The sequence below is a fragment of the Gopherus flavomarginatus genome, chromosome 1 (genome assembly GCF_025201925.1).
Source record: "Gopherus flavomarginatus isolate rGopFla2 chromosome 1, rGopFla2.mat.asm, whole genome shotgun sequence".
Classification (NCBI taxonomy): Eukaryota; Metazoa; Chordata; order Testudines; family Testudinidae; genus Gopherus; species Gopherus flavomarginatus.
The window spans coordinates 376,287,716-376,358,808 of record NC_066617.1 but is presented as its reverse complement, the minus strand read 5'-3'; the positions used below and the strand labels follow the sequence as shown (position 1 = coordinate 376,358,808).

Below are 71,093 nucleotides of genomic sequence, written 5' to 3'. Positions count from 1 at the left end.
GAATGGTTATGAAAACCAACACCCCTGTAAAAGAAAAAGGTTCTCTCGGTCCCAAAGGACCAAGCCCCAGACCCAGGTCTATATACACATCAGATCTTACCCACAAATCACTCTGTTGCCAATCCTCTAGAATCTAAAATCTAAAGGTTTATTTATAAAGGGAAAAAGATAGAGATGAGAGCTAGAATTGGTTAAATGGAATCAATTACATACAGTAATGGCAAAGTTCTTAGTTCAGGCTTGTAGCAGTGATGGAGTAAACTGCAGGTTGAAATCAAGTCTCTGGAGAATATCCCAAGCTGGGATGGGTCATTCAGTCCTTTGTGTAGAGCTTCAGTTTGCAGCAAAGTCCCTCCAGAGGTAGGAAGCAGGATTGAAGACCAGAGGGAGATGAGGCATCAGCCTTATATAGGCAATTCCAGGTGTAAGAACACTTCTTTGTTCTTACTGTGGAAAATTACACCAAAATGGAGTTTGGAGTCACATGGGCAAGTCCCTGCACACCCTGCTGAGTTACAAGTCGTATCTGCCTCCTCTCAATGGGTCAATTGTGTAGCTGATGGTCCTTAATGGGCCATCAAGCAGGCTAAGCAGAGCTAAAACCAACTTTTCTGGGGTGTTTCCCAGAACTGCAGCACCAATTTGAAATACAGACAGTATACAGCCAATACTTATAACTTCAACTACAAAATGATACAGACATACAGACAGCATAATCATAACCAGTAACTCATAACTTGGTCTTAGACACCTTATATGACCCCCTTTACATAGGATCTGGTGCCACTACAGGACCTTGGTTGCAACCCATGTTCTATATGGTCCCAGATTATATCAATAACATCACATTCCTCCAAAAACCTACTTTATCCTGACCACAGGACCTTCCTCCTGGTGTCTGATAACGCTTGTACTCCTTAGTCCTCCAGCAGCACAGCCTCTCACTCTCAGCTCCTTGTGCCTCTTGCTCCTAGCTCCTCACACGCACTTCCTCTCCTCTGGCTCCTCCCTATCTGACTGGAGTGAGCTCCTTTTAAAACCCAGGTGCCCTGATTAGCCTGCCTTGATTGGCTGCAGGTTTTCTAATCAGCCTGTCTGCCTTAATTGGTTCTAGCAAGATCCTGACTACTCTAGTGCAGCCCCTGCTCTGGTCCCTCAGGGAGCAGAAGCCTGCTTCTCCTGGGGCCAGAGATCTCTCTTCTACCACTCTGCTGTAGAGGAAGGAGGGAGAGGGCTGCTGCTGCTGCTGCTGCTGCTGCTGTTCCTGCTGGGTGCTGGGCCCTCGCTGCTGCTGTTTCTGCTGCTGTTCCTGCTCCTGCTGCTTCCCTGGCTGGGCTAGACACCACCACTGGCCCCTCTCTCTGCTGTCTGCTGGCTGGCTGGTGGTTCCCCCCCACCTCAGTTACTGCTGTTATTCCACCTACAGCCCCTTGGGAGGGGGCTGCTGGCCTGCTTCCCAGACAGGAGGGGAGTGAGGGACCCCAGCTCTTGTTGCTGAGGACACCATCTGAGCAGGGTCCCTCCTGCCTGGATACCAGACCACCACCACCTGGAGCTGCTGGGGCTGCTGTGGCTGTTGCGGCTGTTGCTGGGGAGCTGTTGGTGCCCGGAGGAGGAGAGGAAGGAGAAGAGGACTGCCTGCTGCTGGGAAACCACGTACAGACCGCTGTGGAGGGGGCTTTTCTGGACTGAGTCTTTTTCGAACTGTGCTCTTGTGGTGGGGGTTTGGACTGTGTCTGCTGGGGCAGCGGGGGTGTGGCGTGGAGCCTGCCCCCAGTCCATCCGTGTCCCCCTTCGCCCCCACCACCATCGTTGCCCCCTCCACCACCCCCGCTGGCTGTTTTCCTTCTGCTTTGGACTCCTGCCTCTGGGTCTGAGCTGCTCGCCTGGCTCACCACGCCCACTTCCACCATTTGGGCCTGCAGCAGCAGCAGCCAACCATTGACTTTTTGGCACAAGTGCCTGTGGGTGCACCACCTCCCCCCTCATACTGGACTGACCCCCTCCCCTCTGCCACATTTGTCCACCCCACCTATTTCCCTCTGCTGCCTGATAGTTCTGCCCCAGCCCTGTAGCTGTCCCCGTGGTCCCTCTACCCCAATCTCAGCTCGCCCTTTCCCCCCACCCTGTGCTCCCCCAGCCCTGATCGGTTCCCCCTCATGCGCCCACGCCCCCTCTCAGGCGCTTGTGCCCTTCCCCATTTGGTTTCCCCTTGTTCACTGCACTCCCCCTCTGCCGTTGCCCCCCCGCTCCCCTAGTGCAACTGGAGGAGCCGGAACCCCCCTCTGCGTTGGTGCCCTGCACCAATCCCACCCGTAGTCCTTGGTTGCTCCCTACGCCCCTTTAGCCTTCCCCTTCTGACGCCCTCCTCCCCTGCCTGCAGCCTAGCGGGGAAGGGTGGCCGCCTCCTTTCCTTCCCCTCCCCTCGCTGTTTGTCCCCCTCCCTGCTCTCGTTATGGCGGGGGATGCGGCGGGGAGACCCCTCGCGATGCTCCCACTACCCCTCCTCCACCTGCCCCCGTGTCCACTGCCCAAGCCTCTACCTCAACCGCCACTGCCGATCCACCTACCACCGCCCCTGCTTGGGCACCGGCGGTGGCGAGTACTGGGGAGACCTCCGTTGCTGCCACGTCTCTCGCCCCTTCTGATTCGGGGGGAGCCCCCCCAGCCGGTGGGAAGGGTCGGGGTGGGAAGAAGGGTAAGGGCCCCGCTAAAAAGGCCAGGCCCTCCATGGCGGAGACTGCCCCCGCTGCCGCAGCCCCGCTACCGGCTGCGGCGTCCCTCCCCGCTATTCCCTCCACCAGCTCTGCAGGTGTCCCTCCCCCGGCCCCCAGGGCGTACGCCCAGGTGGCGGCGGCCCCCCCGCCTGCCGCTGCTCCTCCGCCCGCCGCTTCCGCCAACATCTACAGCGGCCGGGTCCCCTTTCCCACTTTGACCAGGAAGCACGGCGTCCGTTGCCTCCTGGTGCCCGCCTCGCCCCACGTGGAGACCTACGTGCGGGCGTTGGCCAGGGTAGTGGGGCCCACGGCCATCGTGGTGGCCTCCAAAATGTACGGGAAGGTGGTCTTCTTCCTGGCATCGGAGGCTGCCGCCCAGGAGGCGGTAGAGACGGGCCTGGCGGTGGGCGGCGTGTTCGTCCCCCTGGAGCTGTTAGAAGACCTGGGGGTCCGCTTGATCTTGACCTCCGTCCCTCCCTTCCTGCCCAATGCCGCCCTGCTGCCCGCCCTTTCTGCCCTGGGACGCCCCATCTCTGTCATCAGCCCTCTCCCCTTGGGCTGCAAGGACCCCGCCCTCCGTCATGTTCTCTCGTTCCGCCGGCAAGTGCAGCTTCAACTGCCGCCGGCGGCGCGTGGCGGAGAGGCGCTCGAGGGGTCCTTTCTGGTCCCTTACCAGGGAGCCCACTACCGGGTGCATTACTCAACGGGGGAGGCCCGGTGCTACCTCTGCCGGGCGATGGGGCACGTCCGGAAGGACTGTCCCTTGGCCCAGCACGGAGGAGCGTCCGGGACCCCCGAGCCCCGGCAAGGCGCCGGCCCTGTCATCGCCGGTCCCCCTAGTTGCCCGGCACCCGAAGCTGCCCCTCCTCCTCCTTCTCGGTCCACCTCTGTGGAGGAGGGTGTGGCGGGGCTACCGCCGGCCGTGGGAGAGGGCTCGTCCCAGGGGGAATCCTCCCCGGTTTCTGCTGTCCCACCACTGCCTCCTCGAGTCCCTGAGCCATTGCCCTTGCCCCCCGAGCCGACCCCTGTTAGCCAGCCCCCGGATGATGCCATGGAGGGCTGGTCCTTAGCGCAGGGGAAGCGGGGCAAGCGGAAGGCTCGAGTTTCTTTACATACTTCGGATTCGGAGGCCCCCCGGAAGAGCAGGAAGGGGGGCGCCGATGTCGAGTCTTCCGCCTTGTCCCCTGATGACTCCCAGTTTGTGGTGCCGGCTGGGGATGCCGTGGCAGCACCGGAAGGTGGCACCGCCCCTCCTCCGGGGTCCCTTCCCGTGGATGCCCCCGAGGGAGCCTCTCTCACCCCCTTCCCACTTGGCGCCTCTGAGAGCGCCGCGGTGGGTATCACCTCGGGTGCTGGCGGGGAGGGCCCTGGGGTGGTGGACTGTGATCTCCCTCCCATCTACGCAGAAATCGAGGCCCTGGGTTTGACCCCGGTCACGCAGGGGGAGGACGACCCTCTGCCGGCGGGCCTCGATCTGGGCGACCTCACTACATCCCCCCTGTCCCTGGGTTCCCTTCCCCTACCCGCTGTTTCTGCTCCCACCTCTGAGGGTCCCCTGGAATCTTCCCTCGACTCGGCTGTGGGTAGCACTCTGTTGGCAGCTGCCGAGCCCCTTGGGGCGATGGCCAGTGCCCCGCTGCCGAGACCCGCTTCCCAGGGGGTGTCCCTCTTGGGTGTGGAGGACCCGCCCTCCTTCCTCAGCGGGGACCCCATTGACCACCATCTCTCTCTGGGTGCCGAGGCTGCCGCACGTGCCACAGTGGCTGAGCCCGGCATCGTTAGGGGTCCCCTGCCCACTTCCCAGATCCTTGAGCCTGGCCAGGAGGAGCCACCTTCTGGCGTCTCACCTATGGAGGCTCCGGATCCTGCCTCTACCTCCTTCCCCGATTCTCTCCCTGATCCCCGCCCTACTCCTGTTGGCTCTGTCCTTGTCCCCCCCACTTCCTGTGATGCCAGTGCCGCCCCTGGCAATACCTCCCAGGGAGCGGGTTCACTAGTTCTTTCCTGTCCCGACCCCCCAGGGGCTGCTGTTCTCCTTCCACCGCCCCTTCTTGAATCTGAGAGCGGGGCGGGTCGTGTGGCGTCGGTCCATCTGCTGCATCGTTGGGGGTCTGCCCCCTGCCTACCCGCCTTGGTGGGCCACAGGGCTGTGACGGGGGCCCCACTGGGGGCCAGTCATCGATCAGTGACCCCACCCCCCCATGCGCTGAGGGAGGAGCTGCGGGAGTTCCTTGAGGACGTCCGTGGCTCCCGGAACAAAGTCCATCTTGCGCTCCAGCGATGGGGGGATTTCCATCAGGTCCTCCGGGCCGCGAGGGCCCTCATGGGGGAGGGTAGGAGGACCGGGAAGCAGGCCGCCGCTGCCTACCGGCGGGTCCGTGTCTTCCGTGACTCCTTACTCACCTTCGGGGTTGGTCACGGATTGCTGCGCGGCCTGCCGGAGGCCGTGGGCGTGTCTGCCAGCGAGGATCCCCCCCAGCCCTCCTCATGGCGCCGATCATCCTTGCCACCTTAAACACCCGAGGCTGTAGGATGGGTCTCCGCAGGAGCCAGGTGCTCTCCTTCCTCCGGGAGGGGGGGTACTCTGTGGTTTTCCTGCAGGAGACCCATATGGATCCGGCCACTGAAGCTAGCTGGCGGCTGGAGTGGGGGGATGGGGCCTACTTTAGCCACTTCTCTGTCTGCGCGGCTGGAGTGGCGACCCTGTTCTCCCCCGACCTACGGCACGAGGTGCTAGGGGTCGCCGAGGCTGTGCCGGGTCGCCTGCTGCACCTCTGGGTCCGCATGGAGGGGCTTGTGGTTCATCTTGTCAACGTTTATGCCCCGACATCGGCCCCGGAGAGGCTACGTTTTTATCAGGAGGCATCCGCCTTCCTTGGCTCCCTGGACCCTCGTGAGTGCCTAGTCCTGGGAGGGGATTTTAACACCACCCTCGAGGAACGGGACCGCTCGGGGACTGAGCAGTGCCCGGCAGCTGCGGACGTCCTCCGGGAGATTGTCGACCGCCACTCTCTGGTGGACGTCTGACGCGACCACCACCCAGACGACGTCTCGACGTTCACCTTCGTCCGGGTGGAGGCCCATCGGTCGTGCCACTCCCGGCTGGACCGTATTTACCTGTCACGTTTCCACCTTTCACGGGCCCACTCCTCCAGCGTTCGGCCGGCCCCCTTTTCAGATCACCACCTTGCCACCGTGACGGCCTCTCTCTGCGCGGAGAGGCCGGGGCCGGCCTATTGGCACTTTAATAATAGTTTGCTGGAGGATGCGGGCTTCGTGGCGTCCTTCCGGGAGTTCTGGCTGGCCTGGCGAGAGCAGAGGCGTGCCTTTTCCTCGGCGCGGCAGTGGTGGGATCTGGGGAAGGTGCGCGCCCGGCTCTTCTGCCGTGACTACACTCGGGGTGCCAGCCGACGGAGGGATGCGGCGATAGGGCAGTTGGAGCGGGAGGTCTTGGAGCTGGAGAGGCGTCTGGCCGTCAACCCCGCGGATCCATCCCTCTGCGGAGCGTGCCGGGAAAAGCGGGAGGAGCTCCGGGCCCTCGAAGACCATCGGGCCCGGGGTGCTTTTGTTCGATCCCGCATCCACCTCCTTCGGGAGATGGATCGCGGCTCCCGCTTCTTCTACGCCCTGGAGAAAAGGAGGGGGGCCAGGAAGCACGTCACCTGCCTCCTGGCGGAGGACGGCACCCCCCTCACGGATCCGGCGGAGATGTGCCAGAGGGCCAGGGCCTTCTACGCCACTCTTTTCTCCCCGGATCCGACCGATCCCAACGCTTGCAGAGTGCTCTGGGACGGGATCCCGACGGTCAGCACGGGCGACTGGGACCGGCTAGAGCTGCCTCTCACTCTGGCCGAGTTCTCGGAGGCCCTCCGTCACATGCCCACCAATAAATCTCCGGGCTTGGACGGGCTGACCGTGGAGTTCTACCGCGTGTTCTGGGACGTCCTCGGCCCAGACCTGGTCACTGTCTGGGCCGAGGCTTTGCAGAGCAGGTTCCTCCCTCTCTCGTGCAGGCGAGCCGTGCTGGCCTTATTGCCGAAGAGGGGGGACCTCCGCGACTTACGGAATTGGCGTCCCGTCTCGCTCCTCAGCACGGACTACAAAATTGTTGCGAAGGCCATCTCGATGCGGCTAGGGTCCGTGCTGGCGGACGTGGTCCATCCAGACCAGACCTACACCGTCCCGGGCCGCACCATCTTTGATAACTTGTATCTGGTCCGGGACCTTCTGGAATTGGGGTGTAGGGATGGTCTGTCGTTCGCCCTCCTGTCCCTGGATCAGGAGAAGGCGTTCGACCGGATGGATCACGGGTATCTCCTGGGCACTCTGCGAGCGTTCGGCTTCGGACCCCTGTTTGTGGGTTTTCTGCAGGTGCTGTACGCTTCTGCGGAGTGTCTGGTCAGGCTCAACTGGACCCTGACCGAGCCGGTCAGCTTCGGGCGGGGAGTGCGGCAGGGGTGCCCCCTCTCGGGCCAGCTGTACGCTCTGGCGATCGAGCCCTTCCTCTGTCTCCTCCGCAAGAGGTTGACGGGGTTGGTGCTTCAGGAGCTGGGGCTGCGGCTGGTCCTGTCGGCATACGCTGACGATGTGCTCCTCGTGGTCCAGGACCCGGGCGACTTGGCGCGGGTGGAGGCTTGCCAGGCTGTGTACTCGGCGGCCTCCTCCGCCCGGGTCAACTGGGTCAAGAGCTCTGGCCTGCTGGTCGGGGACGGGTGGCAGGCGAGCTCCCTCCCACCTGCGCTTCAGGCCATCCGGTGGAGCGCGGGTCCGCTGCTCTATCTCGGCGTTTACCTTTCTGCCACGCATCCGTCTCCGCCGAAGAACTGGCAGGATTTGCAGGGCAGGGTGACGGAGCGGCTCCGGAAATGGACAGGACTACTCCGGTGCCTCTCCCTTCGGGGGAGGGCACTGGTGCTTAATCAACTGGTCCTGTCCATGCTCTGGTACCGACTCAACACCCTGGTCCCGGCCCCGGGTATCCTGGCCAACCTCCGGACGGTGATTCTGGAGTTCTTTTGGCCGGGGACGCACTGGGTCTCTGCAGGGGTCCTCCACCTGCCCCTGGAGGAGGGGGGGCAGGGCCTGAAGTGCTTACGCACTCAGGTCCATGTCTTCCGCCTCCAGGCCCTGCAGAGGCTCCTGTTTGGTGCGGGTAGTCCGGCGTGGAGCGTATTGGCGCACGCCTTCCTCCGCCGCTTCCGAGGGCTCCGATACGACCGGCAGCTCTTTTACCTCCATCCGAGAGGTCTTCCGCGAGACCTCTCTGGGCTGCCGGTCTTCTACCAAGACCTCCTCCGGACCTGGAAGCTCTTTTCAATGACCAGGTCCGTGGCGGCCACCGTGGGGGTTGACCTTCTGGCGGAGCCCCTGCTACACAATCCCCAGCTTCGTGTGCAGGTGGCGGAGTCCCCCACGGTGTGCCAGAGGTTGGTCTCGGCAGGAGTCACCAGGGTCGGAGACCTCCTGGACTACGACCGGGGAGACTGGCTGGATCCCCTGATGCTCGCTCAGCGCATGGGGCTCTCCAGACCTCGTACTCCCCAGCGCGTACTCCAGGAGGTGAAGGCCGCTTTACTGCCCGCTGCTCGGGCTTACCTCGACCGGGTCCTGCGAGAGGGCACGCCCCGCCCACCCTCCACCCCAGGCCCTGTGGACATTTTTATCGGGCCCCTGCCCCGTGGACCCAATCTGCCCCCTCACCCTTTCACTGCCAGCCGGCTGCATGATCTGCAGCCGGTTTTGTTCCAGACAGCGCCACGGAAACATCTGTACTCGCTCGTGCTCCATACCCTTCACTACCTCACCCTCGCATCCCGCCCCGATACCAAATGGCGGGACCTCCTACCGCCTCTCGAGGGTGAGGAGCCCCGGTGGGCCAGCTTGTACTCTGCCCTGGTCCCAAGGCCCGCCGGGGATATCAGTTGGCGGCTCCTTCACGGAGCCGTGAGCACGGGCGTGTACTTGGCGCGGTTCACATCTGTCCCTAGCACCTGCCCTTTCTGTGGTGAGAAGGAGACCTTGGCGCACGTTTATTTGGAGTGCGCCAGGTTGCAGCCCCTGTTCCGGCTCCTCCTGAATATTTTCCTGCGTTTTTGGTTGCACTTTTCCCCTCACCTTTTTATCTACACGCTCCCCATCCGTGGCCCCACGAAGTCGCGGGATCTCCTTCTCAACCTCCTCTTGGCCCTGGGCAAACTGACCATCTACAACACCAGGGAGAGGAGGTTGGCCGACGGATTTCCTGCGACTGTGGGGCCTATTTCCGTTCCTCCGTCTGCTCTCGCATCCGGGCAGAGTTCCTCTGGGCGGCGTCCACTGGCTCCCTTGACGCCTTCGAGGAGCAGTGGGCGTTGTCCGGGGTTCTCTGCTTGGTGTCCCCATCGGGTTCCCTTCGTTTAGCCCTATGACCTCACTCCCGATCCTGTTTTTTTCATTAGTTGTCCCCCGTAATTATTTGGTGTCCCAGACCTGTGGGTCCTCCCCTTAGGCTAGGGGGAGGCCCTTTAGAAGTGGGCGGGCTTCGCCCGCCCACCCCCGCTGGATGCCAATAGGACCGCTCTGCTGTAGAGGAAGGAGGGAGAGGGCTGCTGCTGCTGCTGCTGCTGCTGTTTCCTACTGGGCACTGGGCCCTCACTGCTGCTGCTGTTCCTGCTCCTGCTCCTACTGCTCCCCTGGCTGGGCTAGACACCGCCACCAGCCCATTTCTCTGCTGTCTGTTTGCTGGCTGGCTGGTGGTTCCCCCCCACCTCAGTTACTGCTGTTACTCCACCTACAGCCCCGGGGGGGGAGGGGGGGTTCTGGCCTGCTTCCCAGAGAGGAGGAGGGTGAGGGACCCCAGCTCTTGTTGCTGAGGACACCATCTGAGCGGGGTCCCTCCTGCCTGGACACCAGACCACCAGCACCTGGAGCTGCTGGGGCTGCTGAGGCTGTTGCTGGGGAGCTGTCGGTGCCTGGAGGAGGAGGAGGAGTAGAACAGGACCCGCCTGCTGCTGGGAGACCACGTGAAGACCACTGTGGAGGGGGCTTTTCTGGACTGAGTCTTTTTTGAACTGTGCTCTTGTGGTGGGGGTTTGGACTGTGCCTGCTGGGGCAGCGGGGGTGTGGTGTGGAGCCTGCCCTTGGTCCATCCGTGTCCTCCTTCGCCCCCACCACCATCGTTGCCCCTCCACCACCCCCGCTGGCTGTTTTCCTTCTGCTTTGGACTCCTGCCTCTGGGTCTGAGCTGCTCGCCTGGCTCACCACGCCCACTTCCACCATTTGGGCCTGCAGCAGCAGCAGCCAACCATTGACTTTTTGGCAAAAGTGCCTGTGAGCGCCCCCCCCCCAGCCCCCTGGACTGATCCCCTGCCCTTTGCCACATTTGTCCACCCAACCTATTTCCTTTTGCCGCCTGATAGTTCTGCCCCAGCCCTGTAGCTGTCCCCGTGGTCCCTCTACCCCAATCTCAGCTCACCCTTTCCCCCCACCCTGTGCTTCCCCAGCCCTGATCGGTCCCCCCCACATGCGCCCACGCCCCCTCCCAGGTGCTTGTGCCCTTCCCCATTTGGTTTCCCCATGTTCACTGCACTCCCCCCTCTGCCGTTGCCCCCCCGCTCTCCTAGTGCAACTGGACGAGCCGGAACCCCCCTCTGCATTGGTGCCCTGAAACCCTCCCACCCTTAGGTCCTTGGTTGCTTCCCACGCCCCTTTAGCCTTCCCCTTCTGGCGCCCTCCTCCCCTGCCTGCAGCCTAGCGGGGAGGGGTGGCCGCCTCCTCTCCTTCCCCTCCCCTCGCTGTTTGTCCCCCTCCCCGCTCTCGTTATGGCAGGGGACGCGGCGGGGGAGACCCCTCGCGATGCTCCCACTGCCCTTCCTCCACCTGCCCCCGTGTCCACTGCCCAAGCCTCTACCTCGTCCGCCACTGCCGATCCACCTACCACCGCCCCTGCTGGGGCACTGGCGGCGGCAAGTACCAGGGAGACCTCCGTTGCTGCCACGTCTCTCGCCCCTTCTGATTCGGGGGGAGCCCCCCCAGCCGGTGGGAAGGGTCGGGGTGGGAAGAAGGGTAAGGGCTCCGCTAAAAAGGCCAGGCCCTCCATGGCAGAGACTGCCCCCGCTGCCGCAGCCCTGCTACCAGCTGCGGCGTCCCTCCTCGCTGTTCCCTCCACCAGCTCTGCAGGTGTCCCTCCCCTGGCCCCCAGGGCGTACGCCCAGGTGGCGGCGGCCCCCCCGCCTGCCGCTGCTCCTCCGCCCGCTGCCTCCGCCAACATCTACAGCGGCCGGGGCCCCTTTCCCACTTTGACCAGGAAGCAAGGCGTCCGTTGCCTCCTGGTGCCCGCCTCGCCCCATGTGGAGACCTACGTGCGGGTGTTGGCGAGGGTGGTGGGGCCACAGCCCATTGTGGCGGCCTCCAAAATGTACGGGAAGGTGGTCTTCTTCCTGGCATCGGAGGCCGCGGCCCAGGAGGCGGTAGAGACGGGCCTGGCGGTGGGCGGCGTGTTCGTCCCCCTGGAGCCGTTGGAAGACCTGGGGGTCCGCTTAATCTTGACCTCCGTCCCTCCCTTCCTGCCCAATGCTGCCCTGCTGCCTGCGCTTTCTGCCCTGGGACGCCCCATCTCCGTCATCAGCCCTCTCCCCTTGGGCTGCAAGGACCCCGCCCTCCATCATGTTCTCTCGTTCCGCCGGCAAGTTCAGCTTCAACTGCCGCCGGCGGCGTGTGGCGGAGAGGCGCTCGAGGGGTCCTTTCTGGTCCCTTACCAGGGAGCCCACTACCGGGTGCATTACTCAACGGGGGAGGCCCGGTGCTACCTCTGCCGGGCGATGGGGCACGTCCGGAAGGACTGTCCCTTGGCCCAGCACGGAGGAGCGTCCGGGACCTCTGAGCAAGGTGCGGGCCCTGTCATCGCTGGTGCCCCTGGCTGCCCGGCACCAGAAGCTGCCCCTCCTCCTCCTTCTCGATCCACCTCTGTGGAGGAGGGTGTGGCGGGGCTACCGCCGGCCGTGGGAGAGGGCTCGTCCCAGGGGGAATCCTCCCCGGTTTCTGCTGTCCCACCACTGCCTCCTCGAGTCCCTGAGCCATTGCCCTTGCCCCCCGAGCCGACCCCTGTTAGCCAGCCCCCGGATGATGCCATGGAGGGCTGGTCCTTAGTGCAGGGGAAGCGGGGCAAGCGGAAGGCTCGAGTTTCCTTACATCCTTTGGATTCGGAGGCCCCCCGGAAGAGCAGGAAGGGGGGCACCGATGACGAGTCTTCTGCCTTGCCCCTTGATGACTCCCGTTGTGTGGAGCCTGCTGGGGATGCTGTGGCAGCACCAGAAGGTAACGCTGCCCCTCCTCCAGGGTCCCTTCCCGTGGATGCCCCCAAGGGAGGCTGTCTCACCTCCTTCCCACTTGACGCCTCTGAGAGCGCCGTGGTGGGTATCGCCTCGGGTGCTGGCGGGGAGGGCCCTGGGGTGGTGGACGGTGATCTCCCTCCCATCTACGCAGAAATCGAGGCCCTGGGTTTGACCCCGGTCACGCAGGGGGAGGACGACCCTCTGCTGGTGGTCCTCTATCTGGGCGACCTCACTACATCCCCCCTGCCCCTGGGTTCCCTTCCCCTACCTGCTGTTTCTGCTCCCACCTCTGAGGGTCCCCTGGAATCTTCCCTCGACTCGGCTGTGGGTGGCACTCTGTTGGCAGCTGCCGAGCCCCTTGGGGCGACGGCCAGTGCCCCGCTGCCGAGCCCCGCTTCCCAGGGGGTGTCCCTCTTGGGTGTGGAGGACCCGCCCTCCTTCCTCAGCGGGGACCCCACTGACCACCATCTCTCTCTGGATGCCGAGGCTGCCGCACGTGCCACAGTGGCTGAGCCCGGCATCGTTAGGGGTCCCCTGCCCACTTCCCAGATCTTTGAGCCTGGCCAGGAGGAGCAACCTTCCGGCGTCTCAACTATGGAGGCTCCGGATCTTGCCTCTTCCTCCTTCCCAGATTCTCTCCCTGTCCCCCCCACCTCCTGGGATGTCAGTGCTGCCCCTGGCAATACCTCCCAGGGAGCGGGTTCACTAGTTCTTTCCTGTCCCGACCCCCCAGGGGCTGCTGTTCTCCTTCCACCGCCCCTTCTTGAATCCGAGAGCGGGGCGGGTCATGTGGCGTTGGCCCATCTGCTGCATCGTTGGGGATCTGCCCCCTGCCTACCCGCCTTGGTGGGCCACAGGGCTGTGACGGGGGCCCCACTGGGGGCCAGTCATCGATCAGTGACCCCACCCCCCCATGCGCTGAGGGAGGAGCTGCGGGAGTTCCTTGAGGACGTCCGTGGCTCCCGGAACAAAGTCCATCTTGCGCTCCAGCGGTGGGGGGATTTCCATCAGGTCCTCCGGGCCGCGAGGGCCCTCATGGGGGATGGTAAGAGGACTGGGAAGCAGGCCGCGGTGGCCTACCGGCGGGTCCGTATCTTCCTTGACTCCTTACTCACCTTCGGGGTTGGTCACGGATTGCTGCGCGGCCTGCCGGAGGCCGTGGGCGTGTCTGCCGGCAAGGATCCCCCCCAGTCCTCCTCATGGCACCGATCGTCCTTGCCACCTTAAACACTCAAGGCTGTAGGATGGGTCTCCGCAGGAGCCAGGTGCTCTCCTTCCTCCGGAGGGGGGGTACTCTGTGGTTTTCCTGCAGGAGACCCATACGGATCCGGCCGCTGAAGCTATCTGGCGGCTGGAGTGGGGGGACGGGGCCTACTTTAGCCACTTCTCGGTCTGCGCGGCTAGAGTGGCGACCCTGTTCTCCCCCGACCTACTGCCCGAGGTGCTGGGGGTCACCGAGGCTGTGCCGGGTCGCCTCCTGCACCTCTGGGTCCTCATGGAGGGGCTTATGGTTAATCTCGTCAACGTTTATGCCCCGACATCGGGCCCGGAGAGGCTACGTTTTTATCAGCAGGCGTCCACCATCCTCGGCTCCCTGGATCCTCGTGAGTACCTGGTCCTGGGAAGGGATTTTAACACCACCCTCGAGGAACGGGACCGCTCAGGGACCGAGCAGTGCCCGGCCGCCACAGACATCCTCCGGGAGATCGTCGACCGCCACTCCCTGGTGGACGTCTGGCGCGACCACCACTCTGACGACGTCTCAACGTTCACCTTCATCCGGGTGGAGGCCCATCGGTCGCGCCACTCCCGGCTGGACCGTATTTACTTGTCGCGTTTCCACCTTTCACAGGCCCAATCCTCCAGCGTTCGGCCGGCCCCCTTTTCGGATCACCACCTTGCCACCGTGACGACCTCTCTCTGCGCGGAGAGGCAGGGGCCGGCCTATTGGCACTTTAATAATAGTTTGCTGGAGGATGCGGGCTTCGTGGCGTCCTTCCGGGAGTTCTGGCTGGCCTGGCGAGGGCAGAGGCATGCCTTTTCCTCGGTGCGGCGGTGGTGGGTTCTGAGGAAGATGCGCGCCCGGCTCTTCTGCCGTGACTACACTCGGGGTGCCAGCCGACGGAGGGATGCGGCGATAGGGCAGTTGGAGCGGGAGGTCTTGGAGCTGGAGAGGCGTCTGGCCGTCAACCCCAAGGATCCATCCCTCTGCGGAGCTTGCCGGGGGAAGCGGGAGGAGCTCCGGGCCCTCGAAGACCATCGATTCTACATTGTTCGATTCTACATCCACCTCCTTCGGGAGATGGATCGCGGCTCCTGCTTCTTCTACGCCCTGTACAAAAGGAGGGGGGCCAAGAAGCACATCACCTGCCTCCTGGCAGAGGACGGCACCCCCCTCACGGATCCGGCGGAGATGTGCGAGAGGGCCAGGGCCTTCTACGCCACTCTTTTCTCCCCGGATCCGACCGATCCTAACGCTTGCAGAGTGCTCTGGGATGGGCTCCCGACGGTCAGCATGGGCGACCGGGACCGGCTAGAGCTGCCTCTCACTCTGGCCGAGTTCTCGGAAGCCCTCCGTCGCATGCCCACCAATAAATCTCCAGGCATGGACGGGCTGACCGTGGAGTTCTGCCGCGTGTTCTGGGACGTTCTCGGCCCAGACCTGGTCACCGAGGCTTTGCAGAGCGGGCCGAGGCTTTGCAGAGCGGGGTCCTCCCTCTCTCGTGCAGGCGAGCCGTGCTGGCCTTATTGCCGAAGATGAGGGACCTCTGCGACTTACGGAATTGGCGTCCCGTCTCGCTCCTCAGCACGGACTACAAAATTGTTGCGAAGGCCATCTCGATGCGGCTAGGGTCCGTGCTGGCGGACGTGGTCCATCCAGACCAGAGCTACACCGTCCCGGGCCGCACCATCTTTGATAACTTGTATCTGGTCCAGGACCTTCTGGAATTGAGGTGTAGGGATGGTCTGTCGTTCGCCCTCCTGTCCCTGGATCAGGAGAAGGCGTTCGACCGGATGGATCACGGGTATCTCCTGGGCACTCTGCGAGCGTTCGGCTTCGGACCCCTGTTTGTGGGTTTTCTGCAGGTGCTGTACGCTTCTGCGGAGTGTCTGGTCAGGCTCAACTGGACCCTGACCGAGCCGGTCAGCTTCGGGCGGGAAGTGCGGCAGGGGTGCCCCCTCTCGGGCCAGCTGTACGCTCTGGCGATCGAGCCCTTCCTCTGTCTCCTCCGCAAGAGGTTGATGGGGTTGGTGCTTTGGGAGCTGGGGCTGCGGCTGGTCCTGTCGGCGTACACTGACGATGTGCTCCTCGTGGTCCAGGACCCAGGTGACTTGGCGCGGGTGGAGGCTTGCCAGGCTGTGTACTCAGCGGCTTCCTCCGCCCGGGTCAACTGGGTCAAGAGCTCTGGCCTGGTGGTCGGGGACGGGTGGCAGGCGAGTTCCCTCCCACCCACGCTTCAGGCCATCCGGTGGAGCGCAGGTCCGCTGCTCTATCTCGGCGTTTACCTTTCTGCCACGCATCCGTCTCCGCCGGAGAACTGGCAGGATTTGCAGGGCAGGGAGACGGAGTGGCTCCGAAAACGGACAGGACTACTCCGGTGCCTCTCCCTTCGGGGGAGGGCACTGGTGCTTAATCAACTGGTCCTGTCCATGCTCTGGTACCGGCTTAACACCCGGCCCCGTTTTTCCTGGCCAACCTTCGGACAGCGATTCTGGAGTTCTTTTGGCCAGGGACGCACTGGGTCTCTGCAGGGATCCTCCACTTGCCCTGGAGGAGCGGGGGCAGGGCCTGAAGTGCTTACGCGCTCAGGTCCATGTCTTCCGCCTCCAGGCCCTGCAGAGGCTCCTGTTTGGTGCGGGTAGTCCGGCGTGGAGCGTATTGGCGCACGCCTTATTCCACCGCTTCCGAGGGCTCCGATACGACCGGCAGCTCTTTTACCTCCATCCGAGAGGTCTTCCGCGAGACCTCTCTGGGCTGTCGGTCTTCTACCAAGACCTCTTCCGGACCTGGAAGCTCTTTTCAACGACCAGGTCCGTGGCGGCCACCGTGGGGGTTGACCTCCTCACGGAGCCCCTGCTACACAATCCCCAGCTTCTTGTGCAGGTGGAGGAGTCCCCCACGGTGTGCCAGAGGCTGGTCTCGGCGGGAGTCACCAGGGTCGGAGAACTCCTGGACTACGACTGGGGAGACTGGCTGGATCCCCTGACGCTCGCTCAGCGCATGGGGCTCTCCAGACCTCGTACTCCCCAGCGCGTACTTCAGGAGGTGAAGGCTGATTTACTGCCCGCTACTCGGGCTTACCTCGACCGGGTCCTGCGAGAGGGCACGCCTCGCCCACCCTCCACCCCAGGCCCCGTGGACATTTTTATCGGGCCCCTGCCCCGTGGACCCAATCTGCCCCCTCACCCTTTCACTGCCAGCCGGCTGCATGATCTGCAGCCGGTTTTGTTCCAGACAGCGGCACGGAAACTTCTGTATTCGCTCGTGCTCCATACCCTTCACTACCTCACCCTCGCGTCCCGCCCTGATACCAAATGGCGGGACCTCCTGCCGCCTCTCAAGGGTGAGGAGCCACGATGGGCCAGCTTGTACTCTGCCTTGGTCCCAAGGCCCGCCGGGGATATCAGTTGGCGGCTCCTTCACGGAGCCGTGAGCACGGGCGTGTACTTGGCGTGGTTCACGTCTGTCCCTAGCACTTGCCCTTTCTGTGGTGAGAAGGAGACCTTGGCGCACGTTTATTTGGAGTGCGCCAGGTTGCAGCCCCTGTTCCGGCTCCTCCTGAATATTTTCCTGCGTTTTTGGTTGCACTTTTCCCCTCACCTTTTTATCTACACGCTCCCCATCCGTGGCCCCACGAAGTCGCGGGATCTCCTTCTCAACCTCCTCTTGGCCCTGGCCAAACTGGCCATCTACAACACCAGGGAGAGGAGGTTGGCCGACGGGATTTCCTGCGACTGTAGGGCCTATTTCTGTTCCTCCGTCTGCTCTCGCATCCGGGCAGAGTTCCTCTGGGCGGCGTCCACTGGCTCCCTTGACGCCTTCGAGGAGCAGTGGGCGTTGTCCGGGGTTCTCTGCTCGGTGTCCCCATCAGGTTCCCTTAGTTTAGCCCTATGACCTCACTCCCGATCCTGTTTTTTCATTAGTTGTCCCCCGTAATTACTTGGTGTCCCAGACCTGTGGGTCCTCCCCTTAGGCTGGGGGAAGGCCCTTTAGAAGTGGGCGGGCTTTGCCCGCCCACCCCTGCTGGATGCCATTTGGACCAGACTCCCGCACCCCACTGGCCTGGGTCTGTCACACTATGTACCAGTATTTCAAATGTGTTTGCTCCTGGGTAACAACAACAAGAGACTTTACATCCACATCTATACTATAAAACTGAGATACTGTTGATTTAAACTCTCTCTAGTGTACAGAACTTAAGCTGTGATTTTGTTTAATTCTTAGGTAATCAACTTTGATCAGTCCACTATTACTTATAATCACTTAAAATCTATCTTTCTGTACCTAATCTGTTTTACATTTTTCAACCTAACAGCACATTGTTTGAAATGTAAAAGGGAAATCTGCTCAGGAACAAAGGCTGGTGCATTGTCCTCTCCACATTGAGGGAGAACAATGGTCTCAAGTTGCAGTGGGGAAGATCTAGGTTGGATATTAGGAAACACTATTTCACTAGGAGAGTGATGAAGCAGTGGAATGTGTTACCTAGGGAAGTGGTGGAATCTCCATCCTTAGTGATTTTAAGGCCCAGCTTGACAAACCTTGGCTGAGATGACTTAGTTGTGGTTGGTCTTGGTTTGAGCAGGGTGTTGGATTAGATGACCTCCTGAGGTCTCTTGCAACCCTAGTCTTCTATAATTCTATGATTCTATGAGAGGCAGACTTTTGATCAGGGCATGATAGTATAAGTCTGCGATCCCAGGCTGGAGATCTGGGGTGAGCTGGCTGGAGCCTCTGTATTGTTGGATCATGAGTGGTTAGTGAAAACACTTATGTAAGTACAGATGGTTCTGTCCCTGTCTGCGAAAGACTGTGTAAATGGAAGATCTGAGATGACTGCACCTTGTCAGAGTCTCACAGTGCGAGAAGGGGCCTAGACTGGTTTAGCAGAGGGTTTGGAGGTAACTCCATTCCAGGCTGCACCTGGGAAAGTCCATCACATCCACAAAACAAACAGGTCTGGCTAGACCAAGAGTTCATTTCCCTCTTGTCATGTGCTCAGTTAGTGATGGAGAGACCGTGGTTATGGCAGGGAAATCAGGACTGGTGCATTCTGTCTGTCATTCTCTGTGTGACCTTTCCCAATTCACATCTCCCTGTGCCTCAGTTGACCTATCTGTATGATGAGGATGCATTCATAGTGATTTTCCTCTGCTACGTATTTTGAATCAACTATAATTTTTAAATATACACAAGTGCACAGAGCAACCAATTCCTCTTTGACTCAGTGGAGAGCCCAAGAGTTCTCATCTCCCTTTGGGAAGGACTCTTAATTATTGTTTACTCCTATAGCTGGATAAAGAACACAGAAGAACAGAAAGGGAATGAAAATATTGGCTACAGTGCTTCTGTATCCAGTCTGTTTCCATTTAGATGACCCTTCTCCCCTAGAGGCTGGATGAACCTGCACGGGGATTGCACAGAGCTATAATATAAAGAGTGCACATCTCTGTGTCAGCTCTCAGTATGGGATGCTGCTGCAGATGCTGGAGTGAGAGAGGTGTGGGAACCGGCTACCTGAGGGGGATTCCCAGGGAAGACGCTTCCTTCTCAGTATTCACAGGTACCATCTCCTGCTGAGGAGCTCACCTACCTGACAAACCTAATAGAACATGGGTGTTCTGGGATAGAGATTAGGCCTGTGATCCTTTCCGCTCTGCGCAACCATTAAATACCCTAGGACTCTGGACAGAGGTGGTGAGTTCACTCTAGTATAACTGGCCAAATTGTCCCTTTTTGCTGCCCTCTCCATGCAGGGCTGGCTTTAGGCACCAGCCCTCCAAGCATGTGCTTGGGGCAGCACTTTCTAATGGGCAGCAAACTGGCTCCCCCCTTTTTTTTCTTTTTTTGCTTGGAGTGACAAAAAGCCACTCACCTTGTCAGCACATGAGCCGGGATCCGTGCCCCCTGTCCAGCCCTGCAGCGCCCTGCACAGCCCACTCAAGCAGAGAAATGCTGCACCGTCCTGGGAATACTCAAAGCTGCAACTTCAGCAGGACCCCTCCCCCCTTCCTACATCTCGGGCCCCGATTCCCTCCCTCCCCGGCTCCTCACACACTCCGGGAGCCCCTCTTGCAGCCACAGCCCGGGCTCGGCTCTACCTCCCTCCCCAGCTCCTCACACTCTCTGGGAGCCCCTCTCACCACCGCTGCAGCCCATGCTCGGCTCCAGGGCCTGGGCTGTAGTGGCGAGACGGGCTCCCGGGCTGTGTGAGGAGCCAGGGAGGGAGGGAAGCGGGTCCCCTGGAGCCAAGCCCAGGCTGTGGCGGCGAGAGGGGATCCTGGAGTGTGTGAGGAGGTGAGGGGCAGGCTGGGCTCGTTGGAGCTGAGCAGGTAGCCCCGCAGCCAGAGATCCTCGTCTTACCACCCGACGAGGCTGGGCCAGGGCGTGGTGAGGCTGAAGATCAGCATGTTCGGGGGGCTCTCCAGGTGCCCGGCCACCAGCATGTCGAGAGTGAGGGCAGTGAACACGAACTGATCCACCTTGGCCACCAGCAGCACCACAAAGCCCAGGGAGGGGTCCGTGTTCTCCGTGCCGCCCCACAGCTGCACTGCCACTTGGAAGTACTCCTGCTCCACGCCGCCCAGCAGCTCCACCTGCATGGGGATGGAGCCGCGGCTGGGCCAGAGCTCAGCTGCCGTGTGCTGGTAGCGGATCCCACATTTGAGGGTGAGGAGCCTAGTGCTGGGGCGGCTGGGGTGTGGGTGCGGGGGGAGAGAGATCAGTGCTGGGGTGGCAGGGGGGGACTGGTGAGCGGGGGTGTGGGGGGCAGCCAAAAATTTTTTTGCTTGGGGAGGCAAAAAACCTAGAGCCAGCCCTGCCTCCATGCCAAGCTGATGACTTCCAGCCCCAATGTGTCTGTATTTCAGTGACGCAGTGGATTCTTCAGCATGAAAGGTGTTAGTAGATGTCCAATACAAGGCCAAATTCGGAGGCCATGGGCCAGAGTTTGCTCAGGCCCCACCAAGGCAAAAGCATCCTTGGAGTTACAACTCAGAAAAGACCTCAGGAGCTAGATGTGTGCTAATACACAGAGAGTGTCGCCTCCTATTCTTGGATTTCAGGGCTTGACTGTTAACGAGTGAGGGGGATTGGAACTGTTACCTTTATTTAATTTGCTGGAAAACATAGAGGTGATAGTGTTCCTCACTGGAATAATTATTAAATTTTTTCTACATGGGCAAGACAAGTTTTCTCCTAGCTTTATTAATTAAGTTAGCTAAAGTGTTATGCCTGAAACTTTCAAAAAACAATCCCGCCAGAAGCAGAAACCCGGTATGGGAATTTTCAGTCCAAACAGTGACAGTTTGGTAAACTTATAAGCAATTGAAAATAAGGTCTTCAAATTGAACGTGTCAGACTGTCCTAACTAAAAGTAGTGCCACCATCACTATGTAGAATGGCCAATCCTAAGAAAATAAGAACACAAGAATGGTCTTAATGGGTCAGACCAAGGGCCAATCTAGCCTAGTATCCTCTCTTCTAACAGTGGCCAGTGCCAGATGCTCCAGAAGGAATGAACAGAACAGGCAATCATCAAGTGATCCATCTCCTGTCGTTTATTCCTAGCCTCTGGCAAACAGAGGTTAGGGACATCTTCCTTGCCGATCCTGGCTAATAGCCATTGTTGGACCTACCCTCCATGAATTTATCTAGTTCTTTTTTGAACCCTTTTATTTCTTGGCCTTCAAAACATCCTCTGGCAAAGTGTCCACAGGTTTGTGCATTGTGTAAAAAAATACTTTATTTGTTTTAAACCTGCTGCCTATAAATTTCATTTGGTCACCCCTAGTTCTTGTGTTATGAGAAGGAGTAAACTATCTACTTTCTCTACACCAATCATGAGTTTACACACCTCAGGCATATCCTCCCTTAGTTGTCTCTTTTCCAAGCTGAAAAGTCCCAGTGTTATTCATCTCTCATCACACAGAAATGCTTCGTAATAATTTTTGTTGCCGGTTTTGTGAACCTTTTCCAATTCCAGTATATCTTTTTATGAGAGGGGGTGACCATATCCTCTCACAATATACAAGATGTGGGCGTACCATGGATTTATATACAGACAATATGATATTTTCTGTCTTATTATCTATCCCTTTCTTAATTATTCTCAACATTCTCTTTGCTTTTTTGACTGCAGCTGGACACTGAGTGGATTTTTTCAGAAAACTGTCCAAAATGACTCCAAGATCTCTTTCTTGAATGATAAAAGGTAATTTAGCCCCCATTATTTTATATGTGTAGTAGAGATTATGCTTTCCAATGTGCATTACTCTGCAATTATCAATATTTAATTTCTTCTGCCATTTGGTTGCCCAGTCATGCAGTTTAGAGAGATCCTTTAATTCTTCTTCGCATTTGGCCTGGGTCTTAAGAATCTTCAGAAATTTTGTATCATCTGCAAATTTTGCCACGTCACTGTTTACCCCTTTTTCCAGATCATTTATGAATATGTTGAATAGGACTGGTCCCAGAACAGACATCTGGGGGACACCACTATTTACCTATCTCCATTGTGAAAACCGACCATTTACAACATTTATACTATCCTTTGTTTCCTATCTTTTAGCCAGCTACCAATCCATGAGAGCACCTCTCCCTTATTCTGTGGCAGTTTAAGAGCCTTTGGTGAAGGAACTTGTCAAAGGCTTTATGAAAATCTAAGTACCCTATATCCACCAGATCTCCCTTATCCACGTGCTTATTAACCCGATCAAAGAATTCTAATAGATTGGTGAGGCGCGATTTCCCTTTACAAAACACATGCTCACTCTTCCCAAACAAATTCAGTATATCTACATGTCTGACAATATTGTTCTTTATTATAGTTTCAACCACTTTGCCCGGCACTGAAGTCAAGCTTACCAGACTGTAACTGCTGGGGACACCTCTAGAGCCCTTTTTAAAAAATTGGCATCACATTAGCTATGTTCCAAGCATCTGGTACAGAAGCTTATAGTTTCTCCATAATGACATTATTAACCCCAGTTCTCTCAGCTTCTCATCGTAAGTCTTGAGCACCAGCCCCCTAATCATTTCCGTTACCCTCCACTGGACTCTCTCCAATTTGTCCACATCCTTTCTGCAGAGGCGGGACCAAAACTGGATGTAATACTCCAGTTGTGGTCTTACCAGTACTGAATAGAGGGTAATAATCACTTCCTTCAATCTGCTGGCAATGCTTCTATTAATACAGCCCAATAAGTTGTAAGCCTTCTTGGAAACTAGAGCACGCTGCTGACTCCTATCCAGATTCTCAACCACTGTAATCCCCGGGTTCTTTTCTGCGGAACTGCTGCTTAGCCAGCTTGTAGCAGTGCATGGGATTCTTCCTTCCTAAGTGCAGGACTCTGCACTTGTCTTTGTTGAACCTCATCAGATTTCTTTTAGCCCAATCCTCCAATTTGTCTAGGTCACTCTGGACCCTATCCCTACCCTCCAGTGTATCTACCTCTCCCCCATCTTAGTTTCATCTGCAAACTTTCAGAGGGTGCAATTAATCCTATCATCCAGACCACTGATAAAGGTGTTGAACCGCTTCATACCAGTTGCCAGCTAGACATAGAGCCGCTGATCACCGCCCACTGAGCCCAACAATCTAAGCAGATTTCTATCCACCTTAGTGTCTATTAATCTATTAATCCATACTTTTTTATCTTGCTGGCAAGAATACTGTTGGAGATTATATCAAAAGCTTTCCTAAAGTCAAGATATATCATGTCTACTGCTTTCCCCATATCCACAGAGCCAGCTATCTCATTATAGAAGGCAATCATGTTGGTCAGGCATGACTTGCCCTTGGTCAATTCATGTTGATTGTTCCTGATCACCTCCCTCTCTCCAAGTGCTTCAGAACTGATTCCTTGAGGACCTACTCCACGATTTTTCAAGGGACTGAGGGGAGGCTGACTGGCCTGTAGTTCCCTGGAGCCTTTTTCCAGCCATCCAGGACCTCCTCCAATCATTATGAGCTTTCAAAGATAATAGCCAATGGCTCTGCAGACAAGTCAACCAGCTACTCACCATAGACTTGTTGTCTTCCAGCTTTTCCAAATAGTCCAGAATCACTTCTTTCTCCACAGAGAGCTGGTCACCTCCTCCCCATGCTGTGCTGCCCAGTGCAGTAGTCTGGGAGATGACCTTGTTCGTGAAGACAGGGGCAAAAAAATCATTGAGTAGATTAGCTTTTTCTACATCCTTTGTCACTAGGTTGCCTACCCCATTAGGTAAGGGGCCCACATTTTTTCTGAACTTCTTCTTGTTCCTAACATACCTGAAGAAACTCTACTGGTTACTCTTAACATATCTTGCTAGCTGCAACTCCAAGTGTGATTTGGCCTTCCTGATTTCACTCCTGCATACCTGAGAAATATTTTTCTATTCTTCACTGGTCATTTGTCCAAGCTTCCACTTCTTTTTATCTCTTCTTTGTGTTTAAAATCAGCAAGGATTTCACTATTAAGCCAAGCTGGCTGCCCACCATATTTACTATTCTTTCTACACATCGGGATGGTTTGTTCCTGCAGCCTCAATAAGGATTCTTTAAAATACAGCCAGATTCCCTGGACTCCTATTTCCCTCATGTTATTCTCCCGTTATACATTCAAGTTATTATGGTGTCTTTAAAAAGTTTCCAAGCAGCTTGCAGGGATTTCACTTTTGGCACTCTAACCTTTCATTTCTGTTTAACTAACCTACTCATTTTTGTGTAGTTCTCCTTTCTAAAATTGAAATGTGCTCAACTTATTATTACATCAAGAATTGCCTCTCCTCATGTGGGTTCCCAGAATAGCTGCTCCCAGAAGCATCCTGTCCTCAGGCGACATGTACCGTGTCAATGTGAGGATAGTTGAAATCCCCCATTATCAATTAGTTTTTTTATTTTAATAGCCTATTTAATTGCCCTGAGTATTTCATAGTCTCGGTCACAATCCTGCTCAGGCTGTCTAGTATACCCCTACCGCTGTATTCTTATTATAAGACATGACATTTCTATCTATAGAGATTCTGTGGTACAATTTGATTCAGTTAAGATTTGTGCTTCATTTGATTGTACACTTTCTTTCACATATAGCACTACTTCCCCGCCAGCACGACCTCTTCTGTCCTTCCAATATATTAGTACCCTTGTATCACGGTGTCCCATTGATTATCCTCATTCCAACAAGTTGCTGTGATGCCTCTTATATCAATATCCTCATGTGATATGAGGCACTCTAGTTTGCCCATTTTGTTATTTAGAATTTTAGCATTGGTGTATAAGCATTTTAAAATCTTGAGTCCTTTTAACTGTCTATCATTACAGGATGTAATTAAATGGGATACTTTTTCATTTGACTGTTTCTCATGAAATCCTGCCTGTATTTTATCATTTTCCATCTTCTCGTCCTCAGTAAGGCTTAGAGAATCTCCATTAATAGATCAGACCCTTAGGGATGTCTTTGTCTGAACCACGTTCCTCTGCACCTGTCGGCTTTCCCCGAACTCTTATTTTAAAAACTTCTCTATGACCTTTTTAGTTTTAAGTCCCAGCAATCTGTTTCCATTTCAGTTCAGGTGGAGAACATCCTTCCTGTATAGACTCCCCCTTTCCTAAAAGTGTCCCCATTTGTGAATCCCTTTCAGCTAAACATTTTAATCCAATAATGGCTGAGCGACAGAGTGGGGATTCAGTCTTGACAGGAACAATATGGATAAACAGTATGCAGAAACATGTTTCCTGCTGGTGCCTATTAAGGTTTCTCAGACTATGACATGTAGGAGTTAGTGATGCAAGGGGCCCCTTAAAATTTGGAATTGGCATTAGTAGGGTCTCTTGCTCCTAATTCATTTCTCTGAATAATGACAATGTCATTTTTCAGTATGTGAAGAGTGACCAATCTGCTTCACCCATAGGAAGAGACTCCCGTAGCATAGGAAGTAGTGTCTCACATTAACATTGTCTCTCCTTCCAGGCATTTGTACGGCGACCATCACCTGAGAGCCTGGGAACATACAGAAAGTTTGGGGAACGTACAGTACATGCAGGAGAGATCGTTCTGCTTTAGAACTGGTCACCTTCTCCCCTACTGCATGTCAGATTCCAACACAACCCACTTCACCAACCCCTCCACCTTCATCCTGCTGGGCATTCCTGGCCTGGAGGCTGCCTACGTCTGGATCTCCATCCTCTTCTGCACCATGTATGTCACAGCCATCTTGGGGAACTTCACCATCCTGTTCACTGTGAAGACAGAGCCGAGTCTCCATGGGCCCATGTACTATTTCCTCTGCATGCTGGCCATCACCGACTTGGTTGAATCTACGTCCATTGTACCCAAAATGCTGAGCATCTTCTGGTTCAATTCCAGAGAGATAGATTTCAGGTCTTGCCTCACCCAGCTGTATTTCATTCACTGCTTCTCAGGGATGGAGTCTGGGATCTTCGTGGCCAAGGCTTTGGATCGCTACATGGCCATCTGTGATCCCCTGAGACATTCCACCCTCCTAACAAAGTCCATTGTGGCTAAGATTGGTCTGGCCATGATGCTGCGCAGCAGCATTGTTGTACTGCCATATCCCTTCCTGGTAAGGCAGTGGCCTTATTGCAGAACCAACATCATCCCCCAGCCGTACTGCGCACACATAGCCGTGGTGAAGCTGGCCTGCGCTGACACCCGCATCAGTAGCTACTATGTCCTCTTTGTGGTATTCTGTGTGATGGGTCTGGATGCGATCTTCATTGCCCTGTCTTACACCCAGATCCTCAGGGCCATCTTCAGCCTCCCCACAAAGGATGCCCGGATCAAGACTTTTGGGACCTGCTTCTCCCACCTTTGTTCCATCTTAGCCTTTTACATCCCAAGTCTCTTCTTCTCCCTCATATACCGATTTGTTCAGAATGTGCCCCTGCATTTCCACGTCCTTATTGCCAACATTTACCTCTTGATGCCCCCTGTGCTAAATCCCATCATCTACGGGGTGAGGACCAAACAGATCTGGGACAGGCTGCTCCAGCTCTTTACTTGTAAAGGGACCTAAAATTTTCTCCTAGTGCTCTGGCTCTCAGACCTCCAAGCAGAGCTGGCTGGTGATGTGGTGCTGGAGAGTCAGAGAGACGTTAAATCCTTTTCTGACCTTACTATGCTGTGTTGGTGTGGAAAATTAGGGAATTGGTCTATAAACTATTCATAGAGTTGACACCTTTCTAATCGTTGGTAAATGCTCCAGCTGTGGCCCCAGCCCTGTCACATGAAAAAGAGCCATTTCATATTTTCCTAGGAATGGCAATTTTTTCCAGTTTTTTAGACCTCACCTCAAATTGCTAAAACCATTCAATCATTGCTTCAACAGACAATCATTCCCAAGTGTATCTCAATAGGCAACTCTCGAATCTGCCCAGTACAAAAAACAAATGGGTCGTGTCATCTTACCATTGACTATCAAAAGTTGAATCAAGTAGCTCCAGCTTGTACAGCTGTTGTATGCAAAATGCCTGACCTGATTAAATCTCTGAATCCCGAAGGAAAATGGTTTTCTACCATGTGTCTAAGAAAAGCCAACGTTGCCCAGCTTTCACAGTAGAAGGGGGTCAGTTTCCATTTCAAGTCTGGCCCCAAGAGCTACATAATAATTCATCCATTTTCCATGAGTAAATGAAATGAATTTTGTCAAGGTTTTCAGAACCCTCTGTTCTATTTCAATATGTAGATGACATTTGCTTAGCAACAGAAACTCAAGAGAAACACCTAGAGTGTCAGCTGAACTTTTTAAAATCATCAAGGACACAGAATTAATGGTCCAAGCAGTTTCCTCTCTGGGTATCACATTTTCTCAAGGAGGTCGATCACCTGCACACCAAAAGATGGATTCAGTTCGGGAACTACCCATGCCCACTAACATAACTGCTTTACATTCGTTCTTAGGTTTAGCAGGATACCATCGAAACTTCATCCCTAACTTTGCTCACATTGCACTTCCACTCTATAAACTCTTGAAAAAAGAAATTGCTTGAATTTGGACAAACAAACATGCAAACTAAAGGAAATGATCTATTTGGTACATGACGTACCATCAGAAGGCCGTCAAGTGGTCGAAGAAAAATATGCAGTGCCTCAACTTAATAGGTTGGTGGCCATGCATGAAGGCAAATGTACAGCCGTACAGTAAAAATTGTTCAGTTTGTTCACAGAATAATCCTACTCCAACAGAATAGAATGCTCCTTTAAGATCCCAGATATATGAAGTTCCATGGAAACCAATACTTTCTGGTTGTCATTAACATTCTCTTAATAGGCGGAAGCATTTCCTTTAAAAGCAAATACGCTGTAGCCACAGCAGAGGCTCTGACTGACCAAGTATTTTCTCACTGAGAACTCCCTGCTAGGGTGGAGTCAGACAGTGGAACACAGTTTACCGAACAAGTTTTCCAAAAAGGCCTACATTTATTAAGAGTGCAACAAAAATTCGATATCCCATACAGATCTCAATAATCAGGGATGGTAGAGCGAAAAAAATCATACCATCAAACATACACTGCAAAAGCTGGTACATGCTAATGGACACAATTGAGACACCCTGATTCTTCTCATTATAATGGCATCCAGGGAATCTCCAGCTGCCTCCACAAATCATACACCCGGTGAGGTTATAACTGAACAAACTATGCATGTGCCAGAGCATCTTATATATCATGCCAGTGGCACACAGCTAAAGGGAGTAAAGCTTGGAACCTGTCTGCAAGCATTATAGAAACATCTGAATCAGGTAGTTTGCAAATTGGAAAAATTCAAATGAAAGGCAAGAGCCTATTTTGACAAAATTTAAAAAAAAAAAGCTTGTGAGGTTGGAAACCAGGTTATGCTTTTATTCTATGGTGGATCTGAACAACACAACTTACGTAACCCATAAACTGGGCTATAGACTATTGTGGACAGATTAAGTGCCTCTGTGTATTAAATGAAAATTGTACCAACTACCAAAAAAGTAGATAAATATCACAATGCGAATCAGCTAAAGCAGTATTGGAAGGGAAATATCTCTCCACAGGCACCAGAACCAAAGATGGTGCAAGAAAGCCAACACAAAATAGCTCAGTGACAAACACAATAAAAATGCCACTCGCACCCACAGTAACCCTATATGTCTGCTTGAATGCTGCAGACGAGCTGAATCACAGACAGGTTCTCCACCAGAGACACAAATGGTTGCAGTGGAGCAAAATGTTATGGTGGGACTAAACTCAGATTTGCCTATTAAGGCTAAAAATTCACAGATAACAGTGACTTGGGTACAAGAAAGAATAAAACCAGGCCAAGAGTCATTTAAAACACCAGGCCTATCAACTGAGATTTTCTTTAAATGGAATTACCCACCAGACCAAGAACAATTCATAGCTAAAATTTGAGACAGGACACTTTTTACCGCATGGACTAATGATACAACTGTAACAATGTGTAAGGTACAGAATCTTATGTCAGATTTGTATAGACTAGGGTTACATATAACATTAAAAGGTAAACAAAAAAGTATATTGTGGAAAAATTTCCCACAGAAACATACTGTTGCCCGGAGAGAGTAAGTCGCCGAATGCCTCATCATAGGTTTTATCAACAAGTCAAAGGAAAAGTAGGGAAACACATAGTTCTTGCCTATGATATAGAAGAAAATAAACAAAAGCCTTATGCAGATTGGAAAAAGGATCGTTCCTTTACTGAAGATAGGATAGTCAACCAGACGAAGGACAATTCGTATCTAAAATTTTGGACAGAACACTGTTAACTGCATGGACTAATGACACAATTGTAATAATCATAGAATCATAGAATATTAGGGTTGGAAGAGACCTCAGGAGGTATCCAGTCCAACCCCGTGCTCAAAGCAGGACCAACACCAACTAAATCATCCCAGCCAAGGCTTTGTCAAGCTGGGCCTTAAAAACTTCGAAGGATGGACATACCACCCTCTCCCTAGGTAACCCATTGCAGTACTTCAGCACTCTCTGAGTTGAAATAAATGTAAGATACAAAATCATATGCTGGGTTCGTATAGACTAGGATTATATGTAACATTGAGAAATGACCAAAAGTCTTATGTAGATTGGAAAAAACAAAATCTTTCCCTTACTGAAGAAGTCTAGCGGGGGAGAATGTAAAACATATATCTCAGGAGAAACTCATTCTTTTCCAGCCAGTGGTGGAATTCCATATGGATTATGGGAAAATAGAACCAGATGTCGAAGCTCAGTAAAAGGTGGAACAATGGCTATTCATGACTTAAAACAGGAGGATGAGAGAGAGTATAAGACCTGTATCAAAATTAAAATTTGGATGGAACTGGAGTTTTTGACAAATACTTCAAGGTCAAAGTACAGGCAATAAGAGTTAAAAGGGACTGTGAACCTCAAAATTCAGTAAAATATCCAAAATTACAGGAAGGGCCTATTAGTGGTCTGACTGCCACACCAGTGCCAGGGGTGTTAATCAATCAGGTATATTTCATGCATATCCCTGTTGTTAAATCTATCTTATTGGCAAATAAGCAAGTTCAATTCCTGCAGAGACACCAAGGTGGCATTTGTTTTTTTCCTCAGTACCCCGTGTGGATAAGGTTACTGCTTATCAACAATGAGTGCAAGATATAGCTAATTTGGATCGAAAAGAACACAATAATGTGCATGCTCCTAGAAGAAAACACAAACACCAAACCAAATGGAAATCATAAACCGTATTAAAAGGTTATGTGGTACAAAAAGGTCAATTTGAAATAAGGAGAATGTTGAAAAAACAAAAAGCACATTAAGTCTGTACTTCAGGAAGAAGTTAATCACGTAGTTGATCCAATATTGAAAGGGATTTATGGATTATCAACTATGAAAAAATTGACTGTGTATAATATGCATAAAATCACTAGATTATTTAATAAAAACCAAGAGAAGATTAATCAATTGGTAAACTACAATAATGATCAGGACAAAATTCATTATCTTGGAGGAAAACTTAGTTGCTTTCAATGTTTAGAATGAAAAGGGTACCAAAATTGATTCAAAACCAGCAAATTATAAATTGGTATTGTCCACAGTATATTCAAAGGTATGGAGAAGAAAAAGTTGAATGCCAAATGGAATATAAAAAAAAATGTCATTTGGGGCAATCAGAAACCTAGGGTTTGTGACCTCACATCTGAATCATGGTGTGTTTAAAAAAGACCCTGCGACATGTCATAATCCTTATACATTTTGTTCAATATATTATTACTATTATCATTGTGTTCGATCCAGATAAGGCTGGTTTTTGATCAATTGGCTACTGTCCAATCCATAGGCCACCTAGAAAATATTTACAAGGAACAAATGCAAGTACTTCTGCTAATCGTGTAGCACTGCAATACCCAAACACGGAAAGTACCACAGATTACTTGTTGCTCTCAAAAAAGGCATCAGTGGATCTCTAGGTGCAAGGTGTTTGAAGTAATAACTCCACTAAGTGGTCTGCTGAAAAGGTACCAACAAGATTCTCCAGCAGTTAATGCGACACAAGCATCATGCCCAGTACAACCAACTAAATGGAGATTTGTAATGGGACAAACGGCCTATGCAGAAAAACAACAACAACAACAATAAACAGTATTACATGGTAACCATCATAAAGAATTTTATCATGGTCAATGTAGATGTATGTTCATTAAACCACATTTTTGTTTAAAATCACAGGTACACATAACAATTGGTCATACAACAATACCTCTGATACTCACTTTTGAAAAGTGGGTATTCACCCATGAAAGCTCATGCTCCAATACATCTGTTAGTCTATAAGGTGCCACAGGACTCTTTGCTGCTTTTACAGATCCAGACTAACACGGCTACCCCTCTGAAAATAAAACTGTTATTCTTAGTAACCCTGGCTATCAGGATTTCCTCAGACAAAGCACTCTGCTCTTTCACAGCTATATATCACCACAAACATTACTGCTGAAACAATTATTAGAAAAAAGAAATTACTATTTATTTTAAATTAACAATGCCATGTGTCATGGTATAATCCCCACTCTGAACCTTAGCGTCCAAAAGATGGGGTACCAGCGTGAATTCCTCTAAGCTCAATTACCAGCTTAGTACCCGTAACACTGCCACCAACCAGGAATTCCAGTGCCTGGTACACTCTGGTCCCCCAAAAGCCTTGCCCGGGGACCCCCGAGACCCAGACCCTCTGGATCTTAACACAAGGAAAGTAAACCCTTTCCCTCACTGTTGCCTCTCCCAGGCTTCCCCTCCCTGGGTTCCCCTGGAAGGTCACTGTGATTCAAACTCCTTGAATCTCAAAACAGAGAGGAAAATCCACCTTCCCCCCTCCTTCTCTCTTCTCCTCCCAGACTCTTCCTGAGAGAGAAAGTAATCCTGACACAGAGAGAAATTAGCCTTTCTCTCCCCCTTCCCTCCTTTCTCCCCACCAATTCCCTGGTGAATCCAGACCCTGTCCCCTGGGGTCACACCAGAATAAAAAAACAATCAGGTTCTTAAACAAGAAACTTTTTATTGAAGAGAGAAAAACAGTAAAAATGATCTTGTAAATTTAAGATGGAATAGGTACAGGGTTTTTTAGCTATAGACACTGGGAATACCCTCCCAGCCTGAGTATACAAATACAAATTAAAATCTTTTCAGCAAAATACCAATTTGAACTCCTTTCAGCCAAATACACATTTGAACTTCTTCCAGCCAAATACACATTTGCAAATAAAGAAAACAACCATAAGCCTAACTCGCTTGATCTACCTAGTACTCACTAGTCTGACCTTATAAGAGCCTGTATTGGAGAGATTGGAGAAAAACCTGGTTGCAGGTCTGATCCCTCTGAGCCCCCAGAGTGAACAACAACCAAACACTAACAGCAGAGCACAAAAACTTCCCTCCTTCAAGATTTGAAAGTATCCTGTCCCCTGACTGCTCCTCTGGTCAGGTGACAGCCAGGCTCACTGTTCTTGTTAACCCTTTCCAGGCAAAGAGATATGAAGCACTTCAGTTCTTTTAACTCTTACTTATCTGTTTATGACAGCATTATTGTGATATTTACTAAGAACATGTTAGTCTACAGGACCTTCGTTTAAAATCTGCTTTAAAAATATTTCATTAGTGTGTTGCTGAAGATTATAAAATGACATCACTAAAAAATCTTTGCAGAGATTTTTAGATGCATGATCTGAGGATTTCTCTTTAGCCTTAAATGCTTGGATCTTCAGACATAGTTTTTTTAAATAAATCTTTAACCTCCCCCCATCTAAAATATACATGCCAGCCCAGGCTGCCATCAGGTGTAGGGACACCAGTTTAATAATACTGCATAGGGTCCCATAAATCCTAGGGAAGGCCTTGCAGACCTCCCCCCGCCACCCTCTAATCCTAAGTGTGCCAGCTTTTACCCCCATGGGCCATGAGATGTCAAAACTTAAAACTGAAACTGGCCCAGGTCTGAATGTTACCTGTTCTGTGCCTTGGGCCAGTATAATGTGGAGAGGAAGTTCTACATTTGGTGGAAAGAAGGAACCCTTCCTCTGGCAGATCATGTTTTAGAGGGTGGTGGTTGTTTGACGCTGCTCAGAGGTTTGGGGTCTAGAGAGAGCCCTGGCAGAAATGGATTGGCATGCGTAGGGCTGGGCAGGTAACCACATGGCTCTGCAATTCATCACATGAGCAGCATCAACAAAGAATGACACCCCTGAGCATACTCATCCTGTGTTCTACCAAAAGCTCCACTGTGCTCCTATTCCCCTGGGATAGAGAAGCAGGCTCTAAGGATCAGCACCACCACACATCCCTGTCCCTTGCCCCCCGCCCCGCTCCACAGCTTCAGGGGTGTGCACAGCCCTTGCAAACTTCAGGGATATCAGATGAGTTTAGTGCTTGTGAAAGGTGCTGGCTCCACAGCTGTGGAGAGTTAAGTCCTCTGTTTTCCCTCAGAACAGTGAGAGCAGAGTGACTGTGGGCACTTCCACCCTGGTACCAGGCACACTGCCATGCCTGGGTCTCAGCCACGGCCCCACGCCACCCTCTGCATGGAACATCCTCCACAAAAGTCAGGGCACACTCGCAAACAGAGTCACGGCCTAAAGGTCCCATTGCATATCCCCTGCACTGAACCCCAAGGAGCACTAACGGAGCTACACCTGGGAACAGGGACATGCACACACTGCTGTGGGGTTAGAATCTCCTGGGCCTTCGAGCTCACCTGGGCATGGAGTTGCCACCCTTCTCTACAGGCTGCAAAGTCTATCTCCTGGCTCAGGGTGGGCAGAGGGGCAGAGACTATAAGCTAGGGAACTCGTTACTACTGGGGTAGGTAATTATTAGCTAATTTGACTGGGCATCTGTCATAAACAGATGGTTAAGGGTTAATGTCTCTTTTACCTGTGAAGAGTTAAGAAGCTCAGTGAACCTGGCTAACACCTGACCAGAGGACCAACAGGGGGACAAGATACTTTCAAATCTTGGAGGAGGGAAGTCTTTGTGCTTTTTGTTTTGTTCATTGTTCGCTCTTGGGACTAAGAGGCACCAGATGTCAGGGCTGGTTCCAGGCCCCAGTGCACCAAGCAAGTGCTTGGGGCTGCATGCCGTGGGGGGTGCTCTGCCGGTTGCCAGGAGGGTGGCAGGAGGCTCCGGTGGACCTCCCCCAGGTGTGCCTGAGGAGGGTCCGTTGGTCCCGCGGATCTGGTGGACCTCCTGCAGGCATGCCTGCGGATGCTCCACCGGAGCCATGGGACCAATGGACCCTCCGCAGGGACTCCTGCGGGAGGTCCACCGGAGCTGCAGGACAGGCAAGTGGCAGAGTGCCCCCCTCGGCATGCCACCATGCTTGGGGCAGTGAAATGGCTAGAGCCGGCCCTGCCAGACGTACATCCAGGCTCTCCAAATCTTTCTGAATCAGTCTTTCATGTTTCAAAATTGTAAGTAATAGCAGGCAAGGAGGATTATTCTTATGTTTGTTTTCTCAACTTGTAAATGTTTCTTTTGCTGGAAGGATATTTACCTCTGTTTGCTGTAAATATGAATCTAAGGCTGGGGTGGGGGCGGGAGTCCCTCTGGTCTATATGAATCTAAGTACCCTGTAAAGCATTTTCCATCCTGATTTTACAGAGATAATTTTTACCTTTTCTTTCTTTAATTAAAAGCTTTCTTTTTAAGAACCTGATTGATTTTTCCTTGTTTTAAGATTGGATCTGGACTCACCAGGGATTGGTGGGGGAAAGGAGGGGAGGTGGTTAATTCTTCCTTCTTTCAAGATCCAAGGAGTTTGGATCTGTGTGAAGCCTCTCAAGGCAACCCAGGGAGGGGAAAGTCTGGGAGGAAAAATGGGGGGATGGTTAATTTCTCATTTCTCCTTGTTTTAAGACCCAAGGGGTTTGGATCTGGGTTCTCCAGGGAAGGTTTTGGGGGAACAGAAAGTGTGCCAGACACTAAATTCTGCCTGGTGGCAGCGTACCAGACCTAAGCTAGTAATTAAGCTTAGAATTGTTCATGCGGGCCCCCACTTTTTGTACCCTAAAGTTCAAACTGGGAAAAGAAATGTTGACAGCATCAATTATTGATTTATATTATAGAGCCATATTTAGGACCACAGGAGACCTCTTTAAGTCATCTAGTCCAGCCCCAGGGACTGAGGCAGGACTAAACAGACCATTCCTAAGAGATGTTTGTCTAACCTCTTCTTTAAAAATTCTAGTGAGAGCGATTCCACAACCTCCCTAGGCAATTTATTCCAGTGCCTGTGCACTCTGACATTTGGGAAGTTTTTCCTCATGTCCAACCTAAAATGCCCTTGCTGCAATGTAAGCCCCTTGCTTCTTGTCCCATCCTCAGTGAACCATTTATCACCCTCCTCTTTATAAACACCTTTTACATACTTGAAGACTATTACCATCTCCTCCCTCAGTCTTCTCTTCTCCAGACTAAACAAACCCAATTTTTTCAATCTTCCCTCATAGGTCATGTTTTCTAGATCTTTAATCATTTTTGTTGCTGTTCTCTGGACTATCTCCAATTTGTCCACATCTTTCCTGAAATGTGGTGCCCATAACTGGACACAATACTCCAGGTGAGGCCTAATCAGTGCTGAGTAGAGTGGAAGAATGACTTATCGTGTCTTGCTTATAACAATCCTGCTAATACAGCCCAGAATGATGTTCTCTTTTTTTTGTAATAATGTTACACTGTTGACTCGTATTTAGTTTGCGATCCACTATGACCCCCGACCCCTTTCTGCAGTGCTCCTTCCTAGGCAGTCATTGCCCACTTTGCATATGTGCAATTGATTATTCCTTCCTAAGTGGAGTATTTGACATTTGTCCAATTTTCATCCTATTTATTTCAGACCATTTCTCCAGTTTGTCCAGCTCATTTTGAATTTTATTCCTATCCTCCGAAGCACTTGCAACCCCTCCTAACTTGGTATCATCCGCAAACTTTATAAGTGTACTTTGTATGTCATTATTTACATCATTGGTGAATATATTGAACAGAACTGGACCCAGAACAGATGCTTGCCCTGCTTTACCCTGGGAACGGTGCCATCCGTCTAGAGCACGGCCCCCATGCAGAGCTTGGGTACCTATGAAAGGGGCATGTGGCCTGAGAGCTCTCCACTCTGGACATCCATGAGGCTGATGCATGGAGCCAAATCAGCCCCCGACCAGCCCCCTGCACTCACACTGCATCAGCGGGGTGATTCACCCTCTCCTAGCATGTTCAGCCCTCACTAACGCACGTGACAGCAGCCAGTTAAACCATTCACCTCTCTTATCCCTGCCAAGGGAAGGTGCAGTGACATTCTCTATTCCAGAGGGGGAAACTGAGGCAGGTGGGGCAGAACGCATCCTGCACAGAAGCTGGTGCAGCAGCCTGGACCAGCATCAGGCAGCTCCGCCAGGGGTTACACAGCAGTGGAAGTGACAGGCAGGGTGCCAGCGGGTGTGAGTGATGAGGGGACAAATACTGGAACTCTCAGGTGCAGAACGAGGGCAGTTACATGCTGATGGGGCCTAGTCTCTATCCGCACCCCTCTAGGCGCTGCTTTCCCTGTCCCACCCCACTCACCTACCTCCCCACACTGACACCCTGGGAAGCAAGTTACACCTGCCCTGCCCGCTCGCCCCCAGAGACTCTGCCCCGGAGCTGTCCGTGCTGATGAACCGGGCCCAGGTAGGTCTAGGGGCAGATTCTGCTCCCAGTGAAGTCCTGGTGCCAGTGTAACCCCCACACCTCCCCGGTGTGATGCTCTGTCCCACCTAATGGCACCAAGACCACTTAGAGAGAGTGAAATGAGTCTGCCCTACAGCCTCGGCCAAGCACTGCTTGGCTTTTAGCTCAGGCAGCAGAGGCTCATGCCTAAGCTCCAGAGGCCACGGGTTCGATCCCACCCACCGTTGACCGGGGTCTGCCAGTGTTACACCAGCAGGGTGAAGCAGCGGCACGGATGGCACAAAGACACCCAGTGCGTGATTTGTGCCAGGACCTGCCAGGGCTGAGGACTGGCAGTTCTTACACCTGGCACCCCTAGGCCTGGCAGCTCAGAGCCCCGGCACCTCTGGGTCTTTCAGCTGAGATCTCCGGCATCTCCAGGCCTGGCAGGGCTGAATCCTGGCACCTTTGGGCTCGGCAGTTCAGAGCCCCGGCACCTCTGGGCCTGGCAGTTCAGAGCCCAGCACCTTTGAGCCTGGCAGTTCAGAGCTCGGTATCTCTGGACCTGGCAATTCAAAGCCACGGCAACTCTGTGTCTGGCACCTCTGGGCTGGGCAGTTTAGAGCCCAGCACCTCTGGGACTGGCAGTTTGTAGCCCTGGCAACTATGTGCTCAGGCCAGAGCTGCCCAGAGGATTCAGTGGGTCTGGGGTCTTTGGCGGCGGGGGGCCTCCACTTCGGTGGTAATTCGGTGGCAAGGAGTCCTTCCATTCTGGGACCTGCCGCCAAACAACCCCGAAGACCTGCAGTGGGAACCCCTGTCATGAAGTCCCCTGGCGATGCTCTGGAGCTGCTCCCCACAAAGCCAGTCCGGACTTTGGGGAGCCTCCTCTCGCTTGGAGCAGACTTGTTCAGGGCAAGAAGCTCACACGGCTTCACCTCCTGGGTCTTTCGTTGGAGCATTCAGCATGTGCCCCTCCGTGCGCTTCCCACAGCGAGCCCGCCCCAGCGGGGTCCTGGGGAAGCCACCGGGTCCAACACCCCCACTTTGCAGTCAGACGTGACTCTCAGCCAGCCAGTAACACAGAGGTTTATTCGATGACAGGAACAGGGGCTAAAACAGAGCTTGTAGATACAGCGAACCGGACCCCTCGGCCGGGTCCATTCTGGGGGGCAGTGAGCCAGACCCCCACGTCTGCCCTCAGCCAGCTCCAGCCTGACAACTCCCCCCAGCCCCTCCTGTCTGCTCAGCTCCTTTCCCGGGCCAGGAGGTCACCTGATCCCTTTGTCTCCAACACCTTCAGCTGGCACCTTTGCAGAGCAGGGGCCCAGGCCATCAGTTGCCAGGAGACAGAGTGCCAGGCATTTAGGTGCACTGGCCCTTTACTCTGCAGCAATCACACACCCTTATCCCACCACCTAGATATAAAGAACTGTATAGGGGACACTGAGGCACCAACACAGTATTCAGAGCAACATTAAGAACATTCCCAGTTCATTACAACCCCCGCCTCTGAATTACTGCAGAAGACCCGGCACTTCAGCTACGGGTCCCTCTTTGGTGGTAATTCGGCAGTGGGGGGTCCTTCTGCCCCAGAGCAGAAGGACCCCCTGCCACCGAAGACCTGGAGTGGAAGATGATCTGGGGACCCAGGCCCCCCAAGAGTTTTCCAGGGCCTCCAGAGAGAGTGAAGGACCCCACTCAAGGGCCCCCATAAAAGTCTCGTGGGGGCACCTGTGGGGCCCAGGTCCTGGGGCAAATTGCCCCTCTTGCCCTCCCCCGGGCAGACCTGGCTCAGGCCACTTGGTTGTGCCGCTTTGTTATGCTGTGCCTGGATTATAGGATCCTCAGGTTTGAATCCTTAGACCACAAGGTGACAGAAACAGAATGAGGCTCATGGCTGCTAGACAGGGCGCTGAATGAACCGGAGCCATCCCCTCCATGAAACACCCACAGCCCTCCCGTGCAGAAGGGGCGTCACAGCCCCCCCCCATTCCAGAGACAACAGGAACGTGTGATGAGACAGCACCCAGGTGGCCCATGAGCTGCGACGCCAGCCTGGCCCCTGCAGTGCCCCCATCCCCTCAATTCCAGCTGGCTTTAATCTGTTTGGGGGGGGCACTGCCCCGACACACAGGCACGTGTCCCCTGGGGAGGGTAGAGATGGCTTCCCCAGCCTCACTGAATGCCACGGACGTGCATGGTCCTGTACAGACACGTAACATGCCAGGTCCCTGTGCCCAGAGCAGCGGGGGTGTTGTGACCATGGGGGGGTGGGGCAGAGGTGGGGGGTGCTAGCAAGAGCGGACATGGGGGGGCCGGCCTCTTTGGCTGCTCCTGCTATTTGGAAACAGCTGGGTGCCCTCTTGGCCAAGCTGGTGCTGCCCCCTGCTGGTGGCTGGTGAAGGAGCTTTTAAACTCCTCGTCTGACCAGAAAAAAGGAATATGCCGCAACGGGAGGGGTGGGGGAGGTGTTGCTCAGCTCACTGTTGCGACGCCTAACAGATCTAGGAGCCAAAATCACAGGGACAGTGAATGGGATTGAGGCTCCAAGTGCCTAAATCGCTTGGGCTCCTAAATCCATTAGGCCTTGCGCTGATGAGCACAGCAATTCCTAAATACCTTTGACAAAGCTGGGACTTGGGGCCTGCTCCTGCTCTCACACAGGCTGGTGTAAATCCGGAGTGGCTCCACTTGGCCGGCAGGACTATGCTTGTCAGCGTTAGTGTCCAGTTAAAAGCAGAGGGCCAGACGCTCAGCGGGGGGGTCACTGGCCACAGTGCCACCGGTGGCCTAGCCCTGAGTGGGCGCTGAAGTCAACAGTGCTCCGGCTGCTCATGTCCGCTGAAGCGCTGGCCCCGGTTGTTGCTGCAATAAGGATTTGGCCCACAGGACTTCGCAAAGGGGTGACCCTGCACCACAGAGGGTATTTTTTCTCCCCCATTTCCTGGCTAAATGTGAGCTCAGCGAGAAGAGAGGCCAGCAGATGCTGGTGAATGCTCCTGTGCCCCCCGTCCCAGGAGGGCAGCCTCATGGGATGAGAAGGAGCCATTGGCTTCTCTCAGCCCAACCCTTAGCTAACCCCGTCCCCGGGCCAATTCCTCCCTGCCCTGCCTCACGCGGCGTTATTCCCACCCGTGCAGAGACCGCACACGGCCACCATGCAGGTCGATACCCGCTTTGTGCTAGTGTGAAATGCTGCCCAAAGGGGCACGGCAGCGATGAATGGGCCCTCACCGGCCTGTCCCCCCCATAATCCACAGCCAGAGCCGGGCTCATTGCGGGGTCTGAGTCCCCCAGCTCACCTTCCTCTGTCTCCCCTAAGGCTCATCCTAGCGGCTTTAGGAAAGCTCACACAGTCAGGAAGGAGCCCATGTATCATTAAGTGTGTGTATAACATTTAACTTGAAACCACAGCTAACCCTCCTCCTTGACTACCAGCAGATCTTGATCCGTTTGGTGTCACCAGTGGCTCAGGCAGTAGGCTAGGAGCCAGAGGATCTCAGCGCTTTTCTTACCTCTGCCATTAAACAGTGTGTGGTGTTGGGGAAGTCACAATTAATTAGTTTTAATTATTTAGCCTCTTCGAGTTGATTTGGCTACTTCCACCTTTTCATGTTCTGTATGTATCTATATCTCCTTACTATATGTTCCATTCTATGCATCCGATGGAGTGGGCTGTAGCCCACAAAAGCTTATGCTAAAATAAATGTGTTAGTCGCTAAGGTGCCACAAGTACTCCTGTTCTTTTTACAGCACTCCTCAGTGCCTCTGTTTTCTCCATGTAAAATGGGGATAATGATGCCCATCTTCCTACCCCAGTGCCCTAAGCAGAACCTTCCCCCGACCTTCGTGAGAGAGAGCACTGTGTGTGCGCTTCCCTTGTACAATCTGCCCCAGCTAGACGCACCAATGGCTGCTGTCTCTGCAGACAGCCAGAGTTCTCAGATATTTAAAGACACTAGAGCACAAAGACACCGGGGAACTTAAGGTGCCTCTACTCTGGAGCTGGGAGTGTAATTCCCAGCTGGAGGAGCAGGCCAGACACTCTAGCTCTGAGCGAGCTAGCGAAAGAAAACTAGACTGGAGCTGCGGCAGTGCTGGTGGTGGGAGGGGCTAGCTGCCCGATTACATGCCTAGCGTCTCAGATGGCTGCCTAGGGTGGTTAGCCCTTATGTTAGCACGCTAGCTTGTGCAGAGCTAGCGTGGGTCTGTCTCCTCTAGATGGGAATCACCCCGTCAGCTCCCGTGTGGAGGTGCCCTTGGGCTCAGGGACCTGAATGTTTACCTGCCCAATGGAGTGAGGGGCCCAGGCTCCCCACACAGTGCCTGGGGTGCATGTGGCACCTGAGAAGGGGATCCTCAGAAGCCATCATGCTCAGCGGGGAGCTGCCAAAGCCAGCCAAAAGGAAATGATATGGAGCGTGGTCAGGGCCAGTTTTAGGAACTGCAGGGCCTGATTTGAATATCCGGAGGCGGGCCGGGTCTTCGGTGGCACATCGGTAGCAGGGGGTCCTTCACTCGCTCCGGGTCTTCCATGGCACTGAAGGACCCCCGCCACCGAAGTGCCGCGAAAGAACCGGAGCGAGTGAAGGCCCCCCCCTCGCCACCGAAGTGCCACCAAAGACCCAGAGCACCGCCAGGTACATTTAAATAAAAAATTAAAAAGGCATCTAAGGTGCGGGGCCCTCTTAAGCGCGGGCACAGAGCCCGATTTTGGGGAATTGGCCTAAAGCTGGCCCTAAGCATGGTGAGACCCCCACCCTCAAAGGAACCCAGGTGCCTTCATCCAGGCCAGATGGACTCACTTCCTTCTGCCAGGGACTGAGAGCCATGGACCCGCCCCTGGAGCTGAGATCCTGGTAGATTTGGATGTGGAGGACCCTGGTTTAAGTCCCCCCACCTGAGAGGAGCAGAGCCTTGATCTGGGTTCTTCCACCTGAGCGTACCGCCAACCACTGGGCTTTGGGATATCCTGGGGTGTGTCGCTCGTGCCTGGCGTGTGTTACCCAGTGAGGGCACAGCGCTGGAGAGGGCAGGGGCCTCTGACAGATGAGGGACTCCAGTGACCAGCTGCTGACGGAGAATGAGGCTGGATGGTGCACGGCCAACCAGGATGTTCTAGACCCTGAGAGGCTGAGAACCACTAACTTATTTCACCGATGCCAATGAGTGTGTTGTGGGTCATGCTGTGGTATGGGGAGGAGACAGGCAGAGGATTGAGTAGATACAATGGGGGCCTGAGCATTGTTAGGCATCACGCAGGAGGCTCAACAGACATCTGCCTCCCTAGCGAACCCTACAACATTAACCCTTTAAGTGCCTCCAGCACATCTTCTGCACCATTGGCTCCGGAAACCCTCGTTAACACCGAAAAGCCCACTGAGGCCTAACCATAAACTGTAAGTGGAAGAATGGGCAGGCAGTGTGAACCACTCGCTGCCGAGAGAATGATTCCTCTCCATCCGACTCAGCTGGCTGCCTAGCAATCTACTGTGCTTCTTCAGCTGCATGCTCACCCCGTTCCTCCTCTTCGTCTGAGCCCCAGAGGCCTTTGCTGGAGCTGCTCCGGTTTCCTGCTTTCAGGGGTTTTCACTTGAGCTGCTTTTCTTGAACGTCACTGCATCAGAACGTGCTTCCTTCAGGCTGGGTCCTTCCATGGTCCTCATCCAAGTCGAAGCAGAGCCTTGCCCAAGGACCGTACTCCTGGGACAGAGGGAAGTATTATCTCCATTTTACAGATGGGGAATGGCAGGGTAGATTAATGAACTTGTCCAAGGACACACCTGGAGTCTGTGGCAGAGCTGAAATCATTAACTATTATTATTTAGCATTTGTATTGCTGCAGCGCTTAAAGGCTACAGCCAAGGTGGGTGTTAAACAAGACCATGTCTGGCGTCCTGGGTCTGTTTGACGTTCCCGACTGCCTGTGACCCAGTGGCATTTGCTCACCATGAAGCAAGAAAGTGATCCCACTGTCCTGCTGAGACAGGCCTGGATTGAGATAGACTGTGGCTCCTTGCACTGCAGTGAAAGAGCAAATCGTGCTGAGAAGCTGAAATACCCAAAGCAGCACAGAGCTGGGCTCTCTGTACCAAGGACTCCTTGGCTGACTGGGGGAAAATTACTCCAGCCAAGATTTTCAGATGTGACTAATCATGTGGGAAGCCTCTGGTTTTGACTACACAACGTGACACACACACATACCCGCCCCCAGGACTCCTCATCAGAAGGTGGCGGCTCAGCCATCTCTGAAAAGATCACCATTTAAGATATCTCAAATAGTGTCCCCCAAAATGGAGACCCCCCCAAAAAAATCACTAGTCCCCTGTCTGTGCCTTGGTTTCCTCTGCCAGGAAAAAGGAGATTCTACTGCTTTTCTGCATCGCAGTGGGAGTGTAGCTCTATGGAAGTGCATAGAGCATTTCAGAACTGGGTGGAAGATGCTATCTGTGAGCAAAGCAAATGTAACCCCCACAAAGCTAACCTAGGTCCCTGGGGCTCCCTGTGCTGGTAGCTCAGAGAGGTGCATGTGGTTGCGGGGGGGAAGCCACTGCAGGCTCAGAGTCTGCTCAGCAACCAATAGGGAGTGAGATGCCCTCTAGGGTGACCAGACATCCCGATAAAATCAGGACCATCCCGATATTTGGGTGGTTGTCCCAATATTTGTCCCGATATTTCACTCCGCTGGCAGCATCCGGCTTTTTTTTTTCTTTGCTCAGCCAGTTTACTCCCTCCTCCCCCATGTGTCCTGATATTTTCTTCATGTCATCTAGCCACCCTAATGCCCTCCCCTTGGGAGCTCAGGAGTGGGGGGATGCCATTTTAGGAGCCGTCTGGAGCCAGCCAGGGAAAGGGCAGGACTGGCTGGGGGCTGGTGAGTCCCAGGCCTGCATGCAGGGTTCCTCCTGAGAACTAGCCTCTGGGGAACCTGACAGCAAATCCCCCAGTTTGAGCCTTTGCCGCTCCAAGGTGACTCCCAGTTTGTAGAACTTTGTTGGTGAAACTTCCCCCATCCAGGCAGAATGAGCCCCCAGATCCCTAGGTGAGACTTGCCACCTTATCCCACATGTGAGTCCTCTGGGCTGTGCGGAGCCCAGTCAGCCACATTGCTAACTGCGGCCTGCACAGAAGTTAGCATGGCCGCAGGTCATCCAGGGCCCCTCCAAGGTACGGCTACCCATGAACACTAATATGACTTTTGCTGTATCAGGTCACGTGACTGGGGGAATTCACAGGTATTATCAGTGTGGGCACCAGTGGCCCTGAGAATAGTGTTTTACCCTGTTCTGTTCCATTCACCTGCTGTTTGATGTAATTACTGTGTTAAAGACATTGCATGTGTCTGTGTTATTTCTTGGGAGTATCCAGCTATCTGGCAAGTAACTGGGGGTTACCCTGTGGTTAGAATTTTCTTCCCATGCTGCCCCGGTGACCCTGCCAGGAAGGAGCGAGAGGGGTGGAGGCACCACCAAATAAACCCAGATGGGGAGAAAGACGTGTTCTTTTTCTTTACTGGAACTGGAGTTTTACATCATGTTCCTCCATCCAGTCTGGCACAAACACAGTCACCAGGTTCCCATCAGGCAATTCTCTGAGTGGCATCGGTAAGAAAAGTGTCCATAAGCTCTTTTTGCCAGTTGATCTGATCTGACCACTCTTCTGAGATCCAGCCGCCTTGAGGCTCAATTCTTTTCCAAGGTTGCAACTATCCTGAGCTGCCTTTGCATCAGGAGCTGAGATGGGCGATAGCTGATCACCACGGCCGGCTTTAGCAAGTGCAGGGCCCGATTCATGGAGCTTGTACTCACTGGACAGCACTCTGAGTCTTCGCGGTACTTTGGGTTGCTGCACTCCAGCCAGGGGAGCGGGGCCGAGAGCTTGCAGCTCTCCGATTGGGGGAGCAGGGCTGTGGGGCTGCAGTGCTCCAGCTGTGGGAGCGGAGCTGCGGGGCTTGCCGCGCTCTGGCTGGGTGCGGGGCCCTCTTAGGCGTGGGACCCGATTTGGGGGAATCGGCCTAAAGACGGCCCTGCTAATCACTACTAAGAGTGTTGATCTGTAGCTCAGAAGAGCAAGGAATGGATCTTCCTGCTTCAGTATTTCCTTGGCCCTCTGTATAGCTCTCTCTGCCTCTACAGTTGCTTGTGGGTAATGCAGGCTGCTAGTGATGTGTTCAAAATCATATGTTGTTTGGAAAGATTTAACTTCAGCCGCAGTGAATTGTGGTCCATTGTCCTCCAATAGTTGTGCTGCAATACTAACCTGGGTGAATGTGCTCTTTGATTTTTTGATCACACTGCAACATGTTGTATCATTCAAATATGCAAATTCAATGTATATCTAGAAAAATAATCCACTGCAAATAGATAATGGTGTCCTCTGAATTTGCAGCAATCTGCTGCTAGCCTATTTCAGGGTCTGTCTAGTAGACGTGCTATTATTCGAGGCTTTTGGTTGTGTTGGTCTGTTAGTTCTGCAGTGTTCACATGTGTGACAGACCGGGCATTTTCTGTAATATTTTTCTGGGACTATGGTGTGTGCCACAGTTTCCCCTCCAGGCTGTATCGTTAACTCAGAGGTGGGAAAAGGTTTGCACTCTGCAGAGATACAGGTGTGATGAGAAGACAAGGGCCACTCTGATTGTCTAGTCATTTGATATCTAGCAACTAACGACCATGGATGCCCCTCCCCTCTGCCTCACAGGCAGCCAATCATGCTTAATCAGCTGGAGAACAAAGGACTGCGCAGGGGCCAGGTGCCGGTAATGTTTCCCCAGCAAGAAAGCTGCCAGAAGTGACAGAGCTTATGAGGACGGGTTCTAGGTTCAATATATCCTCACTCCTGATCTTGTGCTGCCCCTTGATATGGAGCAGCTACTGGAGACTCTGATGGATTGGTCCCCCCTTCCTGGGATGTCTCCAGATGTACTGGGGTTTCACTGAGCCCCTTCTGCTCCACCAGCCTGGATTCCCTCTTCCTGTTTTGCTAAACTATGCTCTCCGGCCTCTGGCAGCACACACACACAGGCAGGGCCACACCCAGCTACAGACACAAACTGAAGTCATCACTGTGTGAGAGAATTCACTCAGCACTCACGTGAATACTCCCTTTGGGGAATAAACCTAAAATAATACTGTCTTGCACTGTATAGAAAGATCTACACAGCACAAGCTCATAAAAAATCAGCCTCTCATAGAAGATGGTTAGGGTTGGAAAAGGCATCAGGAGGTCATCTACTCCAACCCCTTGCTCAAAGCAGGACCTAAACTCCAACTAAATCGCTGTAAAATGAGGATATGTTCATAGTGACTTTCCTTTGCTAGGTTTTTTGATGATCCTTCAGTGAAAGGTGCTGCACAGTATAATGATAGCTACTGGTGAGAATTATTGATCTGTGATCCCTTAACAACAGCCCTGTGTGTCTGCAGAGTGTTTGTGTCTCCCCTCAGGCATCTTTCTCCAGATTTCTCTGTCTACTCTCTACTCATCCCTCCTGGGCATTTACAGGGTATCAGACCCTATGGAGATCTCGGCATTATCCTAGTTTTTTGTACTAATCAACTATAATTTTTAAATATGCACAAAGCAGCCAATTCATATCTGACTCAGCACAGAGCCCAAGGGTTCTCATCTCCCTTTGGGGAAGTCCCTTAATTACTGTTTGCTCCTAAAGGTGGATAAAGAGCGCAGAAACACAGACAGGCTGGTCTCCAGCCAGTTTGCATTCAGATGCCGCTTCTCCAGTAGATGCTGAGCGAACCCTCCTGGGATTGCACACAATTATATTATAAATACTGCACACCCTCAGCTTTTGGTGAGGGATGTTGCTGCAGATGCTGGGGTGAGAGAGATGTGGGACACGGCTACCTGAAGGGGATTCTCAGGGAAGACACTTCCATATCGAGATTCACAGGTACTCATCTCTAGCTGAGGAGCTCACCTGCTCGACAAACTCAGTGAAAAGTCAAGTGATGAGATAGAGAGTAAGTTTGTGGTACTTTCCTCTCTGTGCAGCCATTAAAAACCTTAGGGCTTTTGCCACAGGGGATGAATTTGCTCTAATATCATTGACCTAAATGTCCCTCTTTGCTATGCCCACCCCTGCTCAGGGCCTCCAGCTCCAAACTGGCTGCATTTCAGTGGAGGAAAGGTGTTAGTAGATGTAGGAAACAAAAGTCAATTTCTGATGCCATAGTCTGTAGTTTGCTTAGGCCCCACTGAGGGGGGTGGGTGGGTGTATGCTGTTACTTTACCTTTATCTGCTGGAATAATTATAAAAAATTGTCAACATGGGCAAGACATGTTTTCTCCTAGCTTCATTTCAGAAGTCGACTGAACTGTTATGCCTGAAATTTTAAAAAAAGCAATTCAGCCAGAAGCAGACACACTGCATGGGGAATTTAAGTCCAAATGGTTAAAGATTGGCAAACTTATAAGCAACTGAAAATCAGGTCTGCTAATTGAAGGTGTCAGACAGCCAACAGCACCACCTACAATGGCCAATTCATTCGTGAATCCCATTCAGCTAAGTTCTTTGCTTTAACAATGTCTGTGCCAAGGAGTTCCACAGGCCAAATGTGATTTAAGCAAACAATTTTCTTTTATCAGTGTTATATGTTCAGACTTTCAATGTCATTGAATGTTCCCTTGTTCATGTGTTATGAAACACAGTGAATATAAATGCCTGATCTACTTTCTTTATCAATTGATTCATATAGTTTCAGACTTGAAGGGACCATTAGATCACCCAGTCTGACCTCCGGCATAGCACAAGCCATTACATTTGACCCAGTTACCCCGGGGTTGAACCCAATGGCTTGTATGTGACTGAGGTCTACATAGGGTGAGAAGGGACCACAAGGGTCATCTACTCTAACCACTTGCCAAGGGCTGAACCATCCCAGACAGGTGACTATCCAGCCTACTTATGAAACTCTCCTTTGAATGAGCTCCCACGACGTGTCGTGGCATCTGTTCCATTGTCCTACTGCTCTTATAGTTAGGAAGATTTCCCTGAGGTTTTATCAAAATCTGCTTTCCGGTACTTTGAACCCTTTGCCTCTTGTCCTGCCCTTTGTGACAAGAGACAACATTTCTCCATCTTTTTTCTGGCAGCCTTTCAAATATTTGAAGACCGCTGCCATGTCCCCCCTCAATCTCCTCTTTTCCAAACTAAACATTTCCAGTTCTTCAGCCTTTGATCGTGTATAGCTGGACCGCTATATCATAGTCATATGTCATAATATCGTTAAATTTAACATGGGAGGAAAAACACCACATCTGCCCAACACTTAGCATTTAATTTCAGAAACAAACGGAAGTTAAAAGGTACAGAGCGAAAAGTTAAATCCTTGCAAGCTGCATGGAAACTTTTTAAAGACACCATAACAGAGGCTATCTTAAATGTATCCTCCAATCTAAAACAAACAAACAAACAAAAAACATAGTGACAGAACCAAACAAGTGCCACTGTGGATAAACAAGAACCTAAAAGAAAAACAATGAGAGGCAAAAAGGAAACCTTCAAAATGTGTAAGTTAAATCCTAGCGAGGAAATAGAAAGGAGCATAAACTCTGGCAAACAAAGTAAAAAAAAAATATAATTAGGAAGCCAAAAAAGAATTTGAAGAAAAGCTAGCGAAAGATTCAAAAAGTAATAGCAAAAAAATGGTTAAGTACATCAGAAGCAGGAAGCCTGTTAAATAACCAGTGGTGCCCCTAGATGATCGAGATGCTAAAGGAGCAGTGAAGGATGATAAGGCCATTGCAGAGACACTACATGAATTCTTTGCATCGGTCTTCACAGCTGAGGATGTTTGGGAAATTCACAAATCTGAGCCATTCTTTTTAGGTGCGAAGAACTGTCCCAGACTGAGGAGTCATTAGAGGAGGTTTTGGAACAAATTGATAAATTAAATAGCAATAAGTCACCAGGCCCAGATGGGATTCACCCAAGAGTTCTGAAGGAACTCGAATGTGAAATTGTAGAACTGCTAACTGTACTCTGTAACCTATTATTTAAATCAGCTTCTGTACCACATGACTGGAGAACAGCTAATGTGACGTCATTGTTTAAAAAGGGCTCCAGAGGTGATCCTGGCGATTACACACCAGGAAACCTGACTTAAGTACCAAGCAAAGTGAGGGGAGGGAAAGCTCAGTGGTTTAAGCATTGGCCTATGAAATCTAGGCTTGTGAGTTCAATTCTTTAAGGAACTCATTTGGGGAACTGGGGTAAAAATCTGGAGATTGGTCCTGCTTCAAGCAGAGTTGTTTTGTTTGTTTTGTGCGGGGCTGGAAGGGATAGCTCATTGGTTTGAGCATCCGCCTGCTAAACCCAGGGTTGTGAGTTCAATCCTTGAGAAGGCAATTTGGCAATTGGTCTTGCTTTGAGCAGGGGGTTGGACTAGACGATCACCTGAAGTCCCTTAATGATTCTATGAAACTGGTTGAAATGATGGTAAGGAAAAAAATTGTCAGACACATAGATAAACATAATTTTTTGAGGAAGAGTCAACAAAGTTTTTGTAAAGGGAAATCATGCCTCAGCTGGAGGTCAATGCAGTTTGTCCTAATGGTTAATTACGCTCAGTGCTAAACATTGGGTCCTTAATTCCAGCTGGAATTTGTATGAGTTCAGCTTCCAGCCTTGCTCTGGCTTTCTTGGCCAGATTAAAGAGACCGTTATTACTATTTAAGATAAATAAATGAAGGTCTCTGAGTGTCTCACCATCGGACATTTTTTCCAGGCTCAATTCATTTTTGTGGCTCTTTTCTGCACCCTTTCCAATGTTTCAACATCCTTTTTGAAATGTGGGTCCCAGGACTTTACGCAGTCGGTTTCACCAGTGCCACATGCAGAGGTAAAATCCTTCCCCTGCTCACCACTCCCCTGTTTATGCAGCCAATGACCACATCACCTTTTTGGCCATAGCATTGCACTGGGAGCTCACAATGATTTGGTTGTCCACAATGACCCTTAAATCCTTTTCAGTGTCCCTGCGCTCCATAATACAGGCCCTAGTCTGAGGGTCAGCCCTGCATTCCCTGTACCGAGAGGATAACTTTGCATTTGTCTGCATAAAAACATTTTGTTTGCATGAACCCAGCTCACCAAACACCCCAGATCCGTCAAAGTACCTGCCTTGGCCTCCTCATTGTTCCCACTTTGCCATTCTTTAGGTCCTCTGCTAATTTTGTCTGAGGTGATTTTCTATTTGATTCCAGATCGTTGCTGAAAATATTGAACAGCGTCAGGCCTAGAATTGATCGCTGCAGAAACCCACCAGAAACAGCCTGATTCACTGATAATGGCCCATTGACAACTGCTTTCTGAGACTGCTTATCAGTTAGCCAGTTTTTAGTCCATTTAACATGTGTTTTACTGATATTGAATAGTGTTGATTTTTTTATCTGAATGTTTTCCCCTACTAAATCAAATGACTCAGAGAAATCAAAGTGTAGTGTTTCTATGTGGTTCCCTTGTTCAAACAAATGTGTTCTCTCATTAAATGATGAAATCAGGTTTATTTGACGAGATCTGTTTTAAATAAACCCGGTCGTTGGCTGGCATTAATTATATTCCTAGACTTTTTTTTTTAACTAATCCCATACCAGCTTCCAGTGTTTTCTAATCTTGTCAAATCTTTTTTTAAAGCTTTCCCTTTATTTTTGATAGTTTAAATTTAGCACAGTACTGTTCTATATATGCTTTTTCATATATATATATATATATATATATATATATATATTTCATCACCTCATGTGATATAAATACCTCATACTGCTTCTTTCCAAATGCAGAACAAAAATATTTCTTGAACACCTCTGCCTTTCCTGCAGCATTAACAATTTTCTTTTCTTCCTCTAGGAATTGGCCAAAACCTTTTCTAGGCTTTCTTTCTTTTTTAATAACCTCCTTTTTTTGATCCTTAGCCATGCCTCTCAGAGATTTCTCCCTGACATCTTTCACATTACTTATCAATTTCCATTAATTCCAATTTGTATTGTTTGTTAGCTATTTTCCCTTTTTTCTAATTTGTTATGTGTTACTCATTTCCCCTCCCCAGGGCCCAATTACTGCCTTTACTTCGCTTCGCCACTGAACTAGGTTTTTAGCCAAAGATTTCCACTTTCTTGGCTGTGTTATTGTGGAGTTTTAGCCATCTAATACATTTAAAGAACTCCCAAGTTTCATTCCCATTTTTCTGTCTAAATTTAACCTTCCAATTAGTTTTATTGATATGTTGCCTCAACTTTGGGGAATTAGCCCCTTTGAAGCACTGTCTATACATATTACTGGTTGGGAACTGTTCTCCATTTTTCCATTTGAATGTAATCAGTTCATTTGTTTATTTTGTTCTCCTTATCATATGCCCCCTTCTTTGTCTCTTCTCTAAACTGAACAGTCCCAGACTTTTCAGTCTGTCCGCATCTGGCACCATCCCCATTCTCATAACCTGTCTCAGAAATCCCCTTTCTGTGTGCTATATCCTTTAAGAGACTGAGTGACAACAACCGAGGACATGTCCAGAGCAGGTTATTCTCCATCGCATTCCTTACGCATACGAACATTGTCTTTGTTTCGGCCACTGCTAGGAATGAGCAAGTGTTTCTGTGAAGTTGCTATCAGTGATGCCCGGGTCTTCTCCCTGAACTGTGCTCTAGCTGGGATCTATCCCCTGGCACATGTCTTTGCAAAAAAATTCCTTTTTTTTCCCCACTCTCAGATGTTGAGCAACTGGGTGAATGAGGAACATTCTACAGCATGGACACTGTAGCCTGGCTTTCATTGCATTAAGGAACAATGATGGATAACCAGTATCCGCACTTGTGTTTCCTGCTGGTGCCTATTAATATTTCCTGCACCGTGATGTGCAGGAATTATTGCTGCATGGAGCACCATGAAGTATGGAATTGGCATTAGTAGGGCCAGTTGTTCATAATTAATTCCTCTGAAGAATGAAAATACCAGTTTTCAGTGTTTGAGGAGCGACCAATCTGCTTTACCCATGAGAACAGCCCCCAGTAGTGCATGTAGTGTCTCATATTAACACTGTCTCTCCATTCAGGTGTTTGTCCTGCGATCATCACGCTAGACCCTGGGCACATACAGGAAGTTGGGGGAACATATGGTATATACAGGAGACACCATTCTGCCTCAGAATTGGAAACTTTCTCCCGTATCCCATGTCAGGTTCCAACACAACCGACTTCATCAACCCCTCCAACTTTATCCTGCTGGGCATTCCTGGCCTGGAGACGGCTCATATCTGGATCTCCATCCCCTTCTGCACCATGTACGCCATAGCCATCTTGGGGAACTTCATTATCCTGCTCATCGTGAAGAGGGATCCAAGCCTGCATGGGCCCATGTACTATTTCCTCTGCATGCTGGCCATCACCGACCTGGTCCTGTCCACGTCCATCCTGCCCAAAACATTGAGCATCTTCTGGTTCAATTCCAGGGAGACCTATTTCAGTGTCTGCCTCACCCAGATGTACTTCATTCACTGCTTCACAGCGATGGAGTCTGGGATCTTCGTGGCCATGGCTTTTGATCGCTATGTGGCCATTTGTGATCCCCTGAGACATTCCACCATCCTGACAAACTCTGTGGTGGCCAAGATTGGCCTGGCTGTGGTGCTGCGCGGTAGCATGCTTGTACTGCCCTATCCCTTCCTGGCGAGGCGGTGGCCATATTGCAGAACCAACATCATCCCCCACACATACTGTGAGCACATAGCCGTGGTGAAGCTGGCCTGCACCGACATCCGCATTAGTAGTTACTACGGCCTCTTTGTGGCATTTTTGGTGACCGATCTGGATGTATTTTTTATCACTGTGTCCTATATCCAGATCCTCAGGGTTGTATTCAGCCTCCCCACAAAGGATGCCCAGCTCAAGACTTTTGGGACATGTATCTCCCACCTCTGTGCCATTTTATCCTTTTATGTCCCAGCTCTCTTCTCCTACCTCACACACAGGATTGGCCACAATGTGCCCCTGCATTTTCACATTCTCATGGCCAACATATACCTCCTCGTTCCCCCCATGCTAAACCCCATCATTTACGGGGTGAGAACCAAACAGATCCGGGACAGGCTGCTCTGGCTCTTTTCTCATAAAGGGACTGTGACGACACGGTTCTGATGGGACCCAACTGAGAGTGCCAATTCAGGACCAATTGCTTAAACAGAGCAGTCACAGCCCTAGGCTGGGGTTTTTCCACCTCTAAGGTAAACCAAACCAGCCAGACAAAGAAGACTTCGGTTTTACCCCACTGGTTAACCGCAAGTCACACAAGCAATTTCCTTAGACACTAAAGTCTCCCAGTATCACCACCAGTGCCGCTCGTCCGGGGAATGAATAGTTATGATAACCAACACCCCAGTAAAAGAATATGGTTCTCTCGATTCCAAAGAATCAAGCCCCAGACCCAGGTCAATATACACATCAGATCTGACCCACAAATCACGCTGTTACCAATCCTTTAGAATCTAAAATCCAAACATTCATTCATAAATGGAAAGAAATATAGATGAATGTTAGAATGAGTTAAATGCAATCAATTACACACATATTGGCAAAGTTCTTCTAGCAATGATGGAATAAACTACAGGTTCAAATCAAGTATCTAGAGTACAACCACCATTTGGATGGGTCATTCAGTGCTTCGTTCAGAGCTTCAGTTTGCAGCAAGGTTCCTCCAGTAGTAAGAAGCAGGATTGAAGACAAGATGGAGGATTATCCAAGGCCTTTTATATTCTCTGCCCATGGAAGGGCCTCCCTTTGGTCTTAGTATCGAAAATAACAGCAGCAACGGGGAGTCTGGAGTCACATGGGCAAGTCACATGTCCATTCATAACTCAGTTTGCAGGCTGATGCCATTGTTTACATGTTAGTTTGAACGTTCCCAGGAAAGCTCACATGTGGATTGGCGTTTCACAAAGTCCATTGTCCGTTGTTTCTTGGTTGGGCACTTACTGAGAATAGTCCTTTCTCAAGAAGCTGAGCAAATGATTCACTGGTGCAACTTAGAATCAAATCCATTTGAGATACAAGTACATAGCCAGTATTCATAACTTAGACTACAAAATGATACACACATACAGACAGCATAATCATAACCGGCAAATCATAATGTTTTATTGACACCTCACATGACAAACTTTGTACAATAGTTGCTGCAAATATATAACAGTGGTTGCAACAATGATCGATACAGCCACAGTTTATGTCAATAACATCACGCTAAACATAAGCAATACAAACCAATTCCTTTTGACACTCCAGTTTCCCAGTATCACCACAAGGGCAGCTCGTTATGGGAATGACCATTTATGAAAACCAATCCCCTAGGAAAAGAAAAAGATTTTCCCCTGATCTAAAGAACCAATCCTCAGACCCAGGTCAGTATACAAATCAGATCTTACCCACAAATCACACTGTTGTCAGTCCTTTAGAATCTAAAGGCTTATTCATAAAAGAAAGAAATATAGATGAGAGTTAAAATTGGTTAAATGGAATCAATTACATAAAGTAATGGCAACATTCTTGGTTCAGGCTTGTAACAGTGATGGAATAAACTGCAGGTTCAAATCAAGTCTCTGGAACATCCACAGCTGGGATTCAGTCCTTTGGTCAGAGCTTCAATTTGTAGCAAAGTCCCTCCAGAGGTCAGAAGCAGGATTGAAGACAAAAGGGAGATGATACAGCTGCCTTTTATAATCCTTTTGCCTTGCGGCCTGTGCTGCCTTTGTTCCAATCACAAACCACCCAGCACATGGCATGGGAAAACCTTAGCTTTCTGACCGCAGACTTATTCTCTATCCCACCATGCATATGTTATTGCACTGGGCTTGTCGAGCAGGTGAGCTCCTCAGCAAGAGATGGTACCTGTGAATGGTGAGATGGAAGTGTCTTCCCTGGGAATCCCCCTCAGGTAGCCATGTCCCACACCTCTCTCACCCCAGGATCTACAGCAACAGCTCATGCCAAAAGCTGACACAGGGGTGTGCACTGTTTATAATATAGCTCTGTGTAATCCCAGGGCAGTTCACTCAGTCTTTTGAAGAGAAGCGACGTATGAATGGAAACAGGCTGGACACTGGAGACACTCTAGCCAATCTCTCTTTTTCTATGTCTGCACTTCTGTGCTCTTTATCCAGGTTTAGGAGTAAACAGTAATTAAGGGACCTTCCCAAAGGGAGATGAGATCTCCGGGGCTCTGTGTTGAGTCAGAGAGGAATTGGCTGCTCTGTGCATTTATGTATATTTAAAAATCATAGTTGATTAGTAAAAAAAAAACTAAGGATAGTGCCTAGCTCTCCATAGGGTCTGAGACCCTGTAAATACCTCATATGGCTGGATAGATAGTAGACAGAGAGTTCTGGAGAAAGATGACTAAGGGGAGACACAATCAATTTCTGTAGGTACCCAGGACTGTCACTAAGCAATCAGAGATCAGTAATTCTCATCAGTAACTATCATCATACTAGCGACAAAGAGTCCCGTGGCACTTTATAAACTAACAGACGTATTGGAGCATGAGCTTTCGTGGGTGAATACCCACTTCGTCGGATGCATGTAGTGGAAATTTCCAGAGGCAGGCATAAATATGCAAGCAAGAATCAGGCTAGAGACAAGGAGGTTAGTTCAGTCAGGGAGGATGAGGCCTTTTTCTAGCAGTTGATGTGTGAACACCAAGGGAGGAGAAACTGCTTTTGTAGTTGATAGCCATTCACAGTCTTTCTTTAATCCTGAGCTGATGGTGTCAAAGTTGCTGAGGAACTGGAGCTCAGCAGTTTCTCTTTGAAATCTGGTCCTGAAGGGTTGTGAGTTTAATCCTTGAGGGGGCCACTTAGGGAACTGGGGCAAAATCAGTACTTGCTCTTGCTAGTGAAGGCCGGGGGATGGATTTGATGACCTTTTGGGGTCCCTTCCATTTCTATGAGATAGGTATATCTCCATATTATGGTACAAACAGTACCCCAGTTTTCAATACACAGGCTAGAAATCCCTGAAGCATCCCTCCACACCCCTTTTTTAATATGAACCACATATAGGGAGCACAGGTAAGTGGGCTGAACGGAACTGTGTTTGTGGCCAAGGTTGTTGGGGTGCAGGGATCGCTGGAGGTGAAGTCTGTGCTGCCAGGTACTGAGCACCAGGGTGTGTGCTGCAGTGATTGTTAGGGTGCAGGGATCGCTGGAGGTGAAGTCTGCGCTGCCAGGTACTGAGCACCAGGGTGTGTGCTGCAGTGATTGTTAGGGTGCAGGGATCGCTGGAGGTGAAGTCTGCACTGCCAGGTACTGAGCACCAGGGTGTGTGCTGCAGTGATTGTTAGGGTGCAGGGATCGCTGGAGGGGAAGGCTGCACTGCCAGGTACTCAGCACCCCGAGTGTGTGCTGCAGTAAACTGAGAAGAAGGGTGTGCTCAGTCAGTGTCCCCTGAAGCGTCGCGTAAGTGGGTTTCGGAGAGCTGGGATACAATGTCTTATGAATTGCCCCAGAAAGCATCAACAATACCCTCCATGGGGCGGGGGAGGTATCCGTTGGCGTGCCCCAGGGTGCACCAATGACACCCTCTACAGAAGGCAGAGGCATTGACTGGCCCTGGGGAACGTCAGTCATGCCCTCCACGGGAGGGAAACTCATTGATTTTATAAAAGGGAAACATGGGAAGATTGAAAAGATAATGGCAAAAGAAGGCAGGAATGAGGGTACGAGTATGATAGATAGTGTGCTGTGGTGGTCTGGACTCTGGTCAGGCAAGAGAAAGCTTAGGGAAAGGCATCGTCATGTGCTGCAAGATGAAAGGAATGACAAGAGCTGGAAACACTCCGACAGGCTCTTACATCAGAACTGAATCAAAAGGCAGATTGCAGCCGTGAGCTGAGCGAGCTTGAAGCAGAAAACAGGACTCTAAAAGCAAAACTTAAAAAAACAAAACAAACAAAAGAACCCCCCTTTTCTGCATGTCGTATTGTTGCTAGCATACAACAAAAGGGTCATTTGACTAACCCTGAGCCAAGCGGTGATTCTGATAAAAACCAAAATGAAATTAATTGGAAACACTTTGAGAAACAAATTCAAAATTGGAACCTGGCACACTTGGGGGAAGATCAAGATAATTGGCCCCCTCCTCCTCCTCCTGCCCCCCTTTAAACCCAAAATTAATTGGCAGTGCTCCCTTGGCCTCACTTGGTGGTCAGGGACAGGTGAAATGGAGCGGATAATAATACCTAAAAGTACACTCCTCTCAGCACAGAGGAAATGAGAGCTTTACTAAAAGATCTGCCTGATCTAAAGCCCAAAGACCCAAATTTGATATTCTGGAAAAGAATAAGCCAGATGGTTACCACCTATACGTTACATCCCAGGGATCTTTATATCTTAACAAAAGCTAAATACTCCAATCTAAATGCTCCAATGGGCCAACATCCCTACAGAAGGGCAGCAAAACGGCATTTGGACCTCTGTTAAATTTGAATCTCACAATGATATGACCTGTGCCTGCACTCAGTTTAAGGAAACCGTCCAAGAAGCCTTGGGGAACAGAGCCAGTAATTGGGAACTGATCATGGGCTGCGTACAAAGCAAGGATGAGCTGGCCTCTCAATACTGGGAAAGAAAGTGGGAGATGTATTCCAGCCATGCAGGCATTATAGACCCCACCTCCCAAAAAAACTGACCAGGCATTTTAAAAGATGTTAAAGGAAGGTTTTAGCTATAATTGTGGGTGTCTCAGGTGTAATAAAAGGAGGCCCTGAGATCGAAACCTTGGTATCAAAGGCCCGGTATGAGGCCTAAGGCCTGAACTAAAGTTATGGCCAAGACTTTGCTCACATAAAGCAAAGTTAATTATGAGCCAGAGGCAGGCCCTGCTCACAGAAGCTGGCAAGGATAGGATACAGACATATCTATCAGGTACTGGGCACCAGAGATCAGAACATTCGTATACTCGTACACTCCACATGGATAACAAGGAACAGGCTGACCCATCCCAATGACAGGGCCAAAGGGTAATATGATGGATAGAGTTATTTTGTTTGAACCAACATGTACAGGGTAAGAGGCGGCATCTTGCTACGTAGAGCGGTTGCATCCCAATACATCGGGATTGATGTGTACCTGTGTGTAAGAATTCACCGCGGGGTGGTGTCTTTGTCTGCTCTAGGGGCAATGGAAAGTCCTGCCATTGACTGAGCCGGTCCATTGCCAGGGAGCACAGATGTACTAGCTAGCAGCACCTTAGCAGTACCTTGGATCTCTGATTCGGGGAGCTGGAGACTGTGTTTCTCTTCAAAAATAAACCTGGCCGGGTGCCTTCGTACCTTACAAGAGCCTGTGGTCATTGGGGGTTCTCTCAGGGTCTGCTGGGTCAGTTCTCTGCGCAGAGCTGGGGCAGCACACAGAGGGAGCACACGCATGCAGCTGACTGATCTCAACATTGAATAGAGCAGAGCACCACACCGGTAGCATCTGGCAACATACTCAAAAAACTGCAGGCGCAAAACCCTAAAGCCAGGTCAGGACAGAATCATGACCAGTTGAATCCCTGCAATACTTCACTGACTTTTCAACCTGGTCCTGGTCCTGTCCCCACTGCCCCCCGCCATCTCCCAATGTTTTGTGTGAGGAAAGACCAGACACTGGGCAGCCGAGTGTCCAAGCCAAATAACCCTGGGTAACCAACAACAGCCCCAATCAGTGTCTCAACTGACTGACAACCGTTCCTCACACCTGAGTAAAGCGGAAATGGCCAGGCTCTTAAATCGCATGTCCCGCTAGGACCCAGTGCTCCCCCTTGCCTGTCAGTGCTGCTGATGCAGATATAAATCCCTTGAGGCCACACTTACAGGCATGGATAAGGGGCTGGCCATGCACAATTCTCCTGGACTGGTAAGCATCTGTTTCCATTACTGACCTCCCCCTCCCCACTACTAAACAGTATATTACTATTTCAAGGGTAGGAGGTGCACAGCTCATGGCTTATAAAAGCTCCCCTGTTCTTGTAAAATCAAATCTATTCTTCTGGACTCTGTCTTTTTTTATGTAGCTCCAAATGCAGAGGGGATTATTCTGGGCATGGACGTCCTCTGCGACCTTGCAGCAATTCTTAACCTCGCTCAGAGTCCAGTTACTCATAAACTTATGTGTACTCATACCAACCCCCTCCGCAATGATACATCCCTCTCTTCTGTTGCAACTGCCAAATCTGTGGCTCTTACTTGGGATACGTCTAACCCTTTTCAAGAATTATGTTCCAAGTTCCCCTCTGTTTGGGCAGAAAATAAGCTGTCTTTCAGTTTGATGCCTGCTCATCTTTGCCCACCCAACCAGGTTACCAGTCAATTTCCTCCACTTACCAAGCAATCCCCCTCAAATCTGAGGCCTTGGATGTGGTAGGTGACATTATTCACTCTTTACTTCAGCAAGGCATACTGGTTCCTTGTAGAAGTGCACCTCTTAAGTCCTGGACCCTCCAGAGACCCCCCTCTTGGGCGGACGTACAGGAGAAAAATTAGGTCATGGTATTGGCCATACAAATACCTCTGTGAAAGTGCAAAAAATTCCAATATGGGTTCATAAAACCAGAATTAAAATGCATAAATTAATTCATTTTGTTTATATTGTATCCTTGTATGTAACAAATAAAATAATAATAATAAAAATTGAGGGGAGGGATAGCTCAGTGGTTTGAGCATTGGCCTGCTAAACCCAGCATTGTGAGTTCAATCCTTGAGGGGACCATTTGGTGATTGGTCTTGCTTTGAGCAAGGGGGCGGACTAGATGATCTCCTGAGGCAAACCTAATAATCTAAGATTCTATGAAATGTGACTCCCCACATTAATCCTCCTGTCAAACATACCTGATGCAGCTTCCTGGGATCTGCCCTTGGTACGTATTACACAAGATAGCTGTTTCAATCTGGCCGGTATGTGCAATTCCCTTCAGGAGGCAGCAGTGAATGCAAAGAAACCAGACACTTGGCTTGCCCCCAGACTAGACCACCTGGGGCCTAGTGTGGTTACAGCTCACCTCCAAAAACATCCAGGCCTGGACATGCTACCAGTACTAAACAAGAAGCCTGCTCCCAGCCTGGTACCTTAAGAATATACCTAAGGTGTATATATGAGCTGGTTCATGAATAGAAAGTGATAATACAGCAGCCTCTATAAACCTGAGCAGATTTACCAAACACTTCAGACAAACTCACGGGCAAAGATAAACAGAAAACAAGTTTATTTATGACAAAAGTGATTATTGAGAGAAAAGAAAATATAGGCAAGCAGTCTAAACTCTCAATCCTGTTATACTGGGCAACATCTAGATTAACCAGTTTTTCTCACCCCACTGGATATACAGAGGTTTCTCCCTTGAAACCTGGGCCAGTTTCCTCTGTTGGAGTCCTCAGTCTTCAGAGTGTCATTGTTGCTTGCAGCTTAGGTGGGAGAAGGAGAAAGGCCAAGAATGTGGCCATTGTGTTCTGTTTTATAGCATTCATTATTTTCCTTGCTGTTGCCTCTGGGGAGCTAATATCTGGCCAATTCCCCAATTTACAGCATGTTTTACTGACAACCATACATCACAATCGTATAATTTCATATGCACTAATGATATAGATGTTTAGATAGAACAGTGACTTTTACTAGGTCACAACCTTTCACCTGATATCTTACATGGCATGCTTTATATGCAATATCACAATTGTATGTAAATGAAAAATATGGGGTTTACAGGGGAATCCCCGAGGTGTAGCATGTCACAGAAGGCACATTCGAAGTGTCAGAGAGAAGGAGGTGTCTGTGTTTGTGGTGGTGGGGGTGAGTTACAAAGGAAAGTGAGAGATGGACCAAAATGCATGGGGAGAGAGAGAGTTTCCAAGGGAGAGACAAACCACCTCCCTGAACCCAAACTGTCACTGCCTGGATCAGGGAACATTTCCTACAGGACAACCTGGCTGGATCAGTCCAGGAATCAGAGCACCGAGGGCAGAGGAAAATGGGCCACATTTGGGTGAAGAGAACATCTTGTGGACACCTCCCCTGAGGTTTGGGATCGCCCAGGCCTTCTCCACTTCCATGCATAGTCCCCTAGCATCCGAGAAGCAGCTCCAGGTTTTCTGTCACAGCCCTGCACAAGCTCCCACAGGTCGACACCAGCCCGATGGCAGTGTTTGGGCCCCCACAATGGCTCTATGTGATTTGGAGTCCAAGCACTGTCCAGGCCTTGCCTCTGGCTCTGGGCTTCTAGGCCCACTTTTGGGATGCAGCTTCCATTCTAGCGCCTCTCTCTGGGAACTGAGATCTGCTTGCCAAGGCCCTGAGACTAGGCTGCTCCCCCAGACTCTCCAATTGCTTCAGCACCCCCTGCCCAAAGCTCCCCCTTGGGCGCACTCTGTTTCCAGTTTCTCTGTTTCAGGGCACAGGATCGTTAAAGCAAACAGACCCAGGCCTTCCAAAGAGGGCTGCTAAAACAATTCCACAAGAGATACCCCGATCCAGTTAAACAGAATACAACACCTACATGCCATTCCCTGCCTCTGTCTCTTCACCACCCTGGAGCATTCTTTGAGATTTAGTCAGACCCATTCTGGGGTTCCCAGGGGTCACCTCCTGGAACTCCTGGCTCCTCCTCCAGCTGGAGTCTGTCTCTGTGCTGCAGCCAGAGCCCTGCAACCAGAGTCCCCTCCTCTGCCCTTGTCCTTCTCTCCTACCCCAGCTTCTTCTGGTTCATCCAATCTCTCTGTTTATAAAGGGCTGGACCAAACCCTCCCCTCTCTGTTCACTCTTCAGGGGAGACATTGGAGAAAACTGGCTTTTATCTAGAATACAGTTACTTCTTTCTTCTGTCTGGGCAATATCTCATTAAGTGCTGATAGTCTTTAATGACCAACCGATTTATAGACAGTTGCCTCCATCTCAGCATCCTGCCCCTTTGCACAAGCTACGTGAGTGAAGAGCACAGGAAAAGCCCAAAGACATAAGGATACAGAGGATTAACTCAATCAGACATGAGCTAACATAGTTTCCACCCATCTGGGTTTTACCCAGACAGTCAGGGTTTTGGCTTCTGCTTCTGGGTGCCACTTAGGGTTGTCAGCTACCCAGTTTTGAACCAGAAAGTATGGTCAAAAAGGGGATCTGATGGTGTCCAGTTGCTGCAGTGTGGGGGAGGCTTTGGGTTATTAATTCATGTCACCCCTGATCATCCTGAGCTGCAGGAGCGCATGTCTCACACCCGGAGCAGAGGTAGCACAGTCTGGGCAGGGAGGGAGGTGGAGACAATCTAGAGAGTGATGAGGGAGGGGAAGAGAGGAGAAAACGACGGGGTGAGTCCCTTGGCCTTCATGGACTAGGCTGCTCAGATGGAGGGGAATTGGGGAACGAGGTGGGGCAGAGGGGAGGCCTTGGTGGAAGAAACAGGGTAGGAGGCAAAGTCTCAATATTTTACTTACTAGCACTTGTAAAGTGGAAACCATATGAGCTGTACAAGACAAATTCCCCAGTTTGTCATGCTGACAGAGCACAGTACGGTCAGGAAAGGATTTAATGTCTCTTTGACTATCCAGCAACTGATTAAGGAAGAGGGTCTGGCACCATGTCACCAGCCAGTGGACCTCAGTCTGAGAGTCAAAGCACAAGGAGAAAAATCTTTAGGTCCCTGTATGAGTAAAGAGTTGGAGCAGCCTGTTCCAGATCTGTTTGGTCCTCACCCCATAGATGATGGGATTTAGCATGGGGGGCACCAGGAGGTACATATTGGCAATGAGAATGTGGAAATGCAGGGCCAAATTGTGCCCAAACCAGTGCATGAGGAAGGAGAAGAGAGCTGGGATGTAAAAGATTAAGATGACACAGAGGTGGGAGCTGCAGGTCCCAAAAGTCTTCAGCCGGGCATCCTTTGTGGGGAGGCTGAAGATGGCCCTGAGGATCTGGATATAGGACACAGCGATAAAAAATACATCCAGACCGGTCACCAAAAATGCCAAAAAGAGGCCGTAGTAACTACTAATGCGGATGTCGGTGCAGGCCAGCTTCACCACGGCTATGTGCTCACAGTAGGTGTGGGGGATGATGTTGGTTCTGCAATATGGCCACTGCCTTGCCAGGAAGGGATAAGGCAGTACGAGCATGCTACCGCGCAACACCACAGCCAGGATGATCTTGGCCACCATGGGGTTTGTCAGGATAATGGAATGCCTCAGGGGATCACAGATGGCCACGTAGCGATCCCAAGCCATGGCCACGAAAATCCCAGACTCCATCCCTGAGAAGCAGTGAATGAAGTACATCTGGGTGAGGCAGGCACTGAAATTGATCTCCCTAGAATTGAACCAGAAGAGGCTCAGCATTTTGGGCAGGATGGATGTGGACAGGACCAGGTCGGTGACGGCCAGCATGCAGAGGAAATAGTACATGGGCTCATGGAGGCTCATCTCCCTCTTCACAATGAACAGGATGGTGAAGTTCCCCAAGATGGCTATGGCATACATGGTGCAGAAGGGGATGGAGAAGAAGTATGGGTAATAAGCAGGAAGAACTGGAAGTGCTAATAAATAAATACAACTATGACATTATTGGCATTACTGAAACTTGGTGGGATAATACACACGACTGGAATGTTGGTGTGGATGGGTATAGTCTGCTCAGGAAGGATAGACAGGGGAAAAAGGGAGGAGGTGTTGCCTTATATATTAAAAATGTACACACTTGGACTGAGGTGGAGATGGACATAGGAGACGGAAGGGTGGAGAGTCTCTGGGTTAGGCTAAAAGGGGTAAAAAACACAGGTGATGTCGTGCTGGGAGTCTACTACAGGCCACCTAATCAGGCGGAAGAGGTGGATGAGGCTTTTTTCAAACAACTAACAAAATCATCCAAAGCCCAAGATTTGGTGGTGATGGGGGACTTCAACTATCCAGATATATGTTGGGACAATAACACCGCGGGGCACAGACTATCCAATAAGTTCCTGGACTGCATTGCAGACAACTTTTTATTTCAGAAAGTTGAAAAAGCTACTAGGGGGGAAGCTGTTCTAGACTTGATTTTAACAAATAGGGAGGGACTTGTTGAGAATTTGAAAGTAGAAGGAAGCTTGGGTGAAAGTGATCATGAAATCATAGAATTTGCAATTCTAAGGAAGGGTAGAAGGGAGTACAGCAGAATAGAGACAATGGATTTCAGGAAGGCAGATTTTGGTAAGCTCAGAGAGCTGATAGGCAAGGTCCCATGGGAATTAAGACTGAGGGGAAAAACAACTGAGGAGAGTTGGCAGTTTTTCAAAGGGACGCTATTAAGGGCCCAAAAGCAAGTTATTCCGATGGTTAGGAAAGATAGAAAATGTGGCAAAAGACCACCTTGGCTTACCCTTGAGATCTTGCGTGACCTACAAAATAAAAAGGCGTCATATAAAAAATGGAAACTAGGTCAGATCACGAAGGATGAATATAGGCAAATAACACAGGAATGCAGAGGCAAGATTAGAAAAGCAAAGGCACAAAATGAACTCAAACTAGCTATGGGAATAAAGGGAAACAAGAAGACTTTTTATCAATACATTAGAAGCAAGAGGAAGACTAAGGACAGGGTAGGCCCACTGCTCAATGAGGAGGGGGTAACAGTAACGGGAGACTTGGAAATGGCAGAGATGCTTAATGACTTCTTTGTTTCGGTCTTCACTGAGAAGTCTGAAGGAATATCTAGTATAGTGAATGCTTACGGGAAGAGGGTAGATTTAGAAGAGAAAATAAGCAAAGAGCAAGTAAAAAATCACTTAGAAAAGTTAGATGCCTGCAAGTCACCAGGGCCTGATGAAATGCATCCTAGAATACTCAAGGAGTTAATGGAAGAGGTATCTGAGCCTCTAGCTATTATCTTTGGGAAATCATGGGAGACGGGGGAGATTCCAGAAGACTGGAAGGGGGCAAATATAGTGCCCATCTATAAAAAGGGAAATAAAAACAACCCAGGAAACTACAGACCAGTTAGTTTAACTTCTGTGTCAGGGAAGATAATGGAGCAGGTAATCAAAGAAATCATCTGCAAACACTTGGAAGGTGGTAAGGTGATAGGGAATAGCCAGCATGGATTTGTAAACAACAAATCGTGTCAAACTAATCTGATAACGTTCTTTGATAGGATAACGAGCCTTGTGGATAAGGGAGAAGCGGTGGATGTGATATATCTAGATTTCAGTAAGGCATTTGATACAGTCTCGCATGATATTCTTATAGATAAACTAGGAAAGTACAATTTAGATGGGGCTACTATAAGGTGGGTGCATAACTGGCTGGATAACTGTACTCAGAGAGTAGTTGTTAATGGCTCCCAATCCTGCTGGAAAGGTATAACAAGTGGGGTTCCGCAGGGTTCTGTTTTGGGACCGGTTCTGTTCAATATCTTCATCAACGATTTAGATGTTGGCATAGAAAGTACGCTTATTAAGTTTGCAGATGATACCAAATTGGGAGGGATTGCAACTGCTTTGGAGGAGAGGGTCAAAATTCAAAATGATCTGGACAAGTTGGAGAAATGGTCTGAGGTAAACAGGATGAAGTTCAATAAAGATAAATGCAAAGTGCTCCACTTAGGAAGGAACAATCAGTTTCACACATACAGAATGGGAAGAGACTGTCTAGGAAGGAGTATGGCAGAAAGAGATCTAGGGGTCATAGTGGACCACAAGCTTAATATGAGTCAACAGTGTGATATTGTTGCAAAAAAAGCAAACATGATTCTGGGATGCATTAACAGGTGTGTTGTAAACAAGACACGAGAAGTCATTCTTCCGCTTTACTCTGCGCTGGTTAGGCCTCAACTGGAGTATTGTGTCCAGTTCTGGGCACCGCATTTCAAGAAAGATGTGGAGAAATTGGAGAGGGTCCAGAGAAGAGCAACAAGAATGATTAAAGGTCTTGAGAACATGACCTATGAAGGAAGGCTGAAGGAATTGGGTTTGTTTAGTTTGGAAAAGAGAAGACTGAGAGGGGACATGATAGCAGTTTTCAGGTATCTAAAAGGGTGTCATCAGGAGGAGGGAGAAAACTTGTTCACCTTAGCCTCCAATGATAGAACAAGAAGCAATAGACTTAAACTGCAGCAAGGGAGATTTAGGTTGGACATTAGGAAAAAGTTCCTAACTGTCAGGGTAGTTAAACACTGGAATAGATTGCCTAGGGAAGTTGTGGAATCTCCATCTCTGGAGATATTTAAGAGTAGGTTAGATAAATGTCTATCAGGGATGGTGTAGACAGTATTTGGTCCTGCCATGAGGGCAGGGGACTGGACTCGATGACCTCTCGAGGTCCCTTCCAGTCCTAGAGTCTATGAGTCTATGAGTCTATGAGATCCAGACTTGGGCCATCTGCAGGTCAGGAATGCCCAGCAGGATGAAGGTGGAGGGGTTGGTGAAGTTGGTTGTGTTGGAATCTGACATGTAGCAGGGGAGAAATTCCTGCATGTACTGTATGTCCTCTTGACTTTCTTTATGTGCCCAGGGTCTAGGATGATGGTCTCAGGACAAATGCCTGGATGGATACATAATGTTAATATGATACACTACATGCACCACATCTACAGTAGAACCTTAGAGTTACAAACTGACCGATCATTCACAGATCTCATTTAAGCCATTATGCAATCAAAGAGCAGCGGAGCCAAAACAAAAACAAGAAAAAATGGCAAATAGAGGACACTTCTGTATTAAATGTAAATAATTAAAATATGAAAGGAACATTTAAAAAAAAATTTGAGAAGGTTAGGAAGTAATGGAAAAGCTGGTATTGGAGTAGTTAAAAAAATAGTCTAGGAATATAATTAATTCAAGTCAGAAACATGGTTTATGGAAAACAGTTCTTGTCAAATACAGCTGATTTCATCCTTTTATGAGATTTCATGTTTGGCTGATCAAAGGAACCACACAGATGCAATAACGTTTGATTTCTCTGAGACATTTGATATCAGCAGTGCACACGTAAAAGGAACTAAAAGCTGGCTAATTGAGAGAATTCAGAAAGAAGTTGTCAATAGGCTATTGTCAGTGAATAGGGTTGTTTTTAGTGGGGTTCTGCAGAGATAAATTCTAGGCCTAATGCTATTCAAAGTTTTCATCAATGACGTGGAAGGAAATGGAAAATCACTGCAGATAGAATCTGCAGATGATCCAAAGACTGACAGAGCGTTTACAATGAGAAGGCCAGGGCAGGCATACTGATTGATGTGGAGTGTTTGGTCGGCTGGGCCCATGAGGAAAAAAATGTTTTAGTACGCTCAAATGCAAAGTTGGAACAGAGAATGCAGGCCTGACTGACAGACTAGGGCACTGTATTATGGAGCACAGGGACCCTGAAAAAGATTCAGGAATCATTGTGGACACCCAGCTCATCGTGAGCTCCCATCGCGATGCTATGGCCAAAAGGGCTGATGCGATCCTTGGATGCATGCAGAGGGTGGGGTGAGTTGGAAAGCAGGGGAAGGACTTTACCTCTGCATGTGGCATTGGTTAAAATGACTGCATCCAATTCTGGGGTCCACATTTCAAAAAGGATGTTGAAAACTTGGAGAGGATTGAGAAAAGGGGGTTCATAAAACCAGAATCAAAATGCATAAATTAATTCATTCTGTTTATATTGTCTCACAGAGTGGAGAAAATGTCTCACAGAGTGGGAGAGATTTAAAGAGCTTCATCCACTTATGAAAAATATGATCAAACAGAGACTTTCATGGGGACTAATTGGCTTTGTAATCTAGAGGAGAAAGGCAGAGCAAGTTCCAATGGCTGGAAGCTGAAGCCAGACAAATTCCAGCTGGAAAAAAAGGCCAAATGTTTTGCACTGATGGTGATTAACCTTTGGAACAAACTGTGATAAGAAGTGGTGGATTCTACAGTTCCCTGTGTCTGCAGACCCAGAGTGGATGCTTTCCTGGAAGATCTGCTTGAGGGCTCGTCTACACTTAAAACGCTACAGTGGCACTGCCATAACACAGAAGTAAACAGAACCCCCTACAGTTCCTCACATCTCCTTGTCAATTGCTGGAAATGGGCCATTTTCATTACCACTACAAACAGTTCTTTTTCTCTCCTGCTGATAATAGTTCACCTTAACTGATCACTCTCCTTATAGTGTGTATGGTAACACCCATTGGTTCATGTTCCCTGTGTATATATATATATATCTTCCTTCTGTATTTTCCACTACATGCGTCCGATGAAATGGGTTTTAGCCCACAAAAGCTTATGCTCAAATAAATGTGCTCGTCTCTAAGGTGCCACAAGTACTACTGTTCTTCCTGCGGATACAGACTAACATGGCTGCTACTCTGAAAAAAGTACTCGTAGTGACGGCCAGGGTTTTCCCATCAGCCTAGTTCATCCACCTCTTGAGGGGTGGTAGCAAGGTCCATGGAAGTATTCCTCCGTTGACCTCATGCTAACGCAGGTTTAGGTTGATACAGATACATCTCTGACGGATTTTTTTCTGTTGCACAAAAAGGTAATGCAATTTTCTTTTGCACTAGCAGAGGCAGAGCTTGCAAGTCACAGGAGGTGATAGTACTGCTCTACTCGGTGTTGGTTAGGCCTGAGCTGGAGTACAATGTTCAGTTCTATTCACCAGTGTATAGGAAGCTTGTAGAGAAACTGGAAAGGATCCAGAGGTGAGTGACAAGGTTGATCAAGGGAATGGAATGCAAGCCATAAGGGCAAACACTGAAGGAACTGGGTATGCTTAGTATGGAAAAGAGGAATCTTATGGGGACATGACAGTGGTCTTCAGATACTTGAGAGGCTGCCATAAAAAAGATGAAGAAAAAATGTTCTCTTTGGTCACAGAGGGCAGGACAACAGGCAATAGCTTGAAGCTACAGCAGAGCAGATTTAGAAAAAATCTCAGGAAAAATTTCCTAACTGTAAGAACAGGAGGAATATGGAACACATAACTAGGGAGGCTGTGGAAGCGCCTTCACTGCAAGGTGTCCAAAGGAGGCTGGATGGTGCTGGCTGGTGACTCTTGCCCACATGCTCAGGGTTTAGCTGATCGCCATATTTGGGGTCGGGAAGGAATTTTCCTCCAGGGCGGATTGGCAGGTGCCCTGGAGGTTTTTCGCCTTCCCCTGCAGCGTGGGGCACGGGTCGCTTGCTGGTGGTGTCTCTGCAGCTTGAGGTCTTCAAACCATTTTTGAGGATTTCAAAAACTCAATCCTGGGATAGGGGTTGTATAAAATTGGATGGGTGGGGTTCTGTGGCCTGCCTTGTGCAGGAGGTCAGACTAGATGATCAGATTGGTCCCTTCTGACCTATGAGTCTATGAGTCTATGAGTCTATGGATAACCAGCTGTGTTGGATGGCTTACAAACGACAAATCCTGCATCTCAGCAGTGGACTAGGTTAGATTACGCTGTGCTTTTATGGTTCTGTGATTTAACATCCTCATGTAGACCAGTTCTTAGTCAAACATAGATCTGGGCTTACACAGGGTAACCGGGTGAAATTTAATGGTCTGTGTTATATAGGAGGTCAGACTGGATGATCTAAATGTCCCTTCTGGCCTTAAACTCTATGACTCTATCAATAAAAAAGTAGATCAAACATTTATATTTACTCTGTCTCATAACACATGAACAAGGGAACGTTCAGTTACATTGAAAGTCTGCACATATAACATTGACAAAATATTTTTTTCCATAATATATATTTGGCCTGTGGAACTCCTTGCCACAGGCATTATTGGAGCAACAAGCTTAGCTGAATGGGATTTACAAATGGATTGGCCATTGTAAGTTGTGCTGGTGGCACCCATCTTAGTTAAGGTCATCTGACACCTTCAATTATAAGACCTCATTTTCAGTGTGCCAAACTTTAACCATTTGGACTGAAATTTCCCATGCTGGGTATCTGCTTCGGGCAGAATTGTTGTTGAAAGTTTTAGGAGTAGCATTTAAGTCAACGTCTCTAATGAAGCTGGGGAAGAAGAGGTCTTGGCAGTGAGGAATGGTACCTACATGCCTTACAGCAGATACAATTCAGGGAACAGCCCCCCCCCAATTAACAGTAAGAGCCCTATGATGGAAGAGGAGGAGGTGAGAGTCTGTGCATTAACTCACAGCTGGCTCCAAGGGGAGTTTTGCCTAAACTGGCCTGAGTAACGTACGAGCCAGGACCTCAGAATTTGATTTTGTTTTGTCTATCTACTGACATCTTTCATCATGAAGGATCCCCTGTGCCACTGAAATGCAGCACTTTGGGGCTGGAGGCCATCAGCCACGGGGACCCAGACAAGAGGGACATTTTGACCAATGATTCTGGAGCCAACTTGTCACCTGTGGCAAGAGCCCTGGGATATTTAACGCTGCGGAGAGTGGAAAGTTCTGCAGACTTACTCTCTATCAAATCAGTCCCACGCTGCACTGGGTTTGTTGACCAGGTGAGCTCCTCAGCAGGAGATGGGTATCTGTGAATTGTGAGATGGAAGTGTCTTCCCTGGGAACCCCCTTCAGGTAGCCGTGTCCCACACCTCTCTCACCGCAGCATCTGCATCAATATCTGAGGCCGAGAGCAACACCGGTCTGTGCACCATTTATAATACAGCTCTGTGCAATCCCAGAGGGGTTAGCTCAGCCTCGAGCAGAGATGTGACATCTGAATGTAAACAGGCTGGATACAAGCCTGCCTGTGCTTCTGTGTTTTTTGTCCAGCTTTAGGAATAAATAGTAATTAAGGGACCTTCCCAAAGGGAGATGAGAACTCATGGGCTCTGTGCTGAGTCAGAGAGGAATTGGCTGCTCTGTGTATTTGTGTATATTTAAAATCATGGTTGATTACTAAGAAAACGAAGGATAATGCCTATGTCTCCATAGGTTAGATACACTGTATATGTCCAGAATGGCTGAGTAGATAATAGATAGTCAGCTCTGGAGACAGATGTCTGAAGGGAGACAGGAACACTTTCTGCAAACCGACGAGGCTGTTGCTAAGGGATCACAGATCAGTAATTCTCATCAGTAACTATCATCGTACTGTGCAGCATCTTTCATTGAAGGATCCTGAAAACAACTAGCAAAGGAAAGTCACTACCAACATATCCCCATTGTACAGGTAATGAATCTGAGGCACAGGGAGATGTGACTTGGTGAAGGTCACAGAGAGAATGAGTGGCAAGATGACAGACAGAACCCAGGAGACCTGACTTCCCTGCCACAACCATGGCCTCTCTGTCACACCAAGAGCGAAATGGACTCACACTGTAGCAGGCTGGCAGAGGGAGCCTGAGCCTTCACCATCCTCTCAAGGGGAATCTGAGCTTTGCAGGAGTAGCCAGAGTTTGTCAGCTCCCCACTCCTGGGAAGTGTGAACTCCAGGACTTCACTTTCACTCCCATTCAGAAATCTGGCATCACATCACAGTCACTGGGGTCACTCTGCTGGTGTTACTTATTAAAAGTAACACCAGCAGAATGTTCCTGTGGATAAAATCATAGAAGATCATAGAAGATCAGGGTTGGGAGACAACTCAAGAGGTATCTAGTCCAATTTCCTGCTCAAAGCAGGACCAAGCACAACTAAGTACAACTAAGTCATGCCAGCCAGGGATTTGTCAAGCTGAGCCTTAAAAACCTCTAAGGATGGAGTTTCCACCACCTTCCTAGGTAACCCATTCCAGTGCTTCACCGCCCTCCTAGTGAAATA

At 50.4% G+C, this 71,093-nt stretch overlaps 3 protein-coding genes across 3 annotated transcripts; 2 read left to right on the top strand and 1 right to left on the bottom strand.

Moving 5' to 3' along the window:
* Window positions 1-25,322: 25,322 nt before the first annotated feature.
* On the top strand, window positions 25,323-26,270 carry LOC127051618 (olfactory receptor 52R1-like). Its single transcript, XM_050954213.1, has one exon. The coding sequence runs from the start codon at window positions 25,323-25,325 to the stop codon at window positions 26,268-26,270; it is 948 nt and encodes a 315-aa protein (XP_050810170.1).
* Window positions 26,271-45,754: 19,484 nt separating this feature from the next.
* On the top strand, window positions 45,755-52,551 carry LOC127044603 (olfactory receptor 52R1-like). Its single transcript, XM_050939697.1, has 2 exons — window positions 45,755-45,776; window positions 51,596-52,551. The coding sequence occupies exons 1-2, from the start codon at window positions 45,764-45,766 to the stop codon at window positions 52,549-52,551; spliced, it is 969 nt and encodes a 322-aa protein (XP_050795654.1). The 5' UTR covers window positions 45,755-45,763.
* Window positions 52,552-62,062: 9,511 nt separating this feature from the next.
* Window positions 62,063-65,871, bottom strand: LOC127048888 (olfactory receptor 52R1-like). Its single transcript, XM_050948989.1, has 2 exons — window positions 65,760-65,871; window positions 62,063-62,922 (listed from the first exon to the last, which is right to left on the bottom strand). The coding sequence occupies exons 1-2, from the start codon at window positions 65,869-65,871 to the stop codon at window positions 62,063-62,065; spliced, it is 972 nt and encodes a 323-aa protein (XP_050804946.1).
* Between the last annotated feature and the right edge of the window lie 5,222 nt (window positions 65,872-71,093).

Coding starts and splice junctions, on each gene's coding strand:
- LOC127051618 (XM_050954213.1), top strand. CDS start 25,323: ATGTCAGATTCCAACACAACCCACTTCACCAACCCCTCCACCTTCATC.
- LOC127048888 (XM_050948989.1), bottom strand. CDS start 65,871: ATGCAGGAATTTCTCCCCTGCTACATGTCAGATTCCAACACAACCAAC. Junction 62,923..65,759: donor GCAGATGGCCCAAGTCTGGA/TCTCATAGACTC, acceptor ACCCATACTTCT/TCTCCATCCCCTTCTGCACC.